We start from the raw sequence: 72,089 nt of genomic DNA, 5'->3' as shown, positions 1-72,089 counted from the left end.
TCATAGAATAAGCCATGAATATCAGCTCTTCTTGAAACCAAGGTAGATTCTGCCTTCAGTTCACCTGTAAGCAGGGTCACTGAATCCCAAAGGCAGGCAGATGAGGACCCAAATCCCATCTGCCATTCATTCTTCTTTCACTGCTGTGTTCAGACCAAAACCTTTTTTTGGGGGTCTTTGGCAAAAATAAAGTGGTTACATTCTGGGTATTTTCCAGTCTTACCACCTAGCCGAGCGCTTCATAAACTTTCACAAAAATCCACATTGTTCTTGTTAAGTGGGTCAGAAATATACTCATTCTACCTGCATCTTTCTTCCTCTTCTCTCTTTCTCTTTCCCTCCCCCAGCAAGTAAGAGAATAAGCAGATTTCTGCTTGCTGTATTAATGCAATTCAACTACGCAAATGCTGGTCACTACTCCCTTTCCCCCATCATTTTCACAGTCACCTGTTTGTTTTCTTTCCTTCTTTGCAGAAGAAAATTATTTTGAAAGACTGGAGGTAACTCTATTTCCCCAGTTTAATCAGTCTCAGCTCCTCAAAGATTCATTTTTCCTTGCTCACAGTACCAGATTTGACTGTATTATGGAGGTGAGACCAATACTGTGGTGCAGCACAGTATTTCACATACAGCAGCCCTGGTGTGAAGTGGAAATAAATCTCTGAGCAAAAGGATGCCATAAGTGTGGAAGGTTCAAATTCTCACCAATACTTCTGAAAGGAGATGGTGGTGTTTGCTTCATGGCATTGCAACTCATTCCTGCTTTCTGTCCCTAGCTGTGGACCCAAACCACCAGACTAAAAATTGTGGTGACATGAGATGTATTTAACTTTGTCCCATGCCTTAATTCTTCTCCCATTTCACAGAGATTTGCACTTGTAAATTGCACTAAAACCCCCACATAGGGGGTTTCTTCTTTTTTTGAGGTGTCATAGTGTTTCCTTTTTTTGCCTCACAAAATTTAAGAAGGATCCCCTTGGGGATCATTGGTTATTCACAGAGGTCCCTTCTCCACTGCCCCATGCTCTCTTCTCCCTGTCCCCACCAGGGCTCTGAGCACTGCAGGGCATCCCAGGCTGCTTGGCTCCACCAGCTCCTGTGGCACAAACAAACACTCTGCATTCAGGTAATTGCAGTTGAGATGAAAGGTATTTCTGACTGTAAGCAATCATAATAGCTTAGATTTTGAAAGCCATTACGCACAATTTACCTTTCTCTTGCAGCCCATCTCTGGACTTGGTGGAAAAGCTCTTATCTCCTTTTTCACTCAGGGAGTTAGCCACTTCACAGGGCTGAGCAAAGCTCTCCCCCAGGACACCCACAATATGTGCTGTATCTGTAAATAGATACCTAATCAGGTAAATTGCAACATGGAAAGACTAAAGAGGGCCAAGAAATTCCCCCCAGAAGGGTTGCTTTGCTGTCTCTGCGCATGAGAAGCTGGAAGCTGGCTGGGTGGGAAAACACACCAGTAACAGGACCAGCAGCAAGGAAGATACTGCAGTGAGAGAACAGAGAGCAAAAACTCCAGTATCTGGTTTTGGGGCCAGGGTGAGGAGGGTGTTGAAAAGGCTTTCTAACTAACATTATGACCAACAGACAGCAATTCAGCTGTCTGGAGGTGCGTGTAAGAGCTCAAAGGCTGCCAGAGACAGAGGCAAGCAATTTCCACTCAAGAGAGCTTGGCTACCCCTAATGGCCTTGCATGACACCCATCATTTGATCCCCAGCTGCACTGAACGCAAGGGCTTTGAAGAAACACCTCCCCTCCACAGTTCCAGCCCAGGGGTGCTGAAATCTCCCCGTGGCAGCTCTGATGCCCAGAATCCATTTGCCTTGCTGACACTGCAGAAAACTCTTCACCTCTGGCTTCAGGAGTACTCACCAAGGAGAAATCAAACAGCTTCCCTTCCCCTGACCTCTGAAGGAGGGATGGCTTTTTAGAAATATGCGGAAGCTTTTTCTTAGAGTGAAGAAAAAAAACCCAAAACTTTGAGTTGTTTAGACAACTGTTTAGAGACTTTTGTTCAGGTCATCTTAACTACTCCCTTGCTTTTTGACAAAACAGTTTTGAGATTTGAGAAGTATACACTCCTGGAGTCTCTGATTATCTGGGGAGCTGCCAAACCCCATGAATGACCATGATGATAAGATCCCACGATGATCATGACCCCAAAATAAGATCTAGTGCTTTCAGGGAATGTGGGATGGTCGGGGGTTCCCCTTCTCCCATAGTGGACATTTGGAAACTAAAGAGCTATAGGACAGTCATGATGTGGTTTGGGAACAATTTCAAGAGCAATGCATGTACGTTGCATTGAGTCCCCTGCATATGCTTCTTTGTGGGACAAGCAAGGGCAAAGAAATGGAGATTGAAGGAAATCATGCTCACTGAAAATATGCTTGCTGTGATATTAAAACACTAGTGTGCTAATACGCACTGCCAGCATCCTTTGGCATCTTTCACCTTTCCTCCTTTACCGGGGAGGTCTTAATGTCAGCTTGTGTCAATGGCAGATGCTGAACACTGGCAGCTGACTTCTGCTGTAACTGTCCTTGAACCTATCATCTCTCCCACTACAACAGCATGCACAGTGTTTGGATGGCCCTGCTATAACTGAATTGGCAGCCTGGGACATTTCATAATTACATTGTAATTTTGCCCTGTTTCCTGCATTTAATTTCTAAAAGGCCCAAGTAACAGAGTCCAGGCAGCAGCAGGACAGATGTTTCCCTGGCTTCACAATAATTGGCAAGTTGAATCAATGTAGCCTGGTTTTCCTCATTAATCTGCCCAGTGCTTGAGCTACTCTGTGAGTGCTGTCATGGCTGATATAGGCCGAACGCGTTGTCGAGTGGGGGATGTGTGGAGAAGGACCCTACTAAAGGGCTTATTTTCATGAAAAGGGTGAAAACTTAGACTGCTTGGGACGTCAGCCCCTTGGCCAAATGCAATTAACACTGACAAAATGTGTTTGAGAACGGAGAAGCATTAGTGAATCTTTGCTGTTGTGTTCATCCAATGGTAGACAGTAAAATGTAAACTCTCCTCCTTTTCCTCCCCCTTCTGCTCATGGGAAGCTAATGGAATTATTTTGCTTTTCATGCTCTTATTGCAGGTTTACTCCCTGGTGTGAGACTCTTGCTGTGCCTGGAGCCATTAGCAATCCCTTTGGGGCATTTGGGTGGGATTAGCTATACAAGTTTACATTGCTTTCCTTGCAGAGAGGAGTGTGACTGTCTCTCTGGCATGTTTTATCGACAGCATACCTCAAACATTAGCTACATCTGACACATCCCTTCCCAAGCTCATACCAGACAAAAAGGGAAATGCTGGTCAGGAGGTGGATTTGCTTCCCATATGTGGACAGGTCACATTTGTGTAGAGCAAGTTCAGCTCAGTGTACTTCTACAAATGCTGTGACTGCAGAGAGGGTGGGTGCTGAGCAGTACCCTTTCTATTCTTGCTTTTCTGAGCAAAGCAATGGCAGGACCTCCTCAAACGAGTTGCTTAAACAAAGGTGTCAGGTTGATACACTTGCAAAAGACTGTTTCACAATGACTGGTAGATTGGGTAGTCCTCTTTCGTAGGATAAGCTGTGGGATGCCTAGCATTTTGTTCTGTCAGAGTGACAATGCAGGTCTGTAAATAACTGAGTTTGGGGAAGAGAGGAGCAGTTTTATGCAAGGACTGTGCCCTAGGCATACTGGAGAGCTAATCGCCCTCTCCTGGAGCTCCCCAGGAAGCCACTGAGCTCAGTCTTGTTTGCAGCTGGGTTTCTTCAACACCTCCTTCAGAATGTACCTTCCCAGGAGAGCGATGGAAATGCCCTGTGGCAAACAGCAGCTCGCCACTCTTGTCCCGTGAGCACTGCTCCAGAAGACTGTAGGGGAATGTTGAACAAACGGTTGCTCTTTCTGCTTTTCCCAACCTTCCCCAAGTTCCAATTGTCTGCCATCACATATGGGAGCTAGTGGTCTCTCCTGGGTGGGTACTGACTGCTGCTTGGTGCTACACAGCTTTATTCATTGTATAGAGATGCTAGCTATCATCACAGCATGGTTCAACAACGTTGTAGAGCCAGTGCATTTAGCTGCTGTCCCTGCTTAAGCTTTGTGAGTTATTCCCTAACTTCTAAACTCATGAGAAAAGACAAGGAGAAAGCTGTTTCCCTCAAACTATTTAAACCCCTCTGAAGATGCCAGCCATTAATCTAAGGGGGAAGAGGAGCTAAAAAAAAACCACAAAACATGGAGAGGTTTGCACGGACTTGGAAATGCATTAAAAGGGTGCAAGCTGTGAAAGGCGAAGGCAATCAGTCAGTCAATGTCTTACTGAACAACTTGTCTTCATCCCAACAGACAAACTGTCTGTGCCAACAGTTATGCTTGGACCGCAGCCACAGTCAGCAAGAGGAAAAGCAAAAGAAGCAAAAATGCAGTGTGTCTGGAAGAGAAATCAAATGCACCTACAGGAACTCAGCAGAGAGTATTCAGATAGCAGCATAGGAGCAGTGGGTGAAAGGAAAGCAACAGACACCAGACATACCAGCTGGGTGATGCTGCTGCAACAAAGGCAGAGTATTGTGGGATGGATGATAAAAGGCATGCCCCAGCCAAGGAAAATCTTTTTCGCTTTAGCGCTGAGGAGGTCTCAGCTGCAGTCACATGCACATGTGAGAGGTGAGCGCTTGGAGAAAAAGCTAGGTGGAAGCAAAAAACATAGGAGCTTTAGAAATATACAGGTAACTGAGGGAAGTCTGAAAGAAGTCTCCATTTACCAAGGAGAGAAAAGATGGGTACCACCTTCATTTGGTTTTCACTTACATATGAGGATACAAGTCCGTTCTTCCCAGGGCCTATTGTAACTCACACAAGGAGTCAGCCTCATTTTCTGCAAGTGGGGAAATGTTTTCTGCAAGGACAGGTCAGAAAAATGTTGCCTAGAGCTGCCCAAGCCACCAAGAAGTCTCTTTCCCTGGCAGCTTTTAGGTGTGTTCAGACCAACTTCTCTCCAATATAGTCTAGGGATGTCATATCTCTGCTTAATGCTGACAGGTGTTTTTACTGTAAGTCCTTTCCAGCTGTATATTCCAGTGATTGCGTGGGTCCTAGCTGAACCGAGAAAGGAGGGCATTATTATGAAGCCTGGTGTCTAATCACATGCATTTTGCTTGGACAAAAAAAAAGGCTGAAGAGGCTTGCCCAACATGGAGGTGCATTGGAGGAGCTGTTGCCTGCCAGTGTTTTCCTTTCCTACGCAGTGCAGCCAGGCTCTGCCTTCAGCACCTGTGAGGGATGGTGCCAGTCCCTGCGTGCACGGGCATGGCTGAATAGCCCCGTGCATGGCATAGCTTTCCCCATGCACAGGGAGGATGTCCTCAGCCCTCATAAACCCTGTCTGACTACTGTCAGAGGGTACACCTGCATTTGCCTTTTGAGGGCAAATCTCAACATGTGTGCTCTGCAAATGACAGTGGACTGCTGAACTCCCCCTTGCAATAAATGAAAGCAATAAGGAAGACGGAGATGTGTGTAGAAGTGGGTGTGTGCATGGTCTCTGGGGCGCAGCTTTGACTTAGTGTGTTACTGTGCTAACAATGTTATCAGGGAAGACAGCAGAAAAGGCATTTTCCCAAGTCTTTAATCCCACAGGGGACAACCACCACCACAAAGCAGAAACCTACGTTCAGCTGAAAGAATTCCTGCTTCCTAAGGCCAGATACCCTAGGAAGCTCTGACCAACACTCCAGAAATCTGCTGCTCTCTTTTGACAACAGGCTGAAAGTGATCCCTCGAAGTGTCACCCTGGGTGAGGACTTGCTTGAAGGGATGGTGCAAACAAATAGAGAGCATCTTGCAGCACACAGCAGAAAACCTCTGCAGCTTTAGGAAAAGAAAAAAACACTTGCTGGAATAGAGGGCCAGGAAGAGTAAGAATTTCTCAAGCACTTTTTAGTTATCAGTTCAGAGGCAGTCCTCACCCATGTTAACAACAAATTGTGCTGAAGCTTAATTCTAGTTGCCAGTATGTTAGCATACTTCAAGAGCAATCCCATCAAAACCAGCAGAACTGCTCCCAAGGTCAGACCAGTGTAAATGACACGTTGTCACCATACATTGCATGCTTTTAAAATAAACTGTTACACTGGCATCCCTATACTAGATTACCCAGTGTCCTTGCTGGGGCATTCCTTCTTTGGAGACAGTACATAAACCCATTTCTGGCATGCATTTCGCAGAGGAATCAACAACCAAACCAGGGCAGGAAACGAGAGATGGAAGATGCGACTATCCCTGCTTGGGCAGAAACTACCTCCGGTGAAGAGCAGGTGGGTAAACAAAGGAGAGCAGTTTGGAGGTGAGTGTTGGACTGCTTCTTCCAGCTGTGCTCCAGAAAACTTCTGTTTGTCCTGGTCTTAGTGCCTAGCACCCATCTGTGCCCACGCGCCCTATGTCTATCTACACTTCTTTATATTTAGGTTGGCAGCTACTGGCGAAACCCCTTCTCGTTTGCGTGTTGCTGTAAATGCAGGCACTGGGAACAGCAGTACCAAGTCTGCTTTGGATTTGAAGAAAACTGGCTCTTGATAAAGAGAACACCAGCCAAACTGAACCCTAGGACACAGAGCTAATGCATTAAAAAGGAGTTGTATGTATTCAGATGAGTGTGTTTCATATGCAGAACTTACACGTACAGGCTGAGAACCATTTAAATGTTAACAAAATCCTGTTTTGCTTAACCCCTGACTGTAATTAAATATTATTTTAATATTATTATTGATGATGATGATGACGATGATGAAGAATATAATGATGTTTCCCACAGGGCTGGACTTTTTCCTAGTCTGCATAAAGAAGTTGGTAAATACTTGCTGAGCTACCTAGCCTGAGGGCACGGACTTCAAAACTTCAGCAGAAAAAGATACTCAGTTTTGCCTTGAGATAGAGCCCGTCAAGGTGTTCTGGCTTCCAGAGAGGAAAGTTAGAATAAATGCTGACTTTACTTGCTGTTAATACAGCCTAAGAGGTCTAAATCGGTCCGGCTTCATTCTGATGGTTAGTCACTTCCGCACACCTCTGCGCCACTATCTGGAAATTGTGTTAAATCGTTGTTCCAGCTGTGAAGGTCTTTCTAACATGCCTCAAGAATAGAAAGCACCTACATTAGAACCTGAAAGGAGTTAATTCCTTACATTGCCAAAGTATTTCTTTAATGCAATTTAGAAAACTATTTCTTTTTGGAAAAGCCTGGTCCAAGACACAGTCGCAGCATGCCAAATTGAAAATGATCTGAAGAATGACAGGATACTCAGAAAAGGAAACGATGTACAAGCACAAAAACATTAATCTTTGTGTCAGTGTGCATGTATTAAGTCAGTGGTTTTATGCAAAAACAATGTACAAATGCACACCCACATTTCAGCTTCTATCATGTTTTTTCTTCTGCAAAGAAACTTTGTGTTTTGTAGTGTGGTAGCTAGAGAATTGCTTGGGGTTTACAGTCCATGTACAGGTCTGTGCATAATGCCATTTCAAGGAGCTGCTAACTGCAGCCATTTCTGAGGGAAGATTAACTGACTAAAACTGGGGAAATAAAGTGTATTCTACGCTTTTTCCAGAGACTTAGTCACTACCTTCTTTGTTTTTTCATTTGCTTTATTTCTTTCAACCAAAATAAAAAACTATTCAGGCAGAGGGTCTTACAAATCACCTTGCTATGATTTCTGGGCTCCAGAAGTTGCATAGCTATTCTGTGGTTTTGTGCTTCTTCCATGTGTTTCTGTATTTTTGATTTTTGTCCTCTGATTTTGGCCCATGAACACCCAAGCTTGTGTTACCTTGGCACAGTGGCAGCCCTGTGGTGAGGCTGATGGGGGCTCTGCAGTAAGATGTAACCTGCCCCCTGTTCTGGCCAGACTAGAATGGATCATATGGTAATGTGATCAAATGGAAACATGAAACTGCTGAGCACTGCAGCTGTGGCACAGCTGCTGTCATAATCCTTCCTTCAACTAAAAAACCCAGAGTGGAGACACTGTGTGAGTGGATACACAGCTCGGCCATCATCCTGACCATGTTTATGTCTCATACAAGCTTTGCTGGCTTATTTATCTCTTTTATATAGATGAACAACATGGAGATAGGCCACAGAGCACAATGAAATCCCCACTGAGATCACTAGTGCAGTCCCTGTCCAGTTCTTGAATTCTGTGGCTCTTCCTGGCCCCAGACATCAGCACTTCTCTCATGGTGAGTTGGTGGAGCTGGAAGCCATCTGTCCGGGCAGGGAATGCCTGCACAGCCTGGCTGCATTTGCCTCTGAGACCAGTGCAGGTTTCCTTTAGCTGCTGTCTTCAGTGCTGCCTTAGACATGGTGTAAAGCCGAGCTGGTAATCCCTGCGGGTGGATGGAGCTGCAGAAAACCCAGCTCTTTTTTAGGCTATCTGAACACAATAGGCACAAGGGAAGCCAGGCAAGCCCTATGCTCATGCTTTGTCTTTCACTTCCCAAAAGCAGGGCAAGACAGCCTCTTATCTCAGTCAGGTGGGTGGTCATGGTTTCAACAAGATGCGTGGGCCATGATGAGCAGGTAATCCAGGCAAACCTTGGGGTGCAGGAAGCAGTTTCAATTTCTTGACATCACAGCAAATCCCAGTTAAAAGTCCTGTGGGCTGTGTGACCTGTGCAGGTGGAGAGCCCAGGTGATATGACAGCAGGAAACTTGCAATGCCAGCCCATGTTCAGAGCAGGACGTTACAGAGTCTGCCAGTGCGGGAAAAGGTTTTTGTGAAGCTATGAAGTCGTCTCCATCCTCTTGGAGGCAAAGAGCTTGCGCTTTCCCTGTAAACCAAAGATTTGCCCTGTGGTTTCAGATCAACTCTCAGAAAATAGGTGAGAAAGCCAAGCCTGAATGCAGCTTTCTTGAGGCCCCTTTCATGTTTCAGCCCTTGCACTGCTGCCTCTCTGGTCGGTACACTGCACGTACTAGTGCACAAAGTGAATGCAGTGTGGACTTTACGTGCACAGCTTTCATTGGAAGAGGCAGGTCACAAGGTCACAGGGCAATTCAGGCTGGAAGATCCTCATAACACAGCTACAGTGTTCCTCCTCTCCCAGCTGTCTGAACATAAACAGACGTTTGTCTGTTAGTATGGTCCTGAACACAGACATAAACTGCAGTGTGGTCCTGACAGGCTTTTGTTCCCAGAAGGGCTGTGACCCAGCCTCACACAAACACGTTTTGTGTAGCCTGCGCTAAACCAGAGCTGGATTGCATAATGCCCTTGCTCACAGCAGGGGATTCCCAGCTCTGTGGGATGCACTCATGCACCAGAGGCCTGCGAACAACAGCTCTCATTTATGCTGTCTGAGTGGAGCTGGGTTTTCCACAGCCCTGTCCACCCTCAGATGTCACCAGTTGAGTTTCATGCCATGTTTACAATACTGACACAGCAAAAGGGTGGCAGAAAGTGGGTCCATGCCAGGCCTGTGCTCCCTGAGCAGCAGTCACCGGCCATCAGGATGCTGAAGTTAGTCGTTGCTGTTTTGCTTGCTTTCTCTGCACTGGAAATTCTAGGAGCAGATGGATGATCTGGGCGGGCTTCCAGACCTGTCTACACTCTGATCCTCAGTCTTTTGCAAATGCTACTGGAAACATGGGAAATACAATGTGCATCTGAAAACCAGCCAAAAGAGGAGCCTCTCTAAGGCAGCTCACATGAGCCTGCAGAGCCCCATGGACCAAATAGACCAGCTCCTTGCACTTGTTCACCTTACAGATTTCCCCAGGAGGATTGGCACAGAGCTGACCAGTTTGAGTGCCACTGCAACACTGCGCGTGCTGGGGCTGTTCTCTCCAGGAAAACTAGGCTTGCTGCCTCCTTGGGTCACCTGCCATCGCTGCCTTGTTGCAGCTACCTGTGGCTGTAGCCACATCCAGCAATGGGTTTCCCAGCCCAATAGAGGCAACCTCAGTGGGGAACCCTGGGTTGCTCTGGGCTGGATGAGAAGCAGTGACCTGGAGCTAACAGAACTATTCCAAGTTCTCTTGAGCTGCTCATTCCCCTCCAATCCCATCATTACAAAGCTACGAACCACCGCCTTAGAGTACAGCCCTGTGAGAGTACTAGGCGTATGCTCTTGAAGCATTTTGCTTTTGCCTTCCTCCATTGCTGTTTTTCAGCAATCAGCCAGCTGCAGATATGCTGGCAAAAAAAAAACAACCACGACCTTTTCCACCCAGCACATGTGGATTTAATTAAAAAAATTTTTAATACCAGATTAAATTCAAGAGGACAACTAAGTTAATAGCACAGTAATACAGCTCTCATAAACTTTGTAGGCTTCAAAACCTGAAACCTTGAGGTATTATAAGAAAAAGAAAATTAACTGCAACCATAATGTCTGAGGGCAGGAGTGTCCTCTGCTTGTTTATGCTGTTCAGGCTTGCCTGTTAGTAAGATTAATTGAACCCACTGGTTGCATTCCTGATACTTTCACAAACACTCGCGGTATTTGGCAGGTCACTGTCATTATCCTTCAACCCAAGCATCAAAATGACGAATTTTCCTTACGAGGCTAAAAGAAGCAGCTTTTCAGGGGAATTGAGAAGAAAAACATCGCAAGTGAAGCCCTGGGTGCTGACCCACGTTCGTCTGCTGAAGGCAGGTCCCTGCTCTACCTGCAAGCCCCTGTGTGAGATATGCCCATGTCCCTGGGTATTGGTGGGGGGGAGGACACCTCCACATTGCGCTCACTGTGTGGAAAGTCTTTGGAGAAACAGGAATGTAGTTGCATAGCAATCAGAGGAAGCAGCCAAGTGAGCAAAGGCATTAGGGAGAAAAAGAGAGAAGCAGGTCAGTGATCAGAAAATGGTAGCAAGCCATGCTGGCATTCAGTGTCCCAGGCCAGGGTGTCCCTGTGGCAAATGTTTGCTTTCAGATCCCCAAAAAGCAATGTTATTGGCCAATCTAGCAAAATAACTGAGAGTGATAGTCCCAAGACAATGAAAACCTTGTTTACTGACGCATTTAAATAAAAGACAGCTCATGGTAAGGGCAGCTGGCTTAGTGGAGCAGTTTATTTTGTTAAACTGAGACCAGTGCTAACTTCTCCCCCTGCACAGAAATGACAGCTCCACCTCAGGAGGTCTCAGCCACAGCAGTATAGGCAGTTTGGAGATGACTGTTCTGTCCCTTTCTGTGATATGTTAGTTCTGTGGCTAAAGTGGGAACTTCCCTCTGCAGGACCAGCAGCTGCAATGACCAATAATACACAGATGTAACATGCATTAGCTACTGTAAACATGAAAAAGCACTCAAAATAAATCAACATGACTTGCCTATGAGGACCACAGATAGTCCTAGTCCCTGCTCTGCTTTGCTCAGGTCAAAATAATTTGGCATAAACTATTTCAGAAGCCATGTAAGGTAACCTGCTTATATAGGCAAGTTAAGGAAGGGCAGGATCTGTATTTCCCCTGGATTTGCATGGGCAGACAAAAGCAGAAGTGAGACATGCTTAATTCCTGTTGATTAAAATGTTTCAGCCAGCAGGGAAAGACTAACCTTTTGTTGTTGTTCAGCACTGATGATCCTGTTCCTACTGTTTGCAGGAACTGGATTTGTTCAGCTGTTGCTAAAGCTCTTGAGAAAATGATTCCCTTTACATAAAAAATGCTCTACCACCCTAGGCAAAAGGCAGGCTGTGTAGAAGCCCACGGGACATATTTCACAGAGGTGGTATCCACCTGAAATGGACAGCAGGTCTAACCAAATGCAAAGTCATTGCACTTGACAGACCTTGGTCCCAGACTGACTCGTGCATTGGAGGCCCATGCTCTGGCAGCTTGTGAGGATGGGGAAAGGGTGTAGAGGAGGCAGAGGAGGGCTTCTGCTTTGCTGCAAGTCAGCATGGGCACCAAGGGTGTGTGCCAGGCAGCAGCAGGAGAGCAACCATATCCAGGGGCTACACTGAGTGGATGCATATACCCCAGCCATGTGCACGCACGCTCTCCAAGGCATGGGATGGAGGTGGAAGGAGGTTTCCAATGGTATTTGTGCTCTAGGCTCTCTATGGAACTTTTCTCACTGTCAAGAAAGAGCAACAAGGAAGCGTACCGTTGCTGCCTAAGAGGGGGAAAACAATCATGCTGGACAAATGCCTGAGCCAAACAGGCTCTGGAGAGATGGAAAAACCCACACCCATCTTCTGCCCCAAAAGCAGCTGTCTGTGGCTGTACTATGACTTACCTTCCCCGGCAGGCCCGGGGCTCTGGTTGCAGACTGGCATAGTTTTGCCTGTGCCAAGCTTGCCCACCAGGTACTCCTGTTCTGTACTGGTAGCCACCAAACACTTGACAAGGTTGACAGTACAGTGTTGGTCTCTGCAGCCTTACTAGCACTGCTTCACGCTGCAGAGCCTGGATTGGTATCCTCACAAGGAAAATAAAAACCTGTGGGCTAGTCCACACTCTGTGGCAGGGAGGGGATCCCACCTCACTGAGGACAGGGAGACATGTGTACCCCTAGATGCTGCATCCCACTTTCACCACCATCCACTCCATTGCCTTGGTCCCAGGAGCACCACTGAGAGTCAGGACAGGGATGCCAGGGAGCTGCTCTCTGCCAGTACTGGCGCAAGGGGACCCTGGGAAGCTGGATTGCTCCTGCCACCCCTCCAAACTTCTCCTCCCCAGGTTAGCAGTCCCAGCTAGTGCACGCTGCTGTCCTCCCCAGCCCCATCTCCCTGCTGCCCGGTCAGACATGGAGGAGATGCACGCGGAAGAGCAGTTACAAAGGGGAGCCAGGGAGCTCCAAAAAGCATAGAAATCCATACATGGAACAGCTTAAGTGAATCCTGAAATTTTATTTCCTAAGTTCTCCCAAGCCTTTTTGCTCTTTCAGCCTGCCTCCCTCACCAGCGTAAATCAGGTGCTTTGTGTTTGTATTTATGAAGGAAAAGCCTGATCTATCTGTCCCTCCCCACCCATTTTTCAAACACAACAGAATGAAAAAAAATCTCTTGTGCTTATCCTGGGACACATGTTTGTGAAGGGAGGGGTGTGTGGGAGACAAGGAAAGCAAATAAGTACAAAAGGAGAAGGCAGGAAATGTGTCATAAGCTGTTTCCTCTTGCTCCCCTTATAGTCCCTTTCTTTTTTCTTTTTCTGTCCCTTATAATTAGAAAAATCTCATCACAATGATGAACTGGGGCTTAATCAAGAAAAGGGGCCTTGAAAAAACAGTAAGGCATTTTAGAAATATCAGGTCTTTATTGTGTTAACACAATAATCCACATGTCTTGGGCTAATAAACTCTCAAAGTTTTGGCCTAAAATCTGTTTTGTACTGTATGCCTTATAAACAGGAAGCTAAAATGTGACACATAACAATACTGAGAAAAAACATGTAGGTAGGAAAATGAGAAATATTACAGACAGAAAGGTTTGCTTGCCAGTCCAGGGCATAACCTGGAATGGTCTTCTAAATATTTAAACTGGTTGTGAAATAAAACTCAGGTGCTTCAAAGAATGAGAGGACATTTATCACCCCAAAAGTTTTCTGGTGAATTCAGAAACCTGATGCAAGCTAGCCCCTGACCGCATAACTATGGAAAATGGCACTGTTGCTAAGATTATAAGCCTCTCAATCTGTTTGTCAGCATTTATGTTTCCTTTGAGTCATGCCCACAACTCACAGGGAACCATTTACCTGCTTGTGAATCACAACAATAAAAATAAATAACCAAGAAGAAGAAGAACTACCGATGCAGCACGGCCACCAGCACTGACACGGAACATGGTGTGTTCTATGGGTAAGTTAGCAGGGTAATTTAGAATCCCTGTAGATGCACCAGAGCTGTTTGACTCCACTGTTACTTCGCTCGTGCCTGCCAAGCCCTGTGCACAAGGGCAATGTAGGGATTGGGCAGGCAGCAGGCAGGCCCACACCAGTGGAGCAGAGGAATGCACCCTGCCCAGCTCACCCAGCACTCACTGCTCCCCAACTCCAAACCCCCAAATGTTGCCCTTCTAGTATATGCTGTTCAAAGCTCCAGGCACAGTCCCTCCACAGCTCAAAAGCTTAACTGGGAGACTGTGTCATGCTCAAAAACCTTGTGGGGATGTGGTGTTGCCCGTTCGCATGTGTGAAACTGCTACCTTGCTGTTCAGTGCTGACAAAGGCTGCCTGATAACCTCCCTGCAGAGGTTCGACCCCTTGGGATCTCTGCACATGGGAACACAGCTAATTTCCTCAAGCTGTCTGGTGCAGTGTTTACATACCATGTCAGCATGATTTAAGCAAGCCTTCTCCTGTGTTTGAAAGTCAAATAGTTTCATTTCATAACATTTGTCATTTTATATAAATAGAATTGATTACCGACTATTAATGCCTGTTTTTTTCTCCCCCTCCTTGGATGCTTTTCAGCAAAGGCATGGACAACTCGATGCCCCCGAAACAACCTATCTGGCTGATGGACAGTGGTAGAAACAATTTTCCAGCAGCAATCTGGCAGATAAGGCCCATGCCTTCCTTTGGAAAGCCGATGCACACAGCATAGAAAGGGACGCATACACCCTAGGAAGCTGGTACCTGGAAATGGTGAATGTCACTTGTGTGCCCAGCTGGGCACTGCAAATCCAGGGTGCTGGGTTCCAGGGCTGTGCTCCTCAGTGTGGAGCATGAAGTCCCCAGGTTTCTGGCGGCATCAGAGGAGAACCAGCTGCAGAGCCACACATATACTGTGTAAATAACCCCATGCAACCCCTTGCTGCAAGTTTTGCTGTGCACCTCCATTTTCACCCTGGACCCATCACACTGTCCATGTAAGGTGGCTTTGCCCCTGGCAAAGGTTCATCCTTCCTCTCTTCCCCAAATGTTTTCATCCTCTTGGGACTGCATCCTCAGGGGCAACTCTGCCCTGGTGCGTGACAGAGCTTTCTCTACAGAGATCTGCCCATGCATCTCAGGCATGCTACCCTAAGCCATGCAGCCAAGAGCAGAGCTTGTCTAGCAGGAACATGTTTGCTCACTCTGCATCAGCTGCTCTGGTTTGCATTTCTTTTCCACAATTCTGAACACACATTCACTGAAATCGTTGCTGAAAACAGTTTGCCAGTGGAAGACACTCACACTCATTTTGATACCTTTTCTGATAAAGTTACTGATAAATATGAGCAGGGAGAGGCTTGATTTTTCATACATATGAATTAATTACACTTCAGCCCGCTCCTAAGACCGCCACAGGTGGCAGCGGGGAAAAAAGGGCAACTGAGCCCCCATGCCTCTCTTTGCCAGAACCAGTGAATATGTAAGGATAAATGTAGTGAGTCTCAAGTTCAATATAGCTTACACTGTGAAATTGCCAGGCATACAAGTACTGCACACTGTCGTGCCATGATGGCAAGTCTTGTTATTTCAGCGCCTGGGCAGCTATTTTTATTTTAACTGCTTCTTTAAGATAAATTTTAAGCATCTTCGTGTCTATTGCGTCCACACAGGAAACAGCTCTGCAAAGTCCTGGTGCTTCACAGAAGCAGCTAAAAGCTGGTGTTTCTGCAAAATGCCAAGGAAGATTAATGAGGCAGACCCCAAGCTGTTTATTGAAGATCCTGATGTTTCTTTTAGACTTCAGCTATCCTTTTGACACCGCCTGTGTTCATGCTGTTTGCGTACTTAAAAGAGAATAGCTCTGAAACCTATTGTTTTCTGAACACACCACATAAGGATTCTCTAAAGAACCATATTTGCAGTGAGCTGTCAGTGAGCACCCCATCCCTGAATCTAAAGCTCAGCTTACTACTGACATGAGAGAAGGAGGATGATACAATGCTATAGTTCATAGGTTTTAGGCATGACAAAGATTATTGAGCTTTTTTCCTTCCTCTGTCTCTCTCTCTTTCCATTTTTCTCAACCTGCAGGAGCCTGGTGGGTAAAAACAACCAAAATCTGAACCACTGCTGATATAGAAACTTCTTTTGGTCTCCCTCACTGCCACTGCAGGCACAAAAGAGGTGGAAAATATCCTCAAAGGATTAACAGAAGAAGCAACCACAAATGGGAAGATCAGAAACCAGGCTGGGATGGGTCCTTCCACCTCAATAAACCTCCAGCAAAATAAGACAGCTGCCAGTTTCAGCACACCTTGAGGCCCCAGTGTTAGTACGGTGCAGTGGTGTGAGAGGACGCACAGGGCTGTGGGAAACAGTGTACCTCCTCTTCTAGGATTAGCTGTACTAGAGCAAGCCCTGCCCACCCATCCAAAGGCCCCCTTACCTCTCTTGGGAAAGCAGGGCATCACCTGGGAGTTGACTAATGGGAGCCAGGACTAAACCTCTGCCTTGATTGTCAGAGCCTTGTCTGTTTACCACTTTGCTGTAATATACAGAGACTGAATGAGCCCTGAGTCCAGATTCTCCCCAACTTCATCACCAGCTGAGCACATGTTTGCAGGCTGGACTTCACAGTAGTAAGGGGGCAAGCAAGTGGTTTTCTTACTAACACAGAAATGTCCATGTAAGTGATGAAATGGCAGTACTCACCTGTTGCCATTCCAGCATAGTGGTTATTGCACTACTCTGACATGATGCTATCTGCCTGCCAGGGTGCTGATTTTTCAGGATTACTTGGAAAGAGACACCTTCGCTGTGGTATATCACTGCTATAGAAAACTGCTTCAAAACACCTGCCAGTAGGGATGATGGCTTGGGAAAAAGGGACTACATGGTAAGCACACAGTACTACTGCTTGTGGCTTTACTGGAAAATCACTTAAGCCCACGTTATGGAAGGGACAAAAGAGCAATGTTTGTTCAGCCAGTGTGACAGCAAATATGGGCAAAGATGTGACAGAGACAGCCAGGAAAACTCCCTTGCTTGGACAAGCTGTTACTCTTTCTTATGCCAGCTACAAAATTATCCCTTTTTCTTACAAAGGGCCTCTTTTTTCTCTCTCCTCCATCATATGATCTTCCTACTTCAGCAGGGCTACTGTGATTTCAGCTGCTACCTCTGAGCTGATTTGAATCATGAGGCCTGTAGCTGGTAGCCTGCCATAACTGTTCTGCATCCTTCATCCTTTTGCAGACTACAAGGGCCACACAAAGCACAAGCTGGAGCAGTCCTGTGGTTGCTCTGAGTTGCACTCCTGAAGGCATACCACTGAAAAGCCACTGCACTGCTGGAGCACAGAGCCCTACCTGGCCCCAGAACACAAACAACAGGACGGTCAGGGAGAAGTGGCAGACAACCCACAACAATATCTTTAGAGGCACTGAGAATGCTGCAACACCAGCAAATTCCTGCCTTACTACTTCAAACCACTTCCAGATGCTTTTGTCCTGCACCATGCTTCTCTGATGCCTCCAGTGCACAAACATAAACCCGCATAAGGAAAATTCTAACCATGTAAACCCCACCAAAATCTAAAAAAAAAAAGGCAAAACCCCAAAAAAACCACTATATGAGCTTCAACGTTTTCCAACAGATATTAACAAATATTAAAGGAGGTCAGTTGGGAAAACCTATTTATGCACAGGGCCCAAAACCCAGATACAGTTTAAAATGGTTGCTGACATCTGGGGTCAGGGAGGGAAGAACTAATGCATCATGCAGCCAAAGTGTGGTGTGGATGTTTCCTGCTTCTTAGCCTCCTGCAGTCCAATAACCAAAGGAAATCTGCTGAGCACTAGTGGTCTACCACAGGAGCTGAAATGAAGGCAACCTGGGATTTCTGCATTACTGCTGGCTGTTGCAGATTGGTCGTGCTGTATGAGCTGTGCTGCCTGTAACAGTCCTGATTTCTCTGCGCTAAAAGAGACTGCTGACCTCCAGCCTCCCCTTCCATCTGATACACCAGGACGCACCTGGAAATGTGCACAACATCATGACTATCTCAGGAGATCTCAAAGGACTAATTTTGCTGCTGTTTCTGGGAAGATCTTCAAGCTGCTAGTCTTTCCTTGGTAACCCAGTGCTTAAGCAAAGCAGAGGATTTCTTGGGTTCCAGACACACCAAAGACTGAAAATGGGTGACAATACCTTTCTTGGTTCTGCCAGGGCTGCATCCTCCTGCCCCCTTGGTATTAAGCCACAGCATTGAGCCATGCTGGAGAGGTGTTAAAACAGTACAGGCATGCCACCAGTAATCTGTTCTTGTGAGAGAGGTGTCCAGAAGCACATGCAAAATGCTGATGCTGAAAAAAAATCAAGTGAGGAGGAAAGGATATTGTCAGAGTGAAACAACTCCCATTTCCATGAAGTCAACTAGTCTGAGTCAGGTAGGTCTTTTTGACAGGAGGGACTTTCCAACAGTGTGCCAAGGAGTAATTGCACATCTGCTGGGTTGCATCAGTTCAAGCAATGGGGACACAGTGTCCACAAAGGGCACTGCCAAATTAATGCAAAAAAAGCACCATTATCAGGAGTTGTAGGCAAACTTATGTTGAGAAGCTAAGCGATGTTGTCTCGAGAGAAGAAATAGGGCTTCGTACATCTTTTCAGGCTGTTCTAAAATGTTTTGCCTGCTTAAAGTCATACTGAATTTCCTGTTTTCAGCACACTGTTGTGTGCTGACTGCCACAGGTCCCTCTATGTGAACTTGGTATCATCTATTTCTGCATCAAAGAAAGACTTTTTCTCACAGCCAAGTAAGATGCTGAGAGCTGTTGTTGTCAGAAAAATAAAGAGCAAAGCAGTGTCTTGATAGATCTCCTATTTCATGGCATGTTGAAGTAACAGTTACAGAGAGCCTGACCAGCCAAAAAATAAACCAAACACCTAATTTTCACCTTACTGCCCACCATCTACAACACACTTCCTAGGCATCCTGGGATGGCATCTGGCATGTGCACATCTTCCTTGCTTTTTGGCACAGTTGACCTTTGGGGTGCACACTCAGTGTGAGAGTCCACTACAACCCTCAGATGTGGGTGGACACGAGCCAGACAAGTAGCAGAAGGAGGAGGAGATGCTCAAGTAAGTGCAACAGCAGTGCTGGGGTGCCACAGCGTTCCCTCAGAGCATATCCAAATGGTTTTGTAAGTCCTTGTTCATCTCACTACAGCACTGCTACTGTGTTTGCAGCTGGTTAGGAAACTGTGATGGTGGCATCTATCAGGGGAAGGGACAAGCCGAAATCAACAGACATTGCTCAGCCCTCCGGGGCCTCCCAGGGCTCATGTAGAGGTGAGGCTCAGGATGAGGAATGTCTTCAGGACCTGTACTACCAGGAGCCCAGTACTGCTAAGCACAAATGCTGGTACAAAAATCACTTGCATATCTTACAGGGTGAGCACCATTCTCACAGTCCCTGCCGCAGAGACTCAGACCTGTTTCCCAATGAAGATGCAGAATCAGGTCAAGGAAAAGGAGGTGGAATTAAGGTGAGGAGGTGGATGAGGGGATCCTATGTGAAGTGGGAAAGGTGGAAAGAGGTATGGTGTACAAGAAGAGCAGGGGAGCAGTGATCCACAGCAGGGTGCTGGTTTGTATGAGACCGGCAGAGGGAAGGTGGGGGTCCTGTGGCAGAAAGGAACCAAGGCTGGGGTGGAGGTGGGGACAAACCTCTCCTTTCTGCCTCTGTGGATGTCGTCACCCATCTTCCTCTTCTGCCACACTCCTGGGCATGGGGCACTGCACCACTTCGCTGAGTGCCACCAGCTTGGGGTGCTCCTCCTCCACCCAGCTGCAGGCAGATACTTTAGCAGCTAAAAGTGTCCTTTGGCGACAAACAGATCCAGGGATATATCTTCCCTCCTGTTTTATTTCCACTGTTCATTTCTACTGACTTACCATTTAGAAGGAAGATTTTTGGTTAATTAAAACAAAAAAAAAAAGAAAACAAAACCAAAAAAACTCCCCTGCACTTCAGAAGTCCTCAGATTGCTTCGGTATGCTGAAGAAGAAAACAGTAGGAAAACCTCATATTTATTTACCCAGTGGCCCCTTTTCCTTAGTTCCAAGGAGCTACTTGTGCAAAGAGGTACCCAGTGTGAGAAGGGGAATAACTGATGAGTTTCTGAATTGCTGAGATTTGTCATCATTTCTGCTGGCAGGCATCATGAGCTGTGAATAACTCCTGGATGCCATGAGCCCAGTTCTTATTTGCATTAAGGATACTCAAAGCCATTTTGTCAGTACATACATCTTTTTCTGTAGATATTCATTATATACATGCACAATTTGCCAACTTTTTATGCTGTAAAAGTGGTGGAAATAGGCATATAAACCAGGTTTATCGGCTCCAAAATTCATTCACAGCTTTCACTGTGTTAGAAGCAAAGGGGACTGACAAATGCAGTAATTCCTTGATTAAAAATAAGCAATAACCTGGTTTGTCTTCATTTACCTCTGGGCTTTTCTCAGAGAGAAAGAGGAAAGAAAAAAGGGAGTCAGATTGCTCCAGAGATTAAATAAATAACCCACACCTTACTTCCCTGGGCAAGTGCTTGTGTTTGTTATACCAGTGGTTTCTTTGATCGTTAGCTCAGAGGTGGTTTGGGATGAGAAGTCTTCCTCCATGGAAGATGGAGATGTCTGACTGTGAAAGAGGACAGTCTTGGAAACAAAAAAGAAAGAGATTTTTATCCACATTTTTTCAGGCTGAGATCTTCTCTCAGACCCTCATGCACACTGTCACGGCAAAATGTTAGGCCACTAAAGCAAATTTAAAAAACGAAAAAGCAGAGAATTAATGCTGTAAAATACACTGTTTACAGGTTTTCCTGTCTGCTAGGCAGAATAAAGCACAAGCTGATCTGAAACCATTTTTAATGTTGTATGAGGAATACTCCGGATTTCAAAGCCCATTAAACTGCTTGTAAGTAATGGCAGTATTGCCAGGAGAGCACAATATGTTTGATACTTCCTACTCTAAGTCCAAGAAGAATCAGGTAGAGCCTCTGTAAAAGCTGCTCTCTGTCTCTAGAGAGCAGTTGTTTAGACTGAAGGCCAGATAGGATCATGCTGCAGTGCAGCAGCAGTCTGTGTGCATGCACTTAGCTGATGGAAATGCGAGATAATCTGTTATTAGCTTGGCCTGTAATAAAAGGATATTACACACTGTTGTTCTTATCACAAGCAGAGTGTGTTCTCTGACATTCACAGCAGCTTGGCTTATGCTCAGCAATTTCATACGAATGTTGGCAATTAACATCTTTCATTCTTGTGTTCAATCTCAGGAACAGCAAGAGGGCTTCATCATCTGTTCGTGACTTGTGCAGGGTTCAGGTTCATGCTATTCGGGCTCCTGGCATGGCTGTTCTTTTATTAATAAAAGTATTACATTGTTAAGTAAAATAATGTTAAATTGAGGACCAAATGCTCTAAAGTATTCTGCCTGTGATACAGCCATGAAGTAATAGATGTACTCTACCTCCAAAATACATCAGACTAAAAAGATAGCATGGAAATACAATAGTGGAAAAGAAGATCAGCAGAATGTGATCAGCAGTTTGTCCAGAAGTGGGGGAAATAAAGCAACAGGCACAAGGGGCTAGAGAGGCAGAACGGAAAAGAACTATTTCTCCAGAGTAATACAAGGTTATGCCTGCTGCTGATACAGTAGAGGTCTATCCAGCTAGAGTTTCCATGAAGTCATGGGGCATCCTAGAAAAACAGGGATTATTGTACAGTGAAATTGCACAAACGAAACTTGTAGGAGATCCCAAGGATCAGTGTATCCTGACAAGTCAGCCTTACATCATGCACAGCCATTACAGCAATCTGAGTCTCTGTCTCCGTTATAGGTCCAGAGCTACCATAGGTGCAGACTTGGCTGCATTTTCCCAATGGCTCCCATCTAGTATTTGAGATTTTGTAACAACAGCTAGTGGATGGGGCAAGTTCATCTCAGGGACTGCCCTGGTTGGAGGTTAAGAAGTAGAAGAACTATGCAAAAACACTGAGCAGATGTGGTTTTGGAGCAAGACTCCTGCTACTGTAAAAGGAGGACTATGTTATTCCAGGTGCAGAAAATGCTCTGAGGATGTTGTTGTTCTGATATGGCAATAATTTCACTTTGTGCTTGTTTGATGTCACAATGAGGTAAAATTCTGCCTTGTTCAGGCTGATAATGGTCTCTTATAATTTCCATCAATAATTAATTCCTGAGAGCTTTATGAATATCAGCTATTTTAGTATCACTTCACCTCAGAAGACATTTTTTCAGCTTTATGGAGTTTGGATTCATAGGACCCTTATTTGCTTCAGATACGTACGAATGTTTTTGCTTTGCATTTTGCCCTCAACTAAAAAGCACTCCCTTCTGGGACCACTGAGGGTCATGGGCAAAGAGCAAATACGTTCATGCAGTATTTATCATACCTGCATTGCTTCTGGTGTGCTTTAACGGTTTTGCCTGTTAGCTGTAACTGGACACTTCTGTTCCTCTGTGTGCAGACCATAATCCTTGCCTGCTGGGAGAGAGAAACAGCCAAAGAAACATTATGCCATCCGGGTGCTGGGGACATTTTGTTTCCAAGGCCAGTGTTCAGTAAATAATAAATGCAGGTGCCCATTTCTGCAGGGGCTGAGGATCCTTCTCATGGCTGTAGAAACATCTTCATGGAAGCATCACCTTGCTTTTCCGTGCTCCTGGCAGCCTCTATGCAGGTGAGCAGTGGGAGCAGCAGAAAGTGGTCTTGCAGCTGGCAAGGTGTGGAGAGGATAAAGGCTATCTCAGCTCCCAGTAAAAGGAGGAGAGGAAATGTTATCTGTAGCTTACACTGCCTTGCCTGAAAAAGGGCTGCAGAGCACAGTTGTTAAAGGTCACACATAAGGTGTTGGTCTTCCGTCACGACCAGAGAAGCTGGCAAGCCCCAAAGTGCAGAAGGGCAGGTGCTGAACATGATGTTTATAAGGATATGATGCCAGGGTTGGTCAATTGCTTCATCAATGACAGCAAAGCCACAACCATGTGAGGAGGGATGCTGAAGCACACACTGACAGCTGCATGTCCATCACCAGTCCCCATGCAGGACTGTTCTCACTGCTGCTTGTATGTGGGTAGCTGCCCTCTGCTGCTCACACCCATTCCCATGGGGAGGAGGATGCACTCAACACTGTGACATGCAGCAGGGTTAGCCTCTCAAGGTTGGCCCCATGCCATGGGCAGAAGTTCCTGGAAGAAACAGAGGTGGGGTAAGGCAACTTGCAAAGCCAAACCCCATGGCTTCATCCCTGGGAGTCCCACCTTGTTTGCACATGCTGTTAGAACTGGTAAAGCAGCTCCATCCACTTGTCTCTCTGGGTGACTGCTCTCCAATGATGGAAGTAACCCGGAAGTTCATTCTGTGCCTGTCTCAGCTCCTCCTACTTCTGCTTTGGCATATGCTTGCCTCCTGCACCCACTGCAAAGTGCTGAAGGATCCCCCGTCCAGAAAACCATGTGGCTTAATTTCCCCAGTAAGCCTGGCCAGCACATCCAGATTTCCAGTAATTGACAGTAACTTATCAGTCATTGCAGAAAAATCAGTATAGGACCATGATGAGGGTTCAAAAGTCCATGACTTAAGTGGTGACTCATTATGGAAAGACCCAGATTACTCGGTGGAAGTTTCCACTGATTGTCAGCTAAAACCCCTGCAATTCTCTTCTGAACTGCAGTAACACCTAAACAGCAGACAGGGTAAAGCCCTAAGCCTTGCAGCTTCATGTGAACATTAGCCTTCGCCAGCTGTACAGAAGGTAGCTGCACACACAACAGCAATATGTGTCAATGTTATTATCACTTACAGGAAAAAAATAAACTGACTGACTTATGCTGGAAGTGTCTTGTTGAAATAGAAATGGCTTTCAACAGAAAATGCAAGATGTCTATCATGAGTGCAACACCTAGTTTGAGTCTTATGGTCACCAAGCCAGTGCCTCTCTGTCTGAAGCTGGGTCCTCAGATGAGCAGCTGGCAAAATAAGCAGGTGCTATTTTGGAGAGCTCCAAAGTAAAACCAGCAAAGAGCAAGGGAGCGCAGGAATGCCAGGGAGACCACAGCACAGGGGAGACAAGAGTTCCTGCCATCACAGAAGGAAATGATATGAGCAATGATAGGAGCACCCACCATGCTGCAAAAGGCTCTGGTCACTGTCACTACCTGGATCATGACAAAGGTTAGACAAGGCAGCTCTGGGAATAAAAATGGCTTGAAGACAACTACTGTCATTGCTCAATCACATCAGGGCACATGACCCTAAAGCTGAAGATAAAGCTTAATTAAACTGCAAAGTGCATGAATCTGAATAATTCTGCAAGCCAGCCAGAGTAATAAGGAAAGCTGCAGCCTGTGCCAACATGATACAACATTCCTATCATCTCTCCAGTCCCAAACACATAATGAGTACAACACCCAGTTGGAGTCTTAGGATCACCAAGCCAATGCATCTGGAGTGAAGTTATCTCTAAGGTAAGTTCTTCTTGTGCAAAAACCCTCCCTCCTTCCCCCAAATTCCCTGGCTACTCCGCCAATGAAGTTCAGCTACACTGACCATCACATCTCAGTTTCTGGTTGCTCCATCTTTGCCACTGAACCTTCCACCCCAGTCCACCTATTTCAAACTTTTTCCCCTTTCCCCCATTACATACCTACTTGCCTTTATTTTCCCCTTTTAGATCCACTTTGCAATTCCCTTCAGCTTACTCTCCAGTGTTAATTCCCTGAGTAGTATCAGACCAAGCTGTCACACACTTTCTTGCAACTACAGGATACATAGGCTTGAAACTCTAAAACATAGGAAAAAATAGAGGAAACCAGAACACTATTGAGCTATAAACTCACAGCTATGCAGAATACCAGTGGGATAGATCCTAGCATCATTGGTGTGAAATACAGCAGGCTAAACCCATACTATGAAAGTGTCAGAGTAAACTGGAGTAAATGAAATGAAAATCAGACCTCCCTTTACTCTCTTATGAGCAAGTGCTCATTTTTCTTTCCTTCATGCTCATTTTCTCTTCCATCATGCAAACTGAAGAAAAGAGAAGGTTGAATGCTCTTACCTTTCTCTGGCCAAGACTCAAGTAAACCATCCAGATCAGATTCAGAGCAGGAATTCAGGGAATTATTATGCTCACTGAACTAAAATACACATCTATGTGGGAATATACATACATATACGTATGTAGATATGCCTCTCCATTCTGGTGCAGGTCTAAGACATGAAGATTATTTTTCAGGGTGTTTAATGTGATCTATCAAGTGCCAAATGACATTGTTTTAAATCTGAAGTTGGAAACAGCTATCATGGATTACCCTGAGGTAAACGGTAAGAGAGCATTGTCGCTCCGAAGCAGACAAGGCAGCCCATCAGCCTCCAGCAAGTGCATTTAGACAAGCAACATGCAATTCAGCATGCAGCCCGAACTGGCTTCGTTGTCATCCTCTTTATTTTTTTTTTCTGATGAAAGCTGGTCCAGCACAAATGTGACAATTTCTAAAGAAACATAATGAAAATGTGTAAATTCTGCCTAGACAAAACAGTTGTTCTTGAATCAGACAAAGGGCAGTCATTTAAACCATTGTTACAGCAGCCTGCAAATACATTCCTGACCCTTTAAAGGCAAAATGCGAGGTACTGAGGGTGAGTGCTTTTCTGAAATGAATCAAATGGCATCTGTGGTCACAAAATTAGCAAATTAGCTGCCACCCCACGAATTTTGTGAGGCACATGTTAAATGCTGTGCCCAGAGACAAAACTGCAAACTGAGACATCAGCTGCAAAAGAGAGATTTTCCAGAGGCTTTTTTTTGACGGAGGAGATTGTGCTGTCTACAGCCCTGTGTGTTCCATGTTTCCAGATATCAGACATGGCATTTTCAGTTTACTCTTTGTCTTTTCATCACAGAAGATCTGAGCACTTCTTTTATTCCCAGTCACTATAGATTAAAAAAAGATGTGATTTAAAAATCATGCAATTAGATCAGCACAAAGCTCCTAAACTGGCTTTCTGAAGCAGACACAAAGCTTCCTTAAACCCACAGAATCAGAATGAGCTGAAACCTTGGTTTACACAGAATTAAGAGCATTCAGCTTCTTAACCATTCTCAAGCACATTAGAACTATCTTGAGCAGACCATGTCCAAGCCTGAAAGCATGGGATTTAGCTTTTGACAGGAGGATATTCAGTGTGCATCTCAGTAACTTGGGCCAGCCGCTGTAGTGACAGCCAGCCTTGCTGCTCTTGTCATCCCTGTTCTGGAGGACAGGTGACACTTTGAAGGGAATAACTGGTTGCAATAAAGTGAATTGAAACCAATCCCTTTAAGTACAAAATTGGCTAAACCTGCACAGGGCATCCCTTCTGTATAAGCCATATAGCTATGATAACCTTCACAAGTGGCTTATACCTGCAGCCAGGCTGGTACCTGTGTCAATGTAGCTGCATCAGCTACTTGTAAAAATAATGTTTGCTTCAGCTGCATATTTTACAGGAGCTCCTCAAAAGCAAGGGGCTGCATTCAAGCAGCACCTGCAGACTCTGCAGGTGGAAGAAAATACCTGTGTTTTGCCTCAGACACTCTCTTGCTCTGGATTTGCTCTGTGCCAAGCACTCAAGAGGCCTGATCCACAAATAGGGCTCCCTGCTGTGTGTCAAACTACTCATTTCACATAATAAGCCACAACTTCCTCCATCCCCCAAACCTTCTGCATTTCACACGTGTTTCAGAATGTCAGACAACCAAACACACCATGCATCTACATCTTTTCTTCAGTCTTATTCCCATTGCTAGGGAAGAAAGACCAAGGCACAGGTCTGTCCCAGCTCTGGGGTGCTGGTGGTGTCCCTCATACTGCTCTGCCCAGCATGAAGTTCCTCACGCCAGAACTGCCTCACTAAGCAAAGGTGATTCTTTGTTTTGCATTTTGATGAGCATCTTCACCAAGGAACACCATTGAGCCTCAGAGCACAAGAGTTGAGTGCTGATTCTTGGATCTGGCAGTGTTCCACTGATTTAGAACTACCATACCTACATTACAGTAGTGTTTTTTAATTTATTTTCCCTTTCCAAAGCTTCCAGGTTTTCTGACAAAGGCAGTGACCTATGTCCAGCAAATGAAAACCTTTGGCAATAGGTTTCTTCCACTGATTGATTTTCTGCTGGCCTAGCAGTCTGAAAACCACCAGCTCAGTGTAGAGTGGCAGAGAAACCACACCCTGAAATTTACTGGCAGATGGCATGGTGAAAGTGCACTGAGAGTAAAAACTCTCCAAGTATGCAAGGTTTAACTGAGTTGACCAGAGACGCAGGTTGAAATCAAACCCAAAAACTCACACTGCTGTCTTAGAGGATTCACGCTTTTACTGGTTTCCTATGCAGGTTTCTTTACCTTTTGTTTCTGGGCTCCCAGTACAAGAGAGATGTGGATGTACTAGAGAGAGTACAGCAAGATGATGCAGGGCCTGAAGCATCTTATCCTTAAGGAAGGGCTGAGAGAGCTGAGACTATTCATCCTGCAGGAAAAATAGACTCAGGGGGATCTTATCAATGTGTACAAATACCTGCAGGGGGGTGCAAAGAGGATGAAGCCTGGCTCTTTCCAGTGGTGCCCAGCGGCAGGACCAGCCTGAACATCAGGAAACACCTTTTCACTGTGAGAGTGATTGAGCACTCTCACAGGTTGTCCAGAGAAGTGGTGATACCTCTATAGTTGGAGACATTCAAAAGCATCTGGACATGGTCCTCAGCAACAGGTTCTACATGGCCCTGCTTGGGCAGAGGAAGTTGGGCCATGCAACCCCCAGAGGTGCCTTCCAACCTCAGCCATTCTGTTTGAACACCCATCAAGGAGGATGTTAAAGCTCAGGTACCTGGACAGTCAATGCAACATTGTCCATACACAGCAAACTTCATCACTGAGAGAATGGGTTACTGGCTTGACAAATAGAGTGTATGAAAGGGACTGATTTTCACTTTTCCAAATGCTTTCTTACACCTCGATAAAACACAGGTATGTGAGCTGCCAATACAGACTTGATCCTGAAAAGGGCACCATTGCTAGAGGCGACATGTTCACACAATGTATCTATGCTGGGTGATCTCAGATCATGGCCACACCACTGCCTGCCCACCAGGCTAGGGGAGTCAAGTCGTACTAGAATGGGACTGTGCAAGGATTAACTGGCCTGCCAACTCCATGCCCTGAGGACATATCTGACCCTCTGGCATAAGGTGAGCAGATAAGGGTGTACCTCAGCACCTCACTTAGACCATGGGGCAGGTGAGATGCTGTGAAACAATGCAAAGGGAAGTCTTGAAGAAGGTGATTAGGACCGATATTCATAGAGCAAATGGGAAGTTGAAGCTGCTGTACCAGTGAAGGGAAACTGGGATCTTGCCAGCCACCATAAGCCCCACCTACCTGAACTGGCATGGTGATTTCCATACCATGGGTAGCAAAAGGGCAAAATAAACAAAGATTCCCCTCTCCTCTGGTGCCACACAGTGCTTTACAGGAAACAAATCATCTCTGAACTGCTCCTGTGCCCATGGAAGAAGCAGCACATCTGCGAAGATCGAGGAGAATGGAAAGAGGAAGAAGAAAGTGAAGATAAAAGAGGTGGAAATCACTGCTCAGTGGTGTGTCCAAATAAAGGCAGGGGAGCTGTTTGAGCTACTCTAAGGAAATCAGAGTCAGCCTTCAACTTTCATTTCCTTCCCTCTCCCCGGATGTTCTTTACAGGCAGCACTATAGCTTGAGCTGCAGGAGAATGGGGAGATTTTGCTGGAAGCCCCACTACAGAACTGGAGAATAAACCCACCACAACAGTAGGCATCTCCTGGCAAAAACCAGAATGTATATCTCAAGCCAAGGCCAAGCTCTCAGTAACGGATGGCAGCAGTGAGTGTTCTGAAGTCCTGCTGCATTTCTGAGCACTTCTAGCACCTCTCTGCAGACAATCAGTAACTCTGAGACCATGCTGCACACATGCAAGGACCATCCTCTGAAAGCCAGGCCAGGAGATAACCAGCTCATGCTGTTTATAATTATCAAACACCACATTAGTTGTAATTTGCCCAAACTGCAGTATTTTCATTAAACTGAAACTGTGAAACCACATTGTAAGCTCAAAGTAGATCCAGAATATGAAAAAGTAGTTCAGGGGTACAAACGCTTGTCTTAGTTACTTTTCTCTAGCACATACCACTTGGAAACAGAGGAGAAGAGCAAAAGGAGAAATCAATGTCAGTCCCAGCACCAGGCACACGGAGGAGAACACAAAACTCATTCCCATAAATGTGCTGTTGTGCAGGAAGCAGCAGCCTGCATCTATCTGCACTTGGCTGGGACAGAAGAAATGTGAATCAAGAGGGGAGAGAGTAAAACTTAGAGGTGAGATGATGGCAGTGGGAAGATTGGGCAGGGGAAGAGGGAAGCCTGGCAGAGAGGCAGGGGGCACTGGAACAAAGAGAAATGCTTGGTGAGAAGGACAGTTTGTTGATTACCTCACCCAGAAAAGATGACTCTTATCCAAAATACAATGAATGCACTCAGAATCTGCATCCAGATGCACACATCAGAGATATACAAAACCCATTTATTTTCTTTTTACACCCAGTTATTTCAGGAACGAGTGATGGAGCCAGCAGTCACAGCCAATGATTACAATCAGCAATCCATTTGTATTGTTTCCCTTTCAGATTGAGAAGGAGATAATTTGCTTTTGGTTCAGAGAAACAGAATGCTTCTTGCCCTATTTATACTGAAGTAAAATAATTTCTGATTCATAATCTGAATGCTTAGAGAGAGGCTTGAATGCTCCTCCCTGGCCAAATGCACCTATTTGTTTATTAACACGTAATGCAGACATGAAGATTTGGCAGCCCTGACTGCCTGCGTTACACTTCTGAAACTAATGTATTCTTTACTTGAAGCCTAAGTGTAGTCAGAAGAGCCCTATTAGGGCAGCCAAGTGATGGGTAGGATACTTTCAGTTCCAGTTCTTATCAACAGAAGTTGAAAGTCTTCAGAAGTCCAAGTCCAGTCAGACTTTCAAACAGCGCACAGTAGCATGAAACTAAGTGTGTGAAATCCAAACTTGGTCTTCTTCTGGGGGCTTTTGTTTTGTTTTTAAAATCTGGTGCAAAATGAGAGGTTGCATCATCATTGATTCCTGCCAATAGGAATTATCAGAAAACACACTTAGCTCCTTCTGCAGCTAGCTTTACCTACACTTAATTTAATTAACAAAGCAAAAGCAAGACCCCAAACACTCAGATGAGCAACCTGCTTTAGCTGACCCTGCTTTGAGCAGGGGAAATAGACTAGGTCTCTAGAGGTCCAACTTCAGCTGCTCTGTGAGTCCAAGATTCATGCCTAATTCTTTGTGGACAGAATTGCACTGATAGCAGCACAAACATCTACTTTAGGATGGACAAGGCAGAAAGAAGGTCTTGTGCTACAACACTGCTCATGGTGAGCTATTTGGTGCTGGTTTTAGCAGCAGTGATTATCTGTCTTCCACTGAAGAACCCCATTCTCGATTTTACCAAGCAGATCCTTAAGGCAGAACAGACCCTCTCTGCTGGGGAGTAGAAATTTCTTTGTCACACGGATTTTTCTTAGATTGGTGTCTTCTGATTCATTGCCTATGGACCCATTGACATCTGTAGAATATTTCTAAAGGATGCATGGAAAGTAACTAAGCAAAGTAAGCCTGTCACAGAAAGACTTCAACATCCCTGAAAGGGAAAAAAATTAAAGAATCTATCAATTGGGCAGACAGAGGAAAAAGGATAGCTGTGGTTTAGTCAATCTGATCAAACTCAGTGGGTAGCAATGCACCTTTCTCCCCCCCAAAACAATAGGTTTCAGGAAGTATGAAGTCCAGCAACCTGAACCATTGCCAGGGAGGTGGGCAGCAAGGTCTGTCTGTCACAGGAATACTGCAGTGAAACTCTCCAAACCACCCACTTATCTCTGAATAAAAGCTAAGAAAAGGATTACTTTTTTTATTTTTCCTATTGCCACCCTGTCAGGAACCTGTTCCCAGCAAGGGACTGCCAACCATCAGCTGTGTCAGACTTACACTGTCTGCACACTGGGACATGGAGATAACATTCACCAAATAGGACTCGAGTGTGCCCTTCAGTGCTCTCCGATTTTCATCCATTACTAACAGCAGGGAAGGAGGAGCAATTTTCCTTTGCTTAGGTAAAGCACAATAATCCACCGATCGCAGTGATGCAATGAAGGCAAGGAGCTGTCACAAATACAGCAGATATCAGAAGTGACTTCAGTGGAAACCAGGTGAAGATATGCCGCAGCGAAGTTTGGTGCGGAGTGATGAAGTGGCAGAGCTTCAGCCCCTTCAGATATTTGCGACCTCTGGGAGCCCAGAATAAGGGAGAAAAACGCATCCAGCCTATTGATGACAACATTATCAACTCCCTGCTGAGTGAGAAGCTCAAAACAATTCACGGCCAAGAGAGGGTAAAAACAACAATGTAATTTGGGGAATAATAAATTGACTAATTCCACAATGTTTTTTTAGGCAGGGAAAGTCTTTTAGTCAGTAAGATGCTTTCCTTTAGGATTCCTTTTCTTAGGATGTTTAGACTTAAAGCAACACCAAGAAATGCTATTCATGCAGTGCAAAACGGCATAATTCTCTGGCCAGCAAACTGGCCCCTGTGGTTCTGCAAAACAGCTATCACCACGTGTGCTAGCTGTCTGAAGGGTAATTTTCCCTGGGATACCTGTAGCAATCTTATCTTGAACAGCTCTATGGATACATGGCCTCTGCACATAACTCTGCAGCTGAGCTCTGCAAAACCAGCCTTGAGGCAGACCCCATGCACAAGTGCAGTCTTTCCTGCTTTATGGACTTGGTTTTATTACTTAATATGTCAGTAAAGAACAGGTCCACTGTTCAACAGCAACAGACTGACTGAAGCAGAAATGCACCAGCTTCTCTGTTTATCGTAGAAGAGAGGGCTGGAAATGCCAAATTTCACTTCTTGTGGTCATTTCAGCTATGGTTTTAAGTGAAACAAAATCATCTCTTTAGCCACCACCTGCTGCATACAAAAGCAATCTGTCTGACAGGCAGAGCATGAAAACATTATGCAGTTGTATTCTGACTGCACAAAGACTGTCTTCATGAAAGTACCACTGGATGTCGAACGTGACTGTTCACTCCCAGCAGAGTTACCACGTTGCTGACGCATTATGATGAGATCATTGCTAATGTCAGTCTTGATACACACAAGATATGCTTTACATTCACATGCAGCCATCATTGACCATGTGCTACACAACTCTCCTTAACTGTCAACATAATTGCAGGAGGATGCCTGAAATGCACCATTTTAAGTCCGCACTTTTCTAGTACAGAGCTCTGAACTTAAGAGGATTCCTAGTCCATACCACCAGGGTTAGACAGGTTGCACTCACAGGACAATGCTCCTCCGAACATCTGTCAGCTCCCTTCTCCCTCCCTGATATGGTCTGCTTTAGACAAATGGATTCCCCAGGTCCCACAGCATTGGCAGGGAACCTTCAACACAGGGAAACGCACCAGCAGCAATTTCAAGAGTAAACACTGTCATATCAAATAGAGCTGGTGGCTGCAGACACTCCCAGACTTGGGGGAGGTCCAGATCTGCCTGCTCCAGCTGGAGCTCCCTCCCTGCTCAGCTAATGGCCCAGCAGTGACAAGCCATCCTTATCCTACAAGTAATTTGCAGGAGATGCACACAACTGAATGCTCCAGGAATGGGGAGCCAAAATGATAAGGTCTCCGAGTGGTCTGTAACCAGGAGACAACAGCTACAAATTGTCATGTCTTGTTACTCAGCTATAGGGTGGGCAGCAACCCCTCCTGTCTTGCTTCCCTCCTCTGCCAGGGACATAATGTAACCCTAAAACAGATCTTGCCCAAACCCCCATATAATTCAAGAGAAACGGGCTTATTCTAGAGCGCTACCCTTTAATATCTCAGAAGTCTCAGCGTCTCTCTAAGTAAGAATCCTTAAAAATGTTTCACCTCTTATTCTTCCTTATTACCCAACATGTTGCAAAGCACCCAGATTTGCTCATAGTCACAGACAAATTTAATACTGCATTCACTACAGTTCTCTCCCTCTTTCTGTTCTTTCTCCTTCCTGCACGTTTCCATCCTATAGGAAAACTCCTTTTACAAGTCAGGCTCAAAACAGCTGTCCCAAGAGGGAAGAGCAGAAGCCAGTGAAACTGAGCAGAAAGGAGGCAAGTGACAAAAGTGTGTGCCTTGCCTTGCTCAGATTTTGGGGGGCTGCCAGCTAAGGCAAAAGAGTCTCTGAATTCTCCCTCAGTGAGGAGTTACTGAGATGACTGAAAAGGGCAGACGAATAAAACATTGTTCAAGCTCTTGAGTCCAGAAAATGAAAAAACAGGGTTTTTTGAGCTTTCCTCTATTTACTGAGAGATGAAATGAAACTGGATACTAGCCCCAGCAGCTCATGAGTTACTTAACTTTGAGATGCTAGCTTTTCATATTAGAAAAACATTATTTTACCTGTTTGGTCCACCTTCCACAAAAGAACAGTCTTGTTAAATTCAGGGCTTCTTACAAGGCTTTATTTTGGTATTAGTACATATATAATGATGAATACAATTTCATATGGAAAAATGTATGCACATGTAAATTTTTATATGTAATTTTATGTGCAATTAGAAAAATAAATTTAATGATGTATACTGACAGAATACACCAACAACTTCATAGTTTCTCCATACTTCTGCATTTCCACAGGGTTAGGGGGTCACTTCTCAATGCATTACTGCATTTTACATGTGCACTGTACAAGTCTTCTGTCATCTCACACCTTCCCCACTATCTTGGTATCAAGGAAAGGAAGAAGCCATTACCACCAAAAATAAGTGACTGTTGAATATGTAAAAATATGCTCTTCCAGGCAACAGCCAAGCCTTAAAAGATGAGAAGCTACCCATCATACAGTAAGGACAGGGGGGAGACTAACAGAGCTTTAGATTCAACCCTGTGAGCACATCTAAGTTGAACACAGGCCCAGAGGATGCAAAGCCCAAGTCAAGAACAATAACTCACTTCATGTGAAAGCCCAGTGAAAAATTTCTTTTGACAGCTCCTGTCTCATGCTCCCAGTGAGCTTTACTGTCTTCCTGCACAGGCACACCAGCCTGACCTCTCCTGTTCACCCACAAGTTGGCCGCATACAAAATGGCCATTAATTCCAGCTGGCAGATGGGTTTGGCTGAGGCCCTTCCTTCCTCTCAGCAACAGGGAGAAAGAGCTGGGGGGATGTGTGGAGGAATGAGACACAAACAGCAGCAATCCACAAACTTCTATTGTAAGCTATCTGGTTTGCACCTCATTTATGGTCATGACAACATTTAGGTATAAATAGTTATGGCTGATTAAGATCAAGTAGCAGAAGCATATTTTCCCCACAGGCACGAACAAAACGTTAAGTAGCAGCTGACTCTTGATCGCATGAGAATTTAAGAAATAAAGCATTCCAAAAGCTGTGGGGTTTTTTGTTTGTTTGTGGTTTTTTTGGGGGGGTGTTGGGTTTTTTTCTTTTTTAGTCTCTTATTTTACAAGAATAAGCTGATTAGTAATTTTAACTTAAGCAAAATATGAAGATAAACATCTTCCACTGAAAAGGCCAATTAGGCACACTTCCTTCCATGTACAGACTGCAGGGCTTCAGCATAGTTAGAAGAACAAGACACTAACCTAGAAGTGCTTTTGAAAAGGAAACACACTGAACAAGGCGAAACCTTGCAAGGGTATCACTGAACATAGAGAGAACCTTAAGATCCACAAGACTGGCTGGTTGGCTTGTAGTTGGACAAGACATATTTGAAGGGAGAATTGGACACTGATCTGAATGTAGGACTTAAAATCTGAAAACACAGCCAGCTGTCAGTAGAAACTGCTACCAAAAAAGAAGCCAAAAACATTTTCAGCAAAGATCTGAAATATAGTCAACATCAGCTTTCTACATGAAACAGGTGTCATTCTTTAACCCAAATATGGTAGTGGCTAAACTGACCCAAAGCACTTCATTAAACTTTGCTATCTTACTGAAAGGTTCAAACTCTAACGACCAGACAAGTAAGCAGTGAAAGCAGAATGTGGGGAATTTAATCCTAAGAATTATCACTTATTATCAATTGTCTGATAGCCGGCAACAGAAGTTTGTTTGTGCAATCTAGGAAAGGTAACAAAGCCAGTGGGGTTTGCTTCTGTAGGGTTTCTTGTTTGGATTTTTTTGTTCTTTGTTAAAAGCACATCCCAGATCACTGGTTACAGTGCAGTCCTACACTAAGGTACCAAGCATTCATGCCTTTCCCAAAGCCAACATGAAGATGGATATAACTTTCCTGGGGGAACTTCTCATCTGCCCAGATATGTAGCACTTACTGTTACGGGGTAGTTTTGTCACAGAATTTAGTTTACTTGAAGAGCTAAGAAAACACGTCTATTTGAATCTGTGCATTCACTCTGAATATCCAAGTAATAGACCCATGCATTGTAATCTGACAATTAGTTAGAACAGTTTATACGTTCTCAGACCCAAAAACTGGATTAAATTTGAAATTACTGCTATTCAGTACGCTGCCATCGTCTCTTCCAAGTGCTATTTAGACAAGCCTAGGAAGTATTTAAGCTGAAGTCACTTTGTCTAAGTAAAAATTTTATCCGTTGCCATACAAAACTTCAGGTCTCCTTAGCCTAAATAGCCAGAATTAGTGTGACAGCTGCTGGGGAACCAGTTCAACCCAAGAATGGCTGGAGCTCAAACCCACCTTAAAACAGAAATTAGGTTCGAGGATTAAAAGACCCCCTTAAGATGAATGGAACAGCTTTCAGACATGATATATGAAAGCAGGTGGTTAGGATATGAACTTTTCCAGCTGATAAAACAGACAGAGGAAATGCAGGTAGTCAGCAGTCAGTATTGGAAGACTGAAGACTGGTAGTGAAAGGAATTCAAGTGGGAACTATTTCATTTGGAAGCACAGAATAAAATCGAAACATTATTTAACAGTAAGCAGAAAAATAATAAAAGGACTCAGGAAGGGGATTTAGGTGCTGTGTGGCTACAAATGTATTGAGCACAAAATACATATATTTAAGTTTCTGTAACTAGCTTTCAAGTGATTCCAGTGGTGTTTGTTTCTGTCATGCCTCTCAACAACTGTCATACACACAGTCTCTTATGCTTAATGTGAAAACCTTAGTGACAAGATTAGAAAAAGCTAAGTCAAATGACAGAGCAAGCACTGAGTGCTTTCTTAGCAGAATATCTCAAAGCAAAGTATCAACACTACTCCTTAAGTTCAACATGTTTTGTGACAAAGATATCTATCTCTAAAATCTGATTCAAGGATGGCTTTTTAGATAGAGAGCTATCTGTTCAGCTGTGAAGGGTTTATATGCTGAAGTTATTCTAAAAAACTAAGGATAACTCCAAACCAGATTTAGGCACATCTGAGTCAATTTCATCAAAATATAAAAACCAAACCAGATGGTCCGAGCGTAAAAAGCCTCAGAAGAAAGACACATCCATTTATTCCTCTGAAGATTAAAAATCAGATCTATCAAAACTACCATAAATAAAGCTGTCATGTTACAGCATCATTGAACAAAGAAAACCACCCATGTATTCCAAACAGATTGTATTCCAAATTTATTTTTAAATAAAGAAAAAACCAAGACAATGATTTTAAATAAACGTAGTATATTCTGCATATCTCTAGATCCACACAACTTTACATTAGCCATTTTTAACTTCTAGAAGTTCTGTTGCAGCATCTTCTACAACATTAGACAGTGTTCATTTCCATTCATAATCAACTGAACAATACCAAAACAAAACTATTTGCTTAAGTGAAGCTTTAGTTTTCATGACCAAAGATGGCTCTACTAATACAAAAGCACCTGTTAAACAGTTATCCCCACCAAATGTTTTTAAAATGAAGTCTGTTCAGCCTTTTTTTTTTGGTTCTGTTCATTGCCTGCATAGAAATCAGCATAAAGCTAAGTTGCAAGCTAAGCTTCACTTTAGCAGTGCAATGAATGGCATAAAACTTCATGAAACAAATGAAAAAAAAAAAAAACCAAAACAAAAAACAAACCAACAAACCAAAAAACAGAAAAAAAAACCCCAAAAAACCCCAAACATTGCCAGCAAAATTTGATTATGGAAAAAACAATATAAAACCAAAATATTTTGGGTTTTGTGGGTCACAACTAGACTAGTTTCAGTATGCAAATTTCCTCAGGAAAAGTGCTTCTTCCTGATTCATATGAAAAGAATGAAGCATGCATCAAAAGCCTTTGTTCATACAGAAGTGCCTATTAAAAGAGTTCCATGGCATCATAAGGCAAAAGAGATATTATGGTGGATGAAGCATTTTTGCCCAGAGTATGTTTTATGACACATATACACACGTTACAGTCGTGTAGCATACGACAGATAAGAGATTGGCTCAGTAAGGTAAAAATATCCATTTTTATAAATACATGTCATTATTGCTAATATGCTACACATTATCATCCAACTTTTAAAGCTGCTTTGTTGGCATTAGCCTTGTAATTAGCAGCTCACATTTATGGTGACAATATGCTTTCACATGAAGAAGAGTAAAGCAGCATAAATACAATTATGAAAACAAAAGGCTTATGCAACATCCCTCTCTAGCTTTGCTGTGGGTTTTGTTTTGTTTTATTTTGATTTTTTAAACAGTCTTCAAGGAAAACAAGTCCAGTTCACCACAAATTCGGAAGTCTTACAATGAGGTTGGAAACCAAGTTACAGAGAGCAGAGAGGGGAAAAAACACAGCATGCATTACAATCTAGTCCTTTTAGTCATACCACTGGAATACAAAAGTCCAATTTAAAGGCTAGACAAACAGTAGAAGGCAAAAAGCCAAGAGTAGACTTAGTTTGATATTTAAATTAGATTACCGTTTTAATCAGTAAAAGCAAACTCACCCGGTCTTTTTAACATATTTGCAATATCTACTTCAATTGAATACTTAATTATGACTAGTATATGTATGCATGTTCACTTTAAAAAGATGTTAAATAAGTGCATCATGAAATTACATTCTTAAGACACTGTGTAAGAAAATAGTTCATGTGTGAAATGTTTGTGAAATGTATTTCTGTTCCCTTCTACCCCATACTATGCCTCACACACACATGCACCCCCCCATCAAAGCATTCATTCACAGAGAAAAACAAACACCCCTTAAAAAAGGATGGAAATATTGAAGGGGACCAGCTTGGCTAATTACAGCACAGTGCTTAAACAAGGTTCAAGACAGAACCAGATCAGAGTTGGCCAAAAGATGCCCACAATACATGCCTGACCAGTAATTCCTTCCATTCCTTATTTTACCAAACTCAGTCCACTTTTGGTTCATTGCAACGACTAAAGTATTTTATGTATACATATAAACACAAGACTCCAGCTTTAGTTTGTTTTTGCAAAGCATTTTTACCTTGCCATTCATTTTGTTCTGCAGCAACTACAAGAGGTAGGCATAAAGCATTTAAGAGCTTCTTTCCCGAGGTCCTGTTACTAGCTCAATTTAGTGGGATAAAAAAGAAATCGGCCGTACTTCTGTGATTTTACTAGGTATAGCTTTGTACAACCCAGATGGAAAATAGCTATGTGAACCCTGGATTTGCTAGGCTAGCACACCATGGAGTAAGAAGCTGTTCATATCCAGGAGGATACTTTATTTTTTTTTAAAAAAAGAGTTTACTGCAGAGCATTCCTACAGGAAACAGATGTCAGGACCAATTCTCTCCATTTCTACTTGTACATAGGAGCAAGGTACCGTTTGGCAAAGACTACAGATGTATTTTCACAGATGCAAGTGCCATGCAAAAATAAATTAAAGAACAGATACCAAAACATACAAGTAACAAAACTACTGAAGGTAGATTTTCTTCAAAGTATTTATATAAACAATTTATAATACTTTTCTTCCCCCTTCTCTTTTTGACATTCACAGTTAGAAAGCTGTGGCTATACATCAAGGATTTCCTCTGCAGTGCCTCCACAACGTAATCTGTAGCGTCCTGTCCTCCAGCTAATAGTGGGGTCCCACAAAGCAGATAGGAAAATATAAATTGTCATGGATTCTCTGATGAACCAAGCTACTGCATAATCAAGTTTTGAGAAACACAGTGCACCACCCTAGAAATATAAAAAACAAGTATTTAAACATACTGATTATTCAAAAGGAGTTTTAAAGTAGTTTAAAACGTTAGTGTTACTGGTAAATGTATTCTAAAGCTTATTATACAGATTTACATATCAATAACATTTTTTATAAGTCAAGAACATTTTCCTATTCGTGATTTGGTTGTCCATATTAAACATGAGGACCAGAATGATCCAGAAGGTTTAAAGAGACTTGTATGTAGAGCAAAAGGCAAAGAAAAGTGTGACAATTTCACTTCATTTTGAGGCTTTGTAAACCTGTGTTCAAGCACACACTAGGGGTTTGCCACAGTCCCCAGAAGCATCTAGACAGAACACTCCTGCACATTCCCAGACAACTGAAATTCAAATAAGTTAGCCTTTGGCCTATTGCATAGGAAAAGTGGGATGAAAAAACCCACAAACTTACAGCCTCTCTATGTTTTGTGTTCCTTTTTTTGAGCTACATGCAGAGCTGGAAGAAAGAAAGGTTTCAGAAGAGGGAGAGTAAGCACAAAACTCTTTTAAATGCTGTGAATGCTGAGAAGAATAATCAGAAAGGTGACTGTTAAACTGACCTTTTAGAGTCCTACAGAACCAACACAAGGCCTAACTTTTTTTTTTTTCCTTATTTCCAGTATGCATTAAGACTATAAGACTACAAAAAAGAATATTTTTCACTATGATAAGGACTATTTAAGTTTGAATACACAATTAGGGATCAGATTTAGATGGAATATGGTCACAGCAGAAAGCAGTCTAAATAGTTCCAACAACATTAGAAGAACAGATGCTGTTCTGATTTGTGACATCTTTTGATATTAAAAGGTTTTTTTAGGCCTCACTTCTAGATTCTAGAACTCTTACTTCTAGTGATGGGAAGATTTTATTTTTAGATGTAGGCTACAGCTGGCCTGTAATTCCACTACAAATAGAGTGAAAAATGTACTTAAAAGTACATATACACCTCAATAAATGCAAGACAAAGTGCAACTTAGATAAAAGAAAAAACCAAAACAAAACAAAACACAGAATTCCACAAAGCTGCTGTTCTTGTGCTGTTAAAAAAAAAAGCTTAAAATTTCTGGATATGCCTAGGTAAAGCAGACTGGAAATGTGAAGATGAAGGGGACATATATGCAAGCTTTCAGAGCACAGGCAGAGGCAGATGCATGTAAGAAAACAAAATTACAACCAAGCACACCTACTTCTACTCATGCTACTATAACTGAAGCTGGAAGACTGAGAAGTAACTGGATTTGACCTTGATGTCAAGAGAATTATTTTGTTGCTTTAATTAGGCTTAGCTTTTTGTCGAAGTAGATGGCACTAGAAACTGTAACAACCTCCAAAGAAAATGAAGGTACATACCTGAACACCTTTTAGTTGAATGTAGTCAACTATAAACCATGCCAAGCAGTGACACATGAAAAACACCATTATATCCCATCTAAACACATGATGAGCTGCCCATCCAATAACTAGACTGGCAACAAAGCACTCTGAGATTGGCTCACAGATTATTGTGGCAGGCAACATATTAATGCGCAGTTTGGCCCACCTAGAAAAGACAAACAAATCAGTTCTGACTATGCATTATTCTTTATGTCTTCCTCCCCCACCTCATCAGATGATAAGCCAGCACAGTGTTTTCTGACAGTGTTACTCATTTAGTTTACACCTCCAAAAAGCAGAAACCTGCAAAATTTCTCCCTTTCAAAGATACTGCAGATAGCATTTAAAAGGTATTAAGGGGGTTGGGGTTTTTTTTTGAGGGGTAGGGGCAGTTTAAGGAGTTTTTAATACTTAGTCACACTTGTGTGGAAAGTCAGTGCTTCTCTCCCAACATTAACAAGAAGCATGCATCAAGCTATGTGTTGGAACTTCAGCATTTCGTACATAAAATCAAATTAGGTTGGAAAATGTATTCCTTCTCATTATCAGTTATCCAAATGAGAAGCAGGTGATGGGGTAGGAGAGGAAGTAAAGAGTAAAATTTTACCTGATCATTCTGGACTGAAACTGAGAAATAGAATATGAACCAGAGTTTTGCATTGCAACTTGTGTGGCCATTGCAAATTTCCAGCCCCTGAAAAATGTATTTATTATTATAAAAAACATGAAGAGATAAAAAAACAATTAGATAACACACACACACACACAAGAATTTTATTAGTATTGAAAACTTCCTTTGGAGTACGTGCCATATTATTACAGTGGGTATAAGCAAAAAAATTAAGTGCATAACATCAAGTCTTTTTAGTGGAAAAGAGCAAATATCATTTGAGTAATACTTACAGTTTTTTAGAAACTTTTTCCTAAAGGAATTGCCAATTATATGGCTTAATTATTTCTAAAAGACTAAAGACTATAGGATAAAGCACATCACAAGCACGTTTGCTGTACACGTCAGGCTGATGTGAACACCTACACTTCTAGTATGTACCATGTGTTTAAAAAAAAAACCAAAAACAAAACCCAAACAAATAAACCCACAAGGCTTGAACTGCAGTTAAAGTAATAAGCTTACTTCGGAGTCATCTTACCTGTCAGCTATAGCTTTGGCCATAAAGTAATCTTCAGCAATATATTGTGCAAAAGCTATGAGTCCTCCAGCTTGGTCCAAGACATCCTTCCTCATCAAGCATGACATTCCTGTTACACACTTAAAGCCAGTTAAGTTGGCTGAAATATATGATCTTGGATGTGAAGTTCCAAAATAAACCTGCCAAAACCAGATATGGCTTTTAAAACTCTGTATGTATTTATGCAAGTACTACTCACTGACAACTTTTTCTCCAAAAATGTTTGGAGGGGAAAAAAAGTGCTAGATGTGGCCAATTAGGACAGCATATTTGGAAAGATCTTTACCAGGAATCTAAGAAATCTACTCTATCACCATATCAGAAAAATCTAGTAGCATGTTTTAAGTCTGCACATTAAACTACCATATTACATTTGGTATTTAATTTTTAATTTACTGAGGTTGTTCTCTGGGAATACATATATTAACAATCCATTAAGTAACTGACTAATCATTAGGATTAATATATTATTTGGCAATAGCTGGCAGGCATGCTGTCTCCTTCCTCTTGCAAAGATTAACTGTATCGCTACTAACATGTTCTTAGAAACTCACCATATGATTGTACAGAAGCAGAGGGAATTTGTTTACATGATGTACTTGCAAACAAATATCAAAGAAAAAGCTCAGATTATAAGGCTCATTTTTTGTTGTTATTTTTTTTAACAAGATTCAGTAACTTAAAATAAATTCTATTAATAATAATTCATTAACTTAAACTAGGAGCATCCCATAGAGAGACAGTGCGAACGCGTACTAGCGCCTTCACTACTATTCTTCCTATAGTAAGACCGGTGTGAAGGCCACCTCCTACAGTAACTCATTCAAGAAAAGGCATTCTCATCATGCAGTATACTGGATCTGGAGGCAGAAAGCTCTTCCAGGAATATAGAAACAGAAGTTGTAATTTTATCATGTAGTAGTACAAAAAGCTTTGTGCTATAGCTCCTTGCTCTTCTCTTGCAAGAGGAAATTCAGACCTTGCATCACAAAAATCACTTGAGCTGCCCTCTCATGCAATGAAGGAGTACTGAATTTCACTACACTTTCATGCCTCACATTTCTGCCTTTGACACACATTAGTTAGCCTTGGGGCTAAAACGCGTTATACATGCCAGCTTAGAATGAAAGATAGTTATTAAATTACATGCCTTGAGACGCAAGAAACAAACAACAAAACTCAGCCTTTCTATTCTACAAGAGAATTTACTGAGAAAGAACAGAGGGGAGAATAGAACAGAATTAATTATATGAAGATAGTGGATAGAAACCAACTGTTCACTTTCCCTTCCAAAACAATGCAGGACATGAAATAACATTATAGAAGAACAAGGGTCAGACTGAACAAGGTGGTGGTTCCTGTAACAGATAGCAGATCTACGGAACTTCCTGGTAAAGACTGCTATAGGTGTTCACAATCTATGTGGACTCAAAGAAAGAATGGGAAAGTTCACATAAGAAATCTGTTCTTAGTAAAATACTAATATATTGAGGATTAGCAAATACGGAAGTCTACTTCCTGCTCAGGAAGTCTCTCAGCTGAAAACTGCAGAAAGTTGAGACAGTATTACAGGAAAACAGGATGTAAGTCGTGCTTGTGTTCTACTCCCCTTAAAGGCTCTGCTTAACCACTGCTGGAAATAAGATCCTGTGTGAGCTGGACGTTGCTCTGACTTGTCATGGCCATTTCTGTGCTCCTTTTCAGACACCAAAATAGAATTAAATCATAGAATCATAGAATGGTTTGGGTTGGAAAGGACCTTAAGATCACCTTGTTCCAACCCCCTGCCAAGGCCCTTTCTGACTAAGCCCTAGGAAGAATTCCCTAGTTTTAATACATGTTTAAATAAAATCATCCTGTAAGGTTTATTGTCTGTATTATAAACTTAAATACTGAAACAATGTTCAGAGCAGCACAGTAAAATTTTGGAGCATTTAAAAGTTCTCCTGGATAGTTTGAAGTGTGACTGTGGGTGAAAATAAACATTTCTTCACTCAAAATGCGTAAAAGGCACTATAGAACTTTTAGTCATTATAAAAAAGAAAAAACCAAACCAACACAGCACTTACCTGTTCAAGGGTAGCAGCAAAACCCTGTCTGTCTGCAACATAGGGAAGCCCATGGACCAAGCCTACTTTTTCAGTCATTTGATTGGCCATATCTGTCAGCGTGTCTGGCGTTACTAAGTGACAAACGAAAAGCAGACAGTTCATTGACCCATTCTGTCTTTATTTTTTCCAGATTTTTAATTTTCATTTCTACTTATATTCTCAGTCAAAATTACCTCCAACAACTGCTTGCCTACAGGGAAAAACAGCAATACAACAGTCAGCACATTACAATACACACCTACCTCTGATTCCACTATCACAAATCCATACGAGATCATATTTGGCAACTTCATAGCCAGGCATTAAGTTGTTAATCTTGGGATTGATGCCAACCTTTTTGCCACCTAAAAAATACAAACATCATACACAAATAAAATATGGGTGTTTTTTAGAATTCAGAATCAATACCCAAAATATTTAAATGCAATAATTGAAGAACAGTAAGTAAACCCTTAAAGTACATTTTTATGAAAAGGATTTAAATTTTAAGTATTCCTTCACTTCTACACTTCAGATCTTCCTACAATTATGCAGAGATTTAAAAAGGAATATTCAATTCAATATTAAAAAAAAAATTCAAATGCTTTCTCAAAATGGCAGGGTAACAAGGTTGATGTAATTAAAAGGGCAGTAGAATTATAAAGTTTATTACTACATTCTGTAAAGTAAATATTCTCTACCTCTTATTTCTTAAGACTATTGATTATGACCATTATACTCTACAGTAACTTTAGCAGAAAAATGAAAAAGGAGCAGAATAAAGTGAGACACAATCCTTTGCTTCCAACTGTCAGACACAGTCCATTTTGTTTAATGTCAGAGAAAAGACTGACCCTACTACTCAGGTCTAACATCCCTTGCCTCCTCTAATTTAAATATAAAGTGAAGAAAGAGCCCTACATCCTAAGCTGATCAAAAAGGACTGTTTGCAAGGCCTCAAGCTCAAACTCAGCCTCAACTCCAAGCCACTTTCTGTACATTTATTTCAGTGCAAAGACAGGATTTAAACTGCTGTTTCAGACTTAGAAGGAAAAAGTTGCAGGGGTTGCACAAGTCATTCTTCCCAGAGCTTTTGGCCTGATATCACAAATTGTGACTACAAATTTACTTCTTCGCTCTAAAAGGATGATTAAACTACAAAACCAACATGCGCTGACCCAAATGACTATTTATTTTAGAATACTGCATATGGAGTTGAAGACCTAAAAACATTTTATGAGTAACAGTCACGCCTTTGAGTTGCTCTGCTTACCTATGAACAGTCTAGCATCAACATTTGGGTATTTGCCAAGGAGCTTTTTGCACACATCAATAGCTGGATCATCATGATCTTGTACACAGAGTAGTACTTCATACTAGTAAAAACAAAAATGTATACACACATATTTACGCACATATATTTGATATCAATATGGTCTAGGGAATAAAGTTGAATAGTGTACCAAACTGAAAAAATACAGAGCACTGTTACAGAATTAAAACTATAACCAAAGAGGTTGTTTTACGGCTAAATGAGACTTTTGTACTATTTAGCCAAGTACCAGTATAAAAAGAACGAAGCCTGTATCCCAATAAATCTTGTACTGAGGAACATCAGTTTTCCTCTTATTGGAAGGGTTTCTATCAGGCATGAAGCAAGACATCTTAGTATACAAGATAAATTTTTTATTTCCACTTCAATTTTTGTTCACATATGAACCTTTAATCAATCATATTCAATGAAATTACAGCATACAAAATATTAAACATAGGATGTTATGATACACTTAACGTCATAACTCTCTGAACTACACCTTCCTTTCCTTTACTTTGTAGATGCATATGCAGAACAGAGTTGGAAGACAACCCATGAAGAACAGTATGAGTACACTTGATTGTATAATAAAGCTAAGCTCAGGAACATGGATATGTTATGTATATCTATTTTCCTCATTAATGGAATAATGGCTAAAAAAAGTCAACAAGAGGTAAGGGATAACTAGCTGTTTCAGCAATCAATCTACATGCTTGTTACACATGAGCTACAGACAGCGGGTAAGAAAATACCATTTTAAGGATCACTCATCATTTTGACACAGCTTTGCAAGCTTTGATGGAGATACTTCTGTTTATGCACTAATAGCAAATTCCTTGAATACTCCTAACTTGATACAACCTTCCTCTCTCCCTGTTCAAATTACTGAACTATTACAAGTTCTTAGAGCTCCAATCCAAAGAGTAAAATTCAGAAAATGCAAATTTCTGATCAAGATACTTAGGAGCTATTTTTACAATCCACGATTTAAAAATTCAATCAAATCACAACCAATCTTTTTTGGACCTCATTTGATAAAGCTGGTGTAAATAAGAGTCCCAAATAGTGATCAAAACAGTTCTTATTCTCTGTTATCTATGACCTCAATTTCATTTTCAGTAAAATGCTTAGGCAAAAAGTAATCTGAACTTCAAAAGCTGCCTGTGGGCCCAATGATGACAATTTCTGATATTCTTGTTCAGTAAGAAGCATTTCATATAACAGAAGACATTAACTTAAATAAATACATTCTTGCAAGAAAAAAATTGCATTGTTAAACACAAAAAAAATCCCCAACCACTACCTGCATTCAGAATATTGTAGAAACTTAAAATCATTAACAACTGCATGGGAGTTGCTAAGACTTGGTCTAGCACTACAAATGATCAGACACACACATCTCTACCTCTCATAATGCAAACTGAAAGCCAATTTGCCTACAGAGCAAGCAGTATTTGATTCCTATCATTTTACCAGCATGGAAAATTGCATTTAAAAGGTAAAGACCTGTCTCCTTAAGCAGACAGGTTCTTCTAACCACAACAGAACAATCCTGACAGCATAAACACCACAGAAATTACCAGCTGAAGAAATTAGTTCTTTATTGCTTATCCTATTAATTATGTAAAAACTATTTTTGCTAGTATGTTAATAATCCAGTCCACAGTTGCAATGACACTTCTGTATATGTATTCCCCAAGAAATTTACCAGAATAAAACAACTTTGACATTCCAATATCTGAAAACAGAATATTTCACAGCAAATGGCCTTCGTATGCAGTAGCAAACTAAAGAAGTACAAAATATATGACTAAAGCAGAAGAAATACAAAGATGCTTATCTACATAAACAGGTTCATGTGGACATAACACAACAGAAAAATTTCTGCAAAAATTACAATATGCACAGTAAGTAAAAACTGTTCACTGATAAAAATATTACAGGTAAATCCTGCAGATTAGAAGCTGTGTAACTGGCTTCTACGGAAGACAAGATTATTTCATACATGGGGTATTACAGCAGAGAATCCGTATCACTGCAGGTTGAACTCAGCTTCCCTGGAACAAATTTAAGACTATTCTTTCTGAATAATTTTCCTCCAAACAGCTGAACTTTGAATACCAGGTAATACTGTTGTTCTAATTTTTGTGGTGTAATGTCAGTTTCTCAGATTAAGTAATTTTGCAGTTATTGTTCAGAAGTGCTTTCAAACAGTTTGGGGATGTTACTTGTATAACTTGTGCCCCAGCATTCACACCTCCATTTTCAATCTCTCTGAGAAAAATAGGATTGTCTTTATTGTGACCTGAAATTCAGACTTGTGAGTAAGGAGCAATATCTTACAATTGTCACCCATACAGATACGTTATCAGGAGTAAGGGTTAAGACTATTTCTCATAAAGCAAGATCCAACACAGCTGTTCTTCTGAATTCTCAAATTGTATTGGTAGTCAAACGTTTCAGCTGCATAACATCTTGAGACTCATTATAGCCATAAAATAGCTTAAGATACTGTTGCAGCTTCTTTGCATTGTTTGCAATGTTCGCATACACAGCATGCCTCAAGCATGCTTTAAAACTTACCTTGGCCACACTTAATCTTTATTTAAATTTTGTTGAGTTGAAAAGATTCAAATGATCATGCCTGAACCTTATCAAAATGCTCTAAACTTCATTACAGAAAAAAATATACAACTTTAGTAAGTTGCAAATGGTGGAGTTTGTTTGTTTTACCCTTCCTACTTCAGAGCAAGTTTAAAGCTCTCAGTCAGAACACACAAAGGAAACTTGCTGTACAGCTTACACATATCTTTGGCTTTCTACAACTGACACAGTTTTGAGAAGAATTAAGTTTTTATTAAATTACAAGTTTTAGAATTCAGGAGATATGCACTAAGAAATGTAGTCCTTTTTCCATTCACAGGAGCGTACACCAATTCATGAACAATGCAGCAAGCATTTGCAGATTTATCCTTTAAGTTGTAAGATCATTAGAGCAAGGACAGCACCTGACACACTTACTTATATTACTTATCACTTATATTACAAACTCAGTGTACAACAACAAATGTAAGCTTTTATTAACTATTTGTTTCCCAACACCAGTGAGTGTCTTGGAGACTACCCTACCCACCAGCAACTGGTGAGGTACACCACCTCATCACTGACCAATTCTTTGTTAGATCAGCCATCAGTGAGAACTACTAGAAAGTTTCAGGCTATCAGTTAAGTGTTCTCTTTAGAGGCTCTGTTACAGAGAAGTAGTTGGGAAGGGCGTCTGGCCTCTCAAATGATCTTTTATAACTGAAGGGTTTCATACTGCTATAAACACCACAATATAGAAATAATGATCAAACAAATCTTGGTAAAATGCAGAGTATGTTTTGTCCCTCAGCCTTGGCCATACTCCTTTATCAACAGCTCTTTAAAATGTAGTAAGTTTTGTTTGCAACATGTAAAATGTGTAATTATGCATTTGTTGTGGAAGGAAGAACCACCCAAGACATAATCAAGTTACACAGTTCTAGCCCAAGCTCCTGATATGACTTTTGGAGGCATGGGAGGAAAAAAACAAAAGACACTAAGTTGTATACATACTTTTGGATAATCCAGTTCAAAGAAGGTTTCTAAATTGTTGATCAGGTTAGGATCCACACCTTTTAATGGCTTTAGAAGTGAAACACCAGGAAGCTTGCTATATGGCTGTTTGTCTGTGGCTTTCTTATTGAGATGAAGGCGTCTGTAAGGAGAAATAACATACCACTATGTAAAGAAAATACGCTAGAGAATTCTATTCAAAAATACAGTCAGAACTAAGATAGCTTGTGAGTTAAAATTGCCGCAAAAATATTTCTGGTTGTAAAAACAACACCTATTTTTATATCTGACAGTTGCCTAAAAAAGCCTTAGCATTTTATGTAGGTTAAACTCAATCTTATTCAACTTTTCAGAAAGACGATTCAGATTAATGCATTTTGCACTACGCGTTTTGAGCAATAAGAGTACAGCTTTTTCAAACTGCACAGGAGACAAGGTTTTTCTGCCTTACTCCACAGCATTAAAACTCATATGAACAATCAGAAAAAGTAATTCACTTTTAACAAGGCAAAAAAACCCTACAAAAATCAGGTGCTTTTTCCTGGATTAAATTATGCAAAACTAAGAGCAAGCTGAAAGCACAGGGGAAAGAGTTGATCCTTCCGATCAATTTGTTAACCAACACCTCCAAGGAAAGGATAGGGATCAATCAACCGTAGGATAAAAAAAAATCCTAGGAAGTAGGTATCAGGCTGGGTCAGAAACACAGACATACAGAGAACAATTCCAAACAGTGTCTAGTATTTCAGCAATGAATACACAGAAATTGATGATCATGTCACAACTCATCAACACGAATGTTTAATCCTACACCCCTGTGTGAACTAATGCAAAATTAAATTCTGAAGGCTTGACGGGCCGGTATACAACTATATGTATATTTACTTGATGTAAATTTGATTAAGTAATCGGAGAGGAAGTATTTGCTGAAACTTAAAATTTGCAAATCAATGTGTATACTTCATACTGTAGTTTTCTTACATGCCTAGTAGTCAGACTGAAAGAATATTTTACTGCAGTATGTATCTAATGGAATCAATTCTTAACTTAAAAACTTTCACACTTTGCAATTTATAAGATGCTGCCTCAAAAAAAAAAAAAAAAAAAGGCGGGGAGTAAGGAATAGGGTTGTTTCACGGAGTGCTTCATCCTGGTTAAATGGAGAAAAAAAAAAAAGTCAAGTTCCTAGGAAGCATGATCCAGAAGAATGTGCCTGACCCAGAGAAATTACTGAACTATGAAGGAGCTCCACCAAGAGAAGATTGCAGTAGTTCTCTACAATTTTCTCCTGAAAAGTGTCATCATGTTTGCTAGCTCATCACTCCCACTCCCTTACATGCTCTTTTTAGGCAGGTTTGCAGCTGGATACCATGGGCATAATGCTGTTAAAAGAAATAAACAATATGCTCACTAAAAAGACAGAAGAACAAAGCAGAAGATGCCCTTGTACTGTTATTGAGTCCAAGCCCAGGCACTGCAAGGGTAAACTGAAAGTCTTGCTGAGCAATTAACAGCCAAGGGACAGTCAGACAAAAGAAAGAAAAGCAATAGTTCATGTAGGTACCACAGACAAAGATTTCCTTATCAATTTTCAAACATTACAGCAAACAAGGACTTTCGCACCAATAAGAAAGGAGAGAGCCTCAAGAATGCAACTTTGACCAGGAGGAACAAAAGGCAGATAATGCACAGGGAGAGGCGGAAAACCAGAAGTACTTCATTTAAAGCAGTCAGTAGCAATGCACATAGCTTTGTACAGAGGCAAAAGCCTTCATGAACAGGAAGTAAGAGAAGAAAGTGGCAGAATAAATGGAAAGAGGTAAGGAGAGAAAGGGTGAAGACAGACTTGAGGTAGGACTGTGATAAAGAATAAGCACCAAGTGATAAAACTGCAGAATCTTTCAAGATCTTTCAATCTTTCATTATAAAACATGCTGACACATGCGATTATGCAGGTGACTGAATTAAGATAAGGAAAAGCCTACACATGGTGCAAGAAAGAGAAACCTTATAAAGCATGGCTATGAGGCCTGCAGTATTATTTATGACCTATTCAGCTGTAAAACACCCTATACTGAAGGTTGTGACAGAGCATGGCACAGTATGGCAAGACTGTTTCTTATATGCTATCTCAAATAAAACTCCAGTTCTTGTTCTTTTCATAATGCTCCACAAATGTGGCAGCCTGCCATCTTGAAAGCAATGTGGTATTGTGACACTAAGGTAAAGCAATTTCCACACCAGTATTTGCAATGCTCTGTTTGATTCTATGGAGCAAGAATCTATGGTTCAACTATCCTATAATGTAACGTATTCTCATAGAAGAGGCATCTGAAAAAATTTGCTCAAACTTAAGAAACTTAACTTATCCTTAACATGATAATAATTACCCTGCAGAAGTAACCGTAATCTAGATTCCCATCCTCCCCACACACACACACACCCCTGCAGAAGAAAAAATGTATTTCCAAATACAAAACCCAGCCTCCTGAGTTACCGCTGCCCAGAATACTACATGATGAATTCTTCCTAACCTGTATCAAATCAAGCAACAAAACTTTTTTTAAGGCCAAGACTACACTTCCTCTCCCCACCTCATTAAGGGCAGGAGAATGCTCTGGCAAAACCAAAAAGCTTGCTACAGTAGACAGACTATCTCAGCTGAGGAAGACATGGACGTGCTGGAACATGTCCAGAGAAGGGCAGGAAAACTGGTGAAGGGCCTGCAGCACGAGTCATATGAGGAACAGCTGAGGGAACTGGTGGTTTTCAGTCTGGAGAAAACAAGGCTCAGGGGGAACCTTATCGCTCTCTACGACTACCTGAAAAGAGGTTGTAGTGAGGTGGGGGTTGGTCTTTTCTCTCAGGTAACAAGTGATAGAACAAGAGGGAATGGCCTCAAGCTGCACCAGGGAAGGTTTAGACTGGATATTAGGAAAAAAGTTCTTCACAGAGACAGCGATCAGGCATTGGAACAGGCTGCCCAGGGAAGCAGATGAGTCACGACCCCTGGACGTATTTAAAACACGTGGAGATGTGGCACTTATGGACATGGTTTAATGGTGGACTTGGCAGTGCTAAGTTAAGAGTTGGACTCAATTTCAAGGGTCTTTTCCAACCTAAACAAGTCTATGATTTTATGATAGATGGAATAGGATTTTATTTATCAAAGTCATGAATTCAAGACAGCATTTGGCTTTGCAGCTACAGTACAAGTCCACCCCATCAAGTAGCAAAACAAGACACTTGTGCATGAAGGCAGAGAGAAGCACAAGAGGACTCTGCAATGACACAACTAAGCCTGAGTAACACACTATTATCAAGTTCTTATTCCTCATGCTGTTCTACCCAGATTTAAGCACACAGGCATTTTTAGGGATCCCTAGACTTCAGATAGATTTGAAAACTGCAAAACTGATCACATAGAAATCACTATCACCTGTAGCCACAGGCCTCCTAGCAAACAGACAGAACTATTCTTAAAGCCAGAACTAAACACTTTGATCTTGTTTTCAACCTTTTATCCCTCCTACAGTGGAGGAGGACCAGTGTCAGCACAAAGAAAGCATCAGGGGCACACCACCTTCCTCTAGAAACATACACAAGGATTAGGGTCAAGCCCATGACAACTCTTCCACAACCAACTCTGCATGACAGTTTTCTTTGACAGTATTCAATCCCTTACAGCTTGCTCCCTACCCTTATTTGCCTGCAAGAAACAGCTAACTAGAATTAATTACTATTAGAAAACACTGTCAACATTCGCAAGTGACTCTTGAAGTAATACTTAAGGCATGCCACCGTTCAGCCTCTTGGACGAAAGGAAGACATCACCCCACAGAAATGTGCTGCTCTCAGTTCAGGACACCTTTGTTTGGCTGCTGGCCCAGAACAACCCATCCCATCACCCAACCAGAGTGTCTTCAGGCAGGCAGCTTTGGCCATTCTTCACTCTTATCATTTGTGTACATCCATTTTAACGGCCATATGGACAAACAGCAAGTCAATCCACCCACCCACCAACCTAACAACTGTGTCAGATCCAACAACAGGGAAGAGCAGAAACGCACAGCTGGGGGCAAGTGGACAGGACATAAGAGGAAACCCTAATGTAACTTGTAGTATGACAGCAACTGTAATTAAAAAACAATTAACATGTCACTTGGCCTTGATAAAAGGATCAGGGGAAGTAGCCAAGTCTGAAAGAAGGAAATGGTAGGTAAGATTCAGGTGCCCACTTTGTAATACAGACTTCTTATGGCTGTCTGCCCACAGAGAAACAGTCATAGGTTTGTGCATGCCTACAAAAAAATTAAAACAAAAATGTTTTTCTACTATGTAATCCTACTATCTGGATACTAGAAGCTTACACTGAAAAGCATGCTGCAATTGGTTAGTGCTTCATCACATGCCAGCGGAGGGTAGAAGGCAGACTAAACATCTCCTTGACTTTCAATGTGTATTTTTTTCTGTACTACACATACCTGACAGTCAAAAAAAAAAACAATAAACCCACCAAAAAAACCCCCACCACACAAAAAAACCACCACAAAACAACTCAGAATGTAACGCATTGAAATCACAACAGGTAGTTGAGAGGAAAGGGATGATTTAAATAACCAACCTTAAAAAGAAAAAAAAAAATCCTTCAAAATAGTAAAAGTCAAATCTTTTCTACAAAAAAATTTTAAAAAGAGTTAAATTAAGGGTCTTGAGATGGAATTGAGTAAGAAAGAACCTCGATTATGGTCATCGTTATTTTTCAAAAGATGAATCTTCTCAAAAAACAAATATCAATTTGCTCTTCCAGTTTTGGGAAGTAGTAGGTCAATCAGTGGCTAGTAATAAAGACAAACAAAATCATACAATGTAGAACACAGAAATCCTATCTAGTGCTAGTTAACATTTTTAATTCAAATCTTCAAGACAGCAGAAATTATTTAAGGAGCATCTTTCAAATATTGTCACAAAAGTCACATCCAGTAGATGCAACCTATAATTTGATACAGCCCTTTCCTAAAAGGGTTTGTGTGTTAAACTTCTTTCAAACATGTTTTGGAGTTTTAAGTAGAAAAAAACCCCGTATCTTTCAGGAAGAAAAAGAAAAACACTACAGAATTCGACTTAAAACCAGCAAACACTCCCCTTTTTTAATCTAGGAAATTCCTCTCCTATTCCCCTTCCCTGCCCCACACCTGCATGACAAAAGAGAAACAAAGAGGGTCTCATACAATAGATTGTAGTTAAAACCAAAATAATGGGAATTCTCTTACTGTCCAAATCCTAGACAGTTTACAATTTAGCAAGCTTAAATGAAATGTGCGTAACAAAAACACTGCAAGTTACCCACAACACAGCCATTACTGGATTGTACTAAGCATTAAATAAACACACAGTTTTTCCTTGTAGTCTATCTGCAAGCTGCTATCAAAATAGCGATTTGTTGCCCATTTCTGCTTTCCCACACCCTCAGCCCACTGGTGGCTATAAAGTAGTCAGCGCCACAAGATAAATTGGCTCAGCCTGCTGATAAAACACAGAACTATCCCACAGAAAAAGCTAGCTTGCTGATCTGAGTCACCACGTAGCCACATGCTCGCTAAAGGCAGATTAGAACAGCAGAAATGTTTAGAAAGGTGTAGCAGTAGGAGAGGATTTGGATTATCCCTTTGACTATCAAAACAAGAGCCACTGAGGCATAGAAAGAGAAAGGCTTTTTGGTACAGACTCCTTGCAAAAAACATTACGCAGCTTCAGAGAACTGTGTCCAACACGATTTGAGCTTTATTTATGAAAGCATCTCCAGGGTAGCAGTAACTCTGGACCAGATAAACCAACCACAGAAGATGGCTTTTTAGTACAATATCAAGCCCTTGGTGTTAAGTATGGGATCTTTTAAAACACAAAGCTTTAGAACATTTGTACTGTAAGACTATTCAATTTGGTTTTCTGACATTTGGCAAATCCACAGGATGAAAATAGCTCAGTCCTATTAATTTCACAAGGCACAAGTTTAAATGACATCATTTGCTAAATATCAGATAACGTGCTTCCTACAGACCCTAAGTTGCTGCTTACTGCTCCCTTTGTGCCAGAGATCCCCTGCCACTCATCAACATTTTTCCAGTTTCTTCTCTCTAAAAGCTTCCAAAACATTAAACTGCCAATAAAAGAATTGTTAACAACTGAAAAGAATCTACATTATCATAAAGCAGATACCACGCCAATATCTTTTTCTTAATTTTCAGTGGATGGCAGGCTATTTTTTATTAACAAACCTTCAAGTGTTTCCAGAGCACAAAACAGCATACCACTGAAGCAGAAACCTTGCTCAAGCACACAAGTTTGAACACACAGTCCCAAGGCCTATTACTCCCAGTTGAGGTAGAAAAAAAAGCTGTAAACCTTGTCTGGACCTCACAATTATCAGTGAGATGGTGTCACTGCCCTCATACTGCAAATGCCTTTAAGAGCTTGAATAAACCTCTTATAAGGAACATCAGGAACTAAAGAAAGGATTATAAAAAAAAAAATCTTTGAAAGAAAATGTTCAGTTAAAGTAACACTTCTATACTCAAAACCCTATTTGGCAGCATTTCAAAAGGGCTCTTTTTTTTTTTAGTGTTTCCAACAGATACAAACAAAGAAAACTAACTCGGTAAGTTTCACTAGAAGGGGGGGGGGGCGGGGGGGAACGACACACCAAACCACAACACAATACTTGGTTCAAAAAAAACCATTTACCTCCTTCACCAATACAAAATCTACATAAAACAATCTCCTTGGAAATGCAGATTTAAACATATGTATCATCTCTTAAAAATGCTTAAAAGGAAGTGTGCAGTATCTTAATTTTGAAATATCTCATTAGTATTTCAAGAGGTTAACAGATACAACCCTTGGCACTGTATTTCAGCCACCCACAGTACAAACCCATGTGATGTAGTCAGCATAGAAGAGAGGGGAAAAAGCAGAAAAAAACCCCAAACTCCTGTAGCCTGAAAATCCTGTCTACTCCTCCCTCTCCCCTAACCCATCATAGAGATCTTGATAATGAAGTCCAGAAGAATTTCTCATTTTCTAGTTGCTACTCCTGTTGTTATTAACAATCAACAGTTCAAAAACCTATGTTGTCAAGAAGGAGGTTAAGTCTGAAAGTTTTCTACCTCTTTTGAACCCAGAATCTTACTTTAGCAAGGCTGGCAAGGCCAGCAGGTCAAGGGAGGTAATTCTCCCCCTCTCCTCTGCACTCATGAGACCCCACCTGGATACTGCGTTCAGCTCTGGGGCCCTCAACACAAGAGTTTAATGGTTTTAAACTGAAAGAGGGTAGATTTATATTAGATATTAGGAAGAAGTTCTTTTCTGTGAGGGTGGTGAGACACTGGCACAGGTTGCCCAGAGAAATTGCAGATGTCCCATCCACGGAAGTGTTCAAGGCCAGGTTGGACGGGGCTTGGAGCAACCTGGTCTAGCTGAAGGTGTCCCTTTCCATGGCAGGGGTGTGGAATTTGGTGATCTTTAAGGTCCCTTCCAACCCAAACCATTCTGATTCTATGATTTAAGCTAAAGTAGTATTTCAGAGAAAGTGCTTAAGATATCTCCTCAATAACAGCTCAGTACGTTGACTAAAATTTGATTTTCAGCAGCTTGATTATTCTAACAAAGTTTGCATATCACTACAGAAGTATTTTTTCTACTTCATAATGAAGTGTAGCACACTACTCACTATCAAACCAAAGGAGCAGTCACCTGGGAAGTCATTACTATACAGGCATATTGAACCAAGACCTCAAGACAAAGCACTTAATAAAAAATAGGACACTTGCGAATAACAAAAATGAATGCTTAACTTCATTTACAGATTTGCTCTCATGGACTGTACTGTTGACAAAGCTGAAATGAGCCCTACCAAGGGGAAAAGAGGGACCCGGGACTGGGGACCAAAACAGTCTTTTGTTACAAGGGGGTGTTTCTGAAGAGGAAGACAATAATTCAAGTGGTCTAAAACAGATCAAACCAAGTACCAGCATGAACTGACAACACAGTTACATTATTAGTTATCCTACTATTTTAATGAAAAAAAGATTGGTCCAGTAGAACCACCTACCAAGTGTTCAAAATCTGCTTTAAGAAATACAATTCCAAAGCAAAATTTAGAAGTAGCATTGCCAAGACAGTCCTAATCTTTCACTTAGTACAATGCTTCACTCTGACTTCTTATCTTTGCCAACACTTGTAAACATGTTTTTAACTTACCTGTCCAAAGGACAGCGTAAGACTTCCTTTATGCATACTACAACTTCAATAATTGAACTCAAGGTATGAATTCACCCAGGCCAGTTATGAGAATGTATAGTCTAGCCTAGGTCCTCATCAACTATTATTAAAAGCAACATATTAAAGAAAACGAAAGACTGTTCACCTTGTAATTTGCAAAAAGAAAAGCTTTTCTTTTTTGCTCTATAGCAAAACATCTCACAATAAAGTAATTTCTTTCATACCTTAGTCTTCAGTAAAACGCAAAACCAATAGTGTGTCAAAATCACAGAACCTCATTTCAGTTAAAATAAATTGTAAAAATCCCAGTGAACTCTGACACCAATAGTTGGCATTATGCAATTCACAGGGAGTGATGGACACAAATACTGAAGGGTGCTCTAGTAAACCAGTAAAACTAGTTACATACTTAGCATGCCACAGAGCAGTCCTGGCAGAAATTTCACAAATTAAAGTCACTTATCTAGCACTCTACTCACACACCTTAACCAAAAAAAAAAACCAAACAAAAAAAAAACAAACAAACAAACAAAAAAAAAAAAAAAAAAAAAAAAACCCGTTATGCCTTCATGGAAACATGATCCATGTAAAGCCTCAGCTTCTTTAACCTTCTTTGAAATCTTCATGTCCTGACAAAAGCTGTCAGAAAGATTATATTCTTCCTCATCCCACTGTTCAGTTTCTTCCACTCCAGCTGACACACAAGGCTGGGTGCTTTTTTGCCCTCCAAAAGTTCCACGTGCTTCACTCACCCAACCCATTTCATTTCCATCTTACATATTTTAAATCTTAGTCTTCTATCTTTCCTGTCCACACAAACCACACAAAGAGATGTAGCTTGGTTTTAAAGCCCACTTGTCCCATCTATTGCATCATCTTCCCACCATCCAGTCTGCTACAATTCCTCTCCTTGAATTTCACTAGACAGTCTTTAATCTAGGCTTTGGTTCCATACATTCTGTTAAATCATTCATGTTTAGATCTAGTACTACTCTCCTGTCACCCCAAAGTTTATAGTTTGTGTCTTATCCTCCTGAATCACACTTAAAAAATTGGCCTTCCCTAACTGCCTCCAAATTTATGGGTTTTCTCCCACATCGTTATCACCCTCAGATTTCTGGTTCTGCACCCTTTTGCTTTCCCTAATTATTAATCTTGTAATACAGAAACTCCCATTCAACCATAATCTTTGTATAACTAAAAAAACTAACTCCTGCTGCCTCCAGATTTGTCTTCCCCTAAAAATTACTTACAGCTAAGTCTTGCAACTACAGTGTCCAGTAAATTTCAACTTCATTAAAATAAGCAACATACACAACATACACTCTCCACACAACCTCCTTCTCAGTCTGTTACTCCATAATAGTCCAGCCAGCAGCCTGGCTGTCTCCCTTCACAAAAATCACAGAACAGAGGTTGGAAGGCACCTCTGGAGATCAGCAGCTCCAGCCCTCTGGTTCAAAGTGGGGTTCCCTAGAGTCGGTTGCTCAGGAACATCCAGTCAGCCTTTCCTGTCTCCAAGGATGGAGCCTCCACAACCTCTCTGGAAAGCCCGTTCCAATATTCAATCATGAAAGCCGCCTTTTGCTTAAAATGAGAGTCTTCCATTTGAATCTGTGCTCGTTGCCTCTCATCCTGCCACTGGGCACCACTGAGAGAGTGTTGCCCCACCTTCCTTACACCTCTCAACCCCCCAAAAAATCAGGTATTTACGCAAACTGATGGGATGCGCCCAGGCCTTCTCCAGGCTGAACAGCCCCAGCTGTCAGACCCTCCTTGTACATTGGATACTGCAGTCCCACCATCACCTCTGTAGCCCGAACCAGACTTGCTCCAGTGTATCTACGTCTCTCATACTAGGGAACCCAAAACTGTGCATTGCACTCCAGATATAGCCTTACTGGAGCTGCACAGGGGAGAAGGATCACCTCTCTCAACCTGCCAGCAATAATCAAATAATTATCCTGCAGTGCAGGATGCTGTTGGCCTTCTTCACCACCACAAGCACACTGCTGTTCACAGTCAAACTGGCATCCACCAGCACTCACAGGTCCTTTTCCGCCAAGCTGCTTTCTAGCCAGTCAGCCCCCAGCCTGTGCTGATGCATGGAGTTATTCCTGCCAGGTGCCAGAGCTGGCATTTTCCTTAGTTGAGCTTCACAAGGTTCCTGTCAGACCATTTCTCCAGCCTGCCCAGGTCCTTCAGAATGGCAGCAAACTTACCTCATATCAGTGGCATATCAGCCACTCCTCACAATTTTGTGTTGTCGGAAAACTTGCTTAAGTCCCATCCTCCAGGCCATTAATGAAGATGTCAAACACTACTGGCCTCAGCGGTTTCCATCTTTTATCACAAGCTGTCATTATCCTATCTATGCACTGTGCACAGAGCAGGCTGTTGAAATCTGGTCCTGCTTTGACTCAGCAAGGAATGATTGGAACTGAATCTAAACAGCTATTTGCAGCCTGAAGCACTCCAAGTCCCTTCACAATGCTGAAAAACTGGCTCTCATACCCTGTCATTTTCCTGTGATCCTCCCTAATAACTTGACTTCAAATCTTTGCATTGCTATCCTTCAGATTTACCTCTGCCACAATGCTGTCATTCACTTGCTGAGTAAAAGCAACTCATCAAGTTGTATGGATGCAACACTCTCAGTAAGTACCTTAAGGTTTCTGCCTAAAGTAGGATCAAACATCTAAGTTCTTTTTTGCTTGCTTTTAACCCTCTAAGAATTTTTGCAGAAAGAGATTGCCAATACAGATCATAAGCTTGCTCCACTCCTTGTTCCACATATACAAGATCTATAACATAGACAACAATCTATTGCTAAAGTTACCAACATCTTACACCAAGCTTGCCATCTGCTACGTAACTGGAAAAACAATTTACCCTGATGCAGACAACCTGCACAGAAAATTTCAATGTAAGTGGTTCAAGTTCAATAAGGATTCAGCTACTGAATGAAGACAAACCCAAGAACAGACACGTCATTTTGTATGGGCTAGACATCTTCCAGCCACTTCCTGGAGAAGCTCAGTACAATCACACTTCAGTTATCCGTTTGCTTTGATTATTAGCAAGAGCGAAGAGTATCTCTAATCTCAGAAAATAGTATTTGTTTTATCTCCATCAAAGTCTATCAGAATGTCAATTCACTTATGCCTGGTTACACTAGATAGTAACAGGCAAGTTATCTAAAGACCACCTTTTAAATTAGATCTAGACTACATCCCCTCTTGGCTCCTATTGTGACAAGACTGCCTACAAAGCACTTCCACAAACCAAAGCAAATGCAATCCTATGATGGCAAAGTGAATAACTACTACTGCTCTTAACAGCTACTTTAGCCAGTCTATTGCCAGACGTTGACAGTGGAAAATACAAGACAGACCAAAGGAAGAGACAGTCCCACCAACAAGCAAAAAGGTCAAAAGGAGATGAGAGAAGACAAGCAGAGAGGTCAGACAGCAGAGCAGGGTAAGCCTGGACACAAATAATGGACTGAGCAGCAAGGCAGGGACAAAGAAAATAGGCAGACAAGACAATCAAATAGGCCCAAGAGAAACAGAACTGTTATTTTCTTAATAATGAAAGGTCACAATTATTATACAGTAATAGATTATTAACCAAAAGATCATAATTACTTCACATGCATCGGCTATAGGGAGGTTTGTTTAAGTTTGGAAGTAAGTTCAGAAAGCTCTTCACTACTGAAAAAGTACTTCAGAAAACTTGAGTTCTATGCATCTGCGCAAACTGAATTTCCTCCTTGTGTGCATATACATTACACTAAGGCTATTAATTACTTTAGTCACATTCAGGTGTTTTATTACATTTATGTATTTCTGAAAGTCTTGGGTTTCAGTCAGATGACAAGGCACAACGGGCCCAGTTACATCCAAATGCCACACAAATGCAGAATTCATTATTTCTTCATTGACCACTGTAACTTATAGTCAATTAAATTACTTTAAAAAGCTAAAACCAGCAATATATTTATCAATTAAATGACATGCACTACTCTTCCCACTTAGACCTGGGAACCAAGGCAATGAACAACTCACTGTGGAGGCCTTAAAGTGATTTACATTAAGCACTGTAATTAAAATTCCCACTGACAACCATTATGAGAATAAGGAAGAGTCAAAACCAGAACGCGACTCCATGAGTTCAGTTTTGTGGACGAGGCAAATAAAGCAACAACATATAAACAGCTTAAGAGATTTACCAAACACTTCTAGGAACTCTGTGCCAGAGGCAATGCTGAGTGCAAGTCACGAAAGACTGAATTTGTCTTAACTTAAAAGCCTTTCTATAACATCTCCTCAACCCCAGAATAAAACTTTACAAAACACACTTCTACTTGGTGTTCAAGTTGAAATAATCAACAACAAAATGTGAGAAAGTTATTCAGAGAAAAAGTATAAAACCTTTCATTCATTTTTAGACTCAAGTCTGAAGAGGTAGTAGGGAAACCAAGATCAGATTATGCTTAAATATGACATTATCTAGGTTTTGAAGGCTTCGCTTGCCACCTGTATTTTAGAAAGAGGCACACCATGTTCAGAAAGCTCCCATCATTACTGAACTAGAACCATCTATTTTGAAATACAGTTAAAACAGCAAATCCACTGTCACAAATCTTGCTAGCCAGGGGTTCAGAATTACAAGGTGTGTTAAGAGTGCCATAAACCCCAAGAAAACAGCTTTACGTGGTGTTGTTTTGGTTTTGGGGGGTTTTTTTGTTTGGAGAAGTTTTTTTTGTTTGATTTGGTTTTCAGTTTGGCTTTTTTGGGGAGGGTGGGGGAGTGTACTTTTTCTACTGATTTCACAAGACTTCTGTTCCACTTTTTGCATGTCATTAGAATGGAAGTTACTAAGAATCTTCAGGTAACTATTTTAACAGACTGCTAAAATAGTAAAATTTACTCGTCAGTTTCCTGAACAACACTTTCGCCAATACTAAAAATCTTTTTTCCTTATTAGCATATCATACACATGGTCTTCCATTTCAGATATACATTTGGGTTTAGTTCTGAAAGTTCATTTCGTTTGTCCATACAACTTGGTAACTCAGATGCTTTCAGAGTCCATATTATCAGATAGTCTCAAACACAGATCCCTTCCCACCATACCAGCTGGTGGTTCAACTCCAACTGAAGAGCCTATATGCAAGCAAGGAAGGGTCTTAGTTAAGGTCCCATGTTGGGTATAAAGGATAGCAAACTCTAAACAGGTCAAATATCACAGCCTATTATGTAGGGTAATATACGCAAACAGCACTTTATCCAATTAGCAGCTATAAAAACCTGCTATTTGGCCCATGTTTATTGCATTTGCTTCACTGACTCAGTATTACTGAGAGAGCACCAAACCAAGACCCATTTCATAATCATATACATTAGACAATTTTTAAAGGCTGACCTTTTGACTTAACAGTGTGGCTATTTGCTTTTCATTACTTCAGGCCACCTGCTTCTTTTAAACGAGTATGAAATCAACCCATCCTACTATACTTATTTATAAATCAAAACCATTCAAAGTGAGAAAGGGCAGCAGAGGAAAGAGGTGGCAAAAAAACCCGTGTTTTGCAAATGCAGTATGGAAGAACAGACATTCTTCCTCAACTGAAACCTTGTACAGTACTTTAGGTACCCAAAATCTACACCTTTTAAAGCAATTACAGCACAAACCAACATTGCTGAAATGCTGTCCTTAAGCTTGACACCTGCTGGCAGCACTTGAAGCCAAAAAAGCTTACTTTCTTGAGTAATGTCATCTATCGACTTCACACATGTTCTAAGTATTTTGCTAAATCAAACATCTAAAGTACTAGTAGGAAACCACAGAAGGATGACTGCCTAGGCCACAACAGCTTTGCTGACATGTTTTATCATTACTTAAGTACTCCAGTGGCACAGATCAGCCCTTCCAACTCACCAGTTCAGCACTGCTAAACACAGTGCAGATTGAGAACAAACAGCCCCTATCACAATGACTTTAAAAATGTTAAACCAACAATACTGTCCATAAAGAGAAAATGGGAGGGCTAACTAATTTCATGTTTCTTCTCTACTTCCTGTAACAGGAACAGTGTAAGTAGTTTTCAGTGCATGAGAAGGAGCACATAATTCTGCTCTAATACATCCTCTTGCTGACATAAAACAAGTTTCTCTGTAAGTGAAGACCCCTTTATACCTCAGCAGTCTAGGAAAAGGGTGCAGCACACTATGCCCACTATCCAGGACAGAATAGTCTCTATGGGATAAGGGGCAGTAACAGTGACAACCAGGGTTTTCAGGCCATGGCATTAATAATCACCATCTATCTGGGCTCCCTTCTCTGTGAATGCACTCCAGGAGTCAGAGCAAACACAGTTGATTACCTCCTGCTAATTCCCTTCACTGGGGTATCTTGCTTGAAAGACCAGGCCATTCCATCAGACAACTGCACAGCCCTCCTCCCTTGCACAGGGCAGTTTTTACCAGTGGCGTAGGCTTCAAACTCACCAGATGCTCTCTAGCCATCAGCTATATCCCACAGCTCCACCACTGCCACTGCCAGACACCTCCCTAGGATGGCTGCTGTAGGTGTCCAGCGTTTCTTCAATTTCACTACAAGGAAAGGGCAGGTGTGTGGTCACACTATGGGGACCAGCTATCCTGTTTCCACAGATCATAGAATGGTTTGGGTTGGAAGGGACCTTAAAGATCATCCAGTTCCAACCCCTCTGCCATGGACAGGGACACCTCTCACTAGACCAGGTTGCTCCAAGCCCCATCCAACCTGGTCTTGAACACTGCCAGGGATGGGACATCCACATCTTCTCTGGGCAACCTGTGCCAGGGCCTCACCGCCCTCATAGTGAAGAATTTCTTCCTAATATCTAAGTCTACTCTTTTTCAGCTTAAAGCCATTCCCCTTTGCCCTGTCACTACACGTCCCTCTAAAAAGTCCCCCTCCAGACTGCCTGTATCTGCCAAAACACTGTAACTGGGCAGCTCCTCCACAACAGCCTGCCAACTCAGCACAGCTTGAAATTTGGTCACTTCAGTACTAGTATCAGCTGCTCACCTCCAACCAAGGGTCACCTTTCCACACTGAACACTAAATACCCCTGTTACCACCAGCTCATTAGTCTGACAATGAAAGGCAGCTCCTGACTCTGGACCTGCTGAGATGGTAACTCAAGATGCACACTTCTCTCCAGGCGCCTCACAGGTTGGGACAAGATCACTCCAATTCTTACCCATCCCCTCCACAGCTGGCAAGTCCACCTATGAATACATTGTTGCATTAACTCCCCATATACAGTACATACACTTGTAACACAAGTTCCCAGTAAAAAAAACCACAACTCCTTCCACGTTTCACACCACAGCAAATATTCTGGTCCCAGGCCACACCAGCTCCAGCTAACTGCTGCCTGCATTCCCCACCAACTACTGCCAAAGGCAAAACAGTCTCAAGTCAGGGAATTCTACTTAAATTATTGCCAATTAACAATCAGTTAATTATGGATTTGGTTATTAAGAAAAAAGACAACAGGCACAGCATCAGTCAGGTACCTTTCCCCCTCACCTTTCTATCTGAACTGTTCGTATTTGCACTGCTCCTTACATTCAGTCCCTCCCAAGTTCTTCAACAGGAGGCAGATTAGTTCGTTATGGTTATTCTGGCACACCTTGCTTCTTACTCATTTTCCCCCTCTGCTGGTTGCTTCTTAACTGTAACTAGTAGGTGTACGTGCTCTGGAGTGACTTACCTGCAGGTTGCAATCCCTTTGCCAGGGTCTCTGCGCCAGTTTGCATCTGCCACAGGCTGCAGTCTCCTCAGGGTTGGATCACCACAGGCTGAAGTCCCTCAGGATGTCTCCACCCCAGCATGGGTTGCCCACAGGTACAGTCCCTTCAGGGGTATCTACACGTGCTCCACCATGGCTTACCTGCAGCCCACAGTCAATTCAGGAGTGTCACAGATCTTGTGTGCAGCTTCCACAGGAGGCAGCCCCTTTGAGGGTGTAGCTTCTGAGACATGGACCGCCCAGCAATATTTGCTTCCTCTGGTTATCTTCTGTTCTCTCCTCTCCTATCTTAGTGTACCTCATTCTTTTTCCTCCTGTTTATCTTCTCACATGTCTTCCCCCATATCTCCACTTGCATCTCCTGCCCCTCACAGCTGTCACTCTTTCTTAAAGATTTATGAGCAGCAGCACCACACATGCTCATCTGATAGGTTGAGGTTTTAGCATGCAACGGGCTGTTTTCATTAGCTTCAAAGCAGCCCAGAATCACCTGTGCCCATGGTCTCTTTCCCCACCAGGCACCCTTGCAGCTCCCCAGTACTGAATCCTGCCATTTGTGCTCAAGACAACCCCATTGTCAAGAATTAAGTTAATTATTGAAGTAAATATAAGATCTAAAGGCAACAGAACTACAGTACAGAAAAGTGATTAGAGTTTGTAAGTGATTTCACATTAAAAAGAAAAAAACCAACAACAACAACAACAACAAAAAACAAAAAAAAAAAAACCAAACAGAACAAGGCATCTACAACCAAGGGCAGCAGAAGCAAATCTCTAGCATCCATGAATTCAAAAGGAGCTCTGCCTTCAACAAGGACTGGGGTTTAACACAGATACCTATCAAATGTATGTGGAACACCAAGAAAGGAGAACAGATAAGCACAAGCAAAGCAAACAGAAATTCAGATATTTTCTAATCCTTGTGGTGACGCAACAGTGGTCTTTTATTTAAGGGAGTGAACGGTCTTTTACAGCGAGAGGCGCATTCTTAATCCTTTCCTCACATACCCCCAGACAATTCCTCCGCCACGCTCAAGAAGGAATCTGCTTTGTTTGTCAGCCACCAAACCGCAAACTCTTGAAGCATTTTTCCTTGGAGTTATCCAAGAAGGGACTGGACACACTGTATATACTTTTTACTAGCAGTACTATTATTTCTTAGAAAGAAAAGTGTACTTCGCTAAAATTCCGTCTGATCAGCAGAGAGTACTGTGCTACTTCTGTTGTTCTGCTATCGCTCCGCTGCACAGTCAAAAAGCACACATTTTATTACTACTGTGCATGTTACTCTCCCACATCGGCAGGAGAGCCTCACTTTACAGGTGTACCAGCAAATGGCAAGCCCCCTGCCTTCCCTAGCAGCGCTAAAGGCAAAGGAACAAAGATCGCAGTGCAAAAGTGGGCGGCAGAAGCGTATAAAGAACGGGTTTTACCCAAAGACCGATAGCAAGGTCCCAGCCGTGCCCTCACCATAGCCGCCCCGGCCCCGGGGCGCGCCGGCCCGCTGGTGTGCCCCTCCAGCCCCACGCCGGGGCAGAGCGGCGGCAGGCTCCCGAGCCTGGCACCCGCGGAGGAGCGCGGGGAAGACGCGCTGCCGGCCCGCGGGGCACGCGGTGCGGCGGCGGCGGGGGGGGGGGACGGGGCCCGCTGCCTTGGTCCTCGGCGACGGGGCCACACTCGGTGCGATGGCGGGCGGGGGGGTGGGGTGGAGAGGGGTGAGGGAACAACGCCGGCGCCATGCCCCCCTTCCCCGGCCGCGGCCCGCGCTTACGTGTAGATAATAGACATGAAGTGCATGAGCCAGAGCACGACGAAGAGGATGAGCCCGAATATGGCGAGTCCCTCCAGGGCCAGGGCCAGCACCGCCATCCCCGGGGCGCGGCGGCCCGAGCGGCAGCCGGCAGCGGAGCGGGAGCGAGGTGAGGAAGGGTCGCTCGGCGGCCTGTGGGCGCGCGGTCCAGCGGTGCTGGCCGGGGTGTCGGTGCTCGGGGCGGTGGTGGTGGTGGTGGTGCCGCCGCCTGCCGCTGCTCCAGCCCGGCAGCCCCCGCGCCGCCCGCCGCTCTCACACCAACTAGCCGCGGGCCGGCCTGCCGCCCGCCCCCGCCTCTCTGTCAGGCGCAGGCCCCACCCGCTCGCGGCTACCCCGGGTAGGCGGGGCGGGGCGGGGCGGCGGGTCACGGGGCTGCGGCGGGGCGGGCCGTTACACCCGTTACCGCGCCGCTCCCGCGCGGGGTGGGGCCCGGCTCACCCCGCCCCGCCCCGCCGCCGGCTGCGTGACCTTGCGGGCGTCCCCGGCGGGACGGCGGCACCGGGCGGGCGGCGGCGGCGGCGGGAGGTCGCGGCAACGGCGGCCGCGTCGGGGGTAGGTGCGGCGGCGGCTGCCGCCGCCGAGAAATGCTGTGGGAGCGGCGGGGCACTCTCTCCTTGTGCTGAAACTTTGCTCGTGCCGTTCGGAAGCGCTCCCTGCCCTGCAAAGGCCTGGTCGCCGCAGTCGAGGACCGCAGCCATTTCTCCGCGGAAGGGAGGCTCTGGGCAGCCGAGCTAACTTGGCACAGATGGGCTGATAGGGCGGCGTAGCCTTTGTTATTCGTTGGTTTTGAGTCGGAAAGTTTTCTCTGTGACTGTGAATGCTGCAGGGCAGGATTGCTATTTCCAGCATAGGTGTGCACGTGTAAGTCGATGATGGTGCCGATCCCCCTGAGTCAGAGCTGCTGTCAGAGGGCTGGGGTGATGCCAGCCGTCACACCACAGCTGCCATCAGCGAGCCTGGGCAGCGGCAACGCAGCCCGGCGGCTACCAGCCTTTGCTAGGTTTGGGTTAGTTCCCGGTTAATGGAAGAGTGTTGCTAATCGTTGCTAATCGTCTAAGCCATCTAGTCTTGCCTTTCTTTTGTTACAGTATTTATAGCAATTCCTGCTAACGTGACGTTGCCCCCTGCGTTGACGGGATTCGTGTGAAGAAACTTTCCAGCACTTCTGCTCAGTTCACACTAGTGTGTTGGATCCGGGGTCAGAAATGTCAATTTATCTCTTCTGTCGATGGTGTAATAGGCAAACATGCGTTGCATTAACCTTTTTAAATTTAACTTTTATTAATCTGGAGTATGCTGCAGGAAGAGTGCCTGAGCCTGGAAACTGAGCTTGCCAGATGCAGGTTAGTTCTAGTGTGGAAGAAGCATAGCCATACATAAGAGGTCATGGTTACCTGTACGCGAGAAGGTATGCATTTTCCTTAGGACTCTGGGCCAGTAGCACAAGGTGAACATTGCAGTGTATGCACACTCTCCAACACTTTTTTTTTTTTTGACTTCCACAGCTATCATTAATGTTACTATTAACCCAGGTGAAGGAGTGTTCATAAGTTCTGCTTAAGAACCCAGTCATGGTTTTATGAAGTCACCATAATGCTTTGAAACTGTAGAAGAATTTGGTTTCAAGGTAGCTCCAGTTGTGTATGCGAAGTTAGGATGTAGAGATTTAAAGGCAGCTTACTGTCAGAAAAGCTAGGATCTCACATGATGAGATAGGAAATTGACTCAAAAATATAATTTAAAGCACAATTTAAAATTGAAAGCAAAAAGCTACTCATACCTCTGGTAAGAAAAGGTGAGGTATCAGTTCATCCTAGAGGAAACACTGCTCGTGTAGTCTTCGTTCCTGCTTAACATTAGTTCCCACATAAATAATGGTGGCAGCAACATACCTTTACACTGGCTTCTGTGTTTTCTTAATAAAACTTCATTAAAACTAAGTTTTCTAGTAAAACAAATGACCTTAATTTTCAAACTCCCGTATCACAGATTGTGTCCATATCTCATTTGTAACTGAAAGCGGCAGTCAGTTTTTAATTTTTTGTTTGTTCCTGTAGTTACAGTCCTAACAATAGCATTTGTATTGACTTAAGGTCACTCAGGGAACTTTATATACATTTTTTAGCCATTATTTGGGTTGTCATGCTCAATTTTGGCACAGTCACAAGGCTAGTCTAGCCAGAGAATTACTAACTGATATTATGAATCATTAGGCTATAGCTGATTTAACCCTTATCTTACTGGATTGCATCTCTCCTCCAAGGCAGAAACAGCCTATGCAAAACATCATCTTGCGTTAAAATATGACAGCACAGTGAATTTAGGAAGACTGGGGCCTGTCCTCAGTAGTCAGTTGAGCAAATAATCACAGTTTGTTAAACTTTTTCTGATTTTGAAGAAGTAAAGCTTATTCTTTGTCCTAAAAGGTGTTTGCCTGGGAGATTACGTTGACATGCTGCTTATTTTGCAATAGCTAGGGTCAATGGCTCCACGCAAACAAACTTTGCTGAGGCTTCTTCATAAATAAAATGAATAAAGGTTATTTAACCTGCTGCTGTACTTCAGCAAACCGTAGTGCTGAATGAGCAGTCCTCAAACAATATTACACGGGAAAATGCCACGGTAGTGTAAATAACTTTGGTTTAGCAAAGGACCTATCTTCCTGCCGTCCTCTCTGGGACAGCATTCTGCCCTCCTGGCTTTGTTGCATGGGGAGAAAGAACTTCTCTTTCATGAGGGGTTTAAGGTAAAAATCTGCAACACCCAACACCAAAGAGAGTGCCTGGTTTAGAACAGGAAGCTCCTGTATACTTCCAAGAGATTCTTTTGGAGCATGGTGAAGGGAATTCAGGTAGGGTAAGGCCTTCTATCTGAGCAACTTCTCTAGTCAAACCCTGCCACGTGGATTATTTAAGCAGGTATATTAAGCTGAGTGGGGGAGCAAAGAATAAAGGTTTCCTGAAACAAGGGGCCATCTGGAGCTGTGACAGTTCAGTGGTAGAGGACATGCTCCTGGTCTTCTCTCTGTTAGTGTGGAGTGCAGTGATTGGTAGAGAGCAGTGTTCTTCAGATAGTGGAAATCTCAAAGATGCCTAGTCATGCCTCAGAGGCATGATACGCTCTGCTGCTTTAATCAAATCCTTTGGACTTACGCTAATGTGTACTGCATTTAAACTAAAACCAAACAAACAACCCTCCCATGTGCTATAGAGCTACTGTTCTTGGTTCATTCATCAATTTTCCAAAATGATGAATTTAATTAGCAGTGTTTTGAGTGTAGCTTTGTTGCAGACCGAAAAAGATTCATTCAATAGAAATCTGCTTCCTAAGAGTCCTACATGGCCTAGTTATGAGTTTTGTTATTCTGGCAGCAAAAAGTAGTGCAATATGAACACCCTAATGTAATTTTGAATGGATAAAAGGGATACGTATATTTAGATCATTAGCAAAAGAATGTTAGTGAATTAACCTGTAGTGATAGTAGTGTTGGTTCTGAGAAGACCGTGGAAACCAAAACCACAAAAGTTTCTCTTGCTAGTATATCTGTAGCAACTTTTAACCCTTACACAGACTTTTCAGTTTCCTCCTAAACCATCAGAGTTTCTGTGGAAAATGATTGTTTACATAAGCTTTGGAAAGAGAAAACTGTGATTTAGTTCTCCATCTTCAGATAGTAAAACAATTTGTTGCCAGTTAAAAATGTATTTAAAATCCACTGAAATGCTATTTCCCATCTTGTGCATGCCTTTGTGCAGTAGTATTTTCAAGCATACACCCCCCAGTTCATGTTACTACTACTTTTTCTGGTCAGAATATCACTGAGGTTCTGGATAAATAGAAGGCAAGAACAAACCAGCTTTCTCTTGCTTATGTGCATTTTCTTTATGAAAATATGGGAATAAGGGGACAGACAGTGTAAGTTTTCTCTGTTCATAATGATTAGATCCATTCCTGCATCTGCACTCTGAAACTGCTTGGTAAAATATCTTATTATAAAGGGAATATGCATTGGCCACAGAAGTGGCCTCACTGGTAGGAACTGCGTGTCATTGAAACCTTTGAAACAAAGTTTTATTTTTAATAATTTCAGCTCTGAAAAGTCTGCCTCCAAGGCCAAGGAGGATGTTGGGTATGTATAAGTAAGCTTTTGTTAAAATACCTTTTTTGTTCCTTTTCTTTGAATTAAAACAAAGAAATGTATATATTACTGCTCAGCATGTTTGTTGTTATACAAATGTCTTGCAGCTTCCTCTTGTTTAAATCTCCTCTGTTTATGAAAAGGTCATTAGTTGGATTTGATACAGAAATGTACACCATTGCTCTCTGTTAGTCTCCCTGCTTAAGTGAGTTCAGAATTTTATTCAAGTTTTAGAACTTGTAAATACTGAGGAAAAGTCTGTCTAGTAGTAGGAAGAGAGAGAGACCCAACTTACCGGACAACTCTGCCTGTGTCCTTGTTATTTGGCAGTTACGAGCTATCTAATCAGCATACGTAAAGTGGCCCCTGAGGTTTAACAAATGCAGTCCTGTGCTAACCATAGCACAGGCTGCCTCTTGTCTGCTTGAGTGTCTCAACAAACCAAACACCAGAAATATTAGGTACCAGAGCTTTTACAAATGCCCAAGAATGGAAAAAGTTAAACCTGCAGCTGACAGTGAAACCTCAAAGTACACATCTGTGAGGAACGAGGCTTCACTACTTTTGATCTTCAGAAATCTTTTTGTAAGAGAATGTGAAAGCACATTAAAAAGAAATCTAAACAATATTGTAACGATCCTTGCAAATGTTTCAGTTACATGGTATTTTTCTTGAGAAACTGATCCAGGTCTACACTAACCTGTAAACCTCCCTTGCTGCTGAAAGCAGTTATGCATATGCAGTCAGCATTACATGAGGGTCTACTTGGAGAAGAATTAAATTTAGAAAACCAAGTAAATAATTTCACAGAGTCACGGAATAGAGTTTGGAAGAGACTTTTGGAGATCACCTGTTACAAGCTACTGCGCAAGCAGGTTTAACTAGAGCAGTTTGCCCTTTGGAATCTGTCTCCATCTTCACTGCTCCCCCAGCCATGTATTTGTGCACATAGGTAGCATTCCCCTGAGCCTTCTCCTCTCCAGGCTGAACAATCCCAGCCGCCTCAGCCTCTCCTCATGTGTCAGATGCTCCATTCCTTCCATCATCTTTGTGGACCTTAGCTGGACTCACTCCACTATGTCCATGCCTCTCCTGTAATGGTAACGCACATACCAATGCAAACCAGGATGCTGTTGGCCGCCTTTGTAAAAAGGACACATTCCTGCTTATTGGTCAGCTTTGTGTTCACCAGCACCCTGCATCCTCCTCTGCAAAGCTGCTTTCTGAATGGTTGGCCCTCAGTGTGTACTGGTGCCTGGGATTGTTCCTCCCATATATAGGC

General features: G+C 42.5%; 1 protein-coding gene across 1 annotated transcript; it reads right to left on the bottom strand.

Moving 5' to 3' along the window:
- Nucleotides 1-36,689: 36,689 nt before the first annotated feature.
- UGCG (UDP-glucose ceramide glucosyltransferase) lies at nt 36,690-67,029 on the bottom strand. Its single transcript, XM_030469985.1, has 9 exons — nt 66,631-67,029; nt 48,773-48,914; nt 45,134-45,236; nt 44,124-44,225; nt 43,840-43,952; nt 41,732-41,910; nt 41,188-41,274; nt 40,557-40,746; nt 36,690-39,179 (listed from the first exon to the last, which is right to left on the bottom strand). The coding sequence occupies exons 1-9, from the start codon at nt 66,726-66,728 to the stop codon at nt 39,009-39,011; spliced, it is 1,185 nt and encodes a 394-aa protein (XP_030325845.1). The 5' UTR covers nt 66,729-67,029; the 3' UTR covers nt 36,690-39,008.
- Nucleotides 67,030-72,089: the final 5,060 nt, after the last annotated feature.

The sequence above is a fragment of the Strigops habroptila genome, chromosome Z (genome assembly GCF_004027225.2).
Source record: "Strigops habroptila isolate Jane chromosome Z, bStrHab1.2.pri, whole genome shotgun sequence".
Classification (NCBI taxonomy): Eukaryota; Metazoa; Chordata; class Aves; order Psittaciformes; family Psittacidae; genus Strigops; species Strigops habroptila.
This window is presented reverse-complemented; position numbering and strand designations above follow the sequence as displayed.

Bases quoted from the DNA above. Each gene is read 5' to 3' on its own strand.
- UGCG (XM_030469985.1), bottom strand. From the start codon at position 66,728: ATGGCGGTGCTGGCCCTGGCCCTGGAGGGACTCGCCATATTCGGGCTC. The intron at 40,747-41,187 runs GTAAAATTTTAC...TGTCTTTTCTAG, and splicing joins TTTCAGTCCAGAATGATCAG to GTGGGCCAAACTGCGCATTA. The intron at 39,180-40,556 runs GTATGTACCTTC...TTATATTTCTAG, and splicing joins TTCAACTAAAAGGTGTTCAG to GGTGGTGCACTGTGTTTCTC.